Source organism: Vulpes vulpes, chromosome 15 (genome assembly GCF_048418805.1).
Source record: "Vulpes vulpes isolate BD-2025 chromosome 15, VulVul3, whole genome shotgun sequence".
Classification (NCBI taxonomy): domain Eukaryota; kingdom Metazoa; phylum Chordata; class Mammalia; order Carnivora; family Canidae; genus Vulpes; species Vulpes vulpes.
Window position 1 is genome coordinate 3438776 of NC_132794.1, and position 64921 is coordinate 3503696.

General features: G+C 54.7%; 3 protein-coding genes across 3 annotated transcripts; all 3 read left to right on the plus strand.

The window, feature by feature from the left end:
• The first annotated feature begins 4549 nt into the window (after nucleotides 1–4549).
• Nucleotides 4550–8031, plus strand: TFF1 (trefoil factor 1). Its single transcript, XM_072738148.1, has 3 exons — nucleotides 4550–4709; nucleotides 7222–7374; nucleotides 7813–8031. Exons 1-3 carry the CDS (start codon nucleotides 4634–4636, stop codon nucleotides 7827–7829), a joined length of 246 nt encoding a protein of 81 aa, XP_072594249.1. The 5' UTR covers nucleotides 4550–4633; the 3' UTR covers nucleotides 7830–8031.
• Nucleotides 8032–21660: 13629 nt separating this feature from the next.
• On the plus strand, nucleotides 21661–24575 carry TFF2 (trefoil factor 2). The gene is made up of 4 exons (XM_072738147.1): nucleotides 21661–21780; nucleotides 22460–22609; nucleotides 23463–23609; nucleotides 24396–24575. Exons 1-4 carry the CDS (start codon nucleotides 21696–21698, stop codon nucleotides 24407–24409), a joined length of 396 nt encoding a protein of 131 aa, XP_072594248.1. The 5' UTR covers nucleotides 21661–21695; the 3' UTR covers nucleotides 24410–24575.
• A 23986-nt stretch (nucleotides 24576–48561) lies between these two features.
• TFF3 (trefoil factor 3) lies at nucleotides 48562–51667 on the plus strand. The gene is made up of 3 exons (XM_025983349.2): nucleotides 48562–48722; nucleotides 50069–50215; nucleotides 51461–51667. The coding sequence occupies exons 1-3, from the start codon at nucleotides 48575–48577 to the stop codon at nucleotides 51472–51474; spliced, it is 309 nt and encodes a 102-aa protein (XP_025839134.2). The 5' UTR covers nucleotides 48562–48574; the 3' UTR covers nucleotides 51475–51667.
• The last annotated feature ends 13254 nt before the right edge of the window (nucleotides 51668–64921 follow it).

Consider the following 64921-nt stretch of genomic DNA (forward strand, 5'->3'; position numbering starts at 1 on the left):
GGCATTTCTGAACCCCTGAGTGACGGGAGCACACTCAGGACATTCCCGATGTGGCTGAGAAGGGCACACACGATAGATCCACTGGGGCACCTGAAGCCTCCTCCAGCCTGAGACCCCATCCCCTGCCGGAGCATCGGGGTTCCCACACCTTCTGTGCACGTGAAGCACCTGGGAACTTTCTAGAATGCATTTTGACTTTGTGAAGTCTGTGAGGGAGCAGACCACCTTGAGTAGCAGGGCTGCCATGCGTTGGGATGCTCCGGCATGTCCACTGCGTGGGCTGTTGGCCACCGCCAAGCACAGGGCTCTGTCCCACCCTCGAGATGGTCACAGCCTCCCGTGTGCTTGCGCTGGTGCACCTGTCCCGCGTGCCGGGTGGGGGTGACGACTGCAGTCTTCGGCGCTGGGCCCTTCTTCCTCCAGGTGGTGACACTGCCTGACTCACTCTCGACATCCCCCGATGCAGGTCTGGAGCTCCTCCGGGGCACAGGCTGTCCTCCCAGCAGGCCGGGGGCCGTGAGGGGTCTAACCCTCGTGCGCCTGGGAGCGGCGTCAGGAGTGGGACGGTCCTGAGGACAGTGGCACCCGTGCTGCCCTCTCTGCTGAAGCTCCGTGGGGAGGAGAGCTGCCCGCCTCCCACAGAGGCCCAAGGGTCGCCTCTGCTCCTGGAGAAGGTCCGGGGCTCCCAGTCTCACGTTCCTGCCCCCGATGTCCCAGCCGCGTGTCCCGGGGTTTGACTTTGCTCTCGGCTGCCAGGGAGCTGGAGGGGCTGACGGGTAGCTGCTGCCACCAGGCCAGGAGAGGCCCCCGCCTGCCCCGTGGCTCCAGGAGCTGGGCCACCCCCACCCCGTCCTCTCCTTTTCCATACCGTGCAGGGCTGACCCCAAATCTTTATCATGCGACCTCACTTCTCGTGTCACCTCCCTGTTAGGCTGAGACGCTGTGATACTGCCCCCTGCCGTGGCCACCAGCGCCTGATTCCCTGCCAGCAGATGCTCTCGAGGGGCCAAGGCAGGGGCTCATTTCGACGCTGTGTGAGCAGGGTCAGTGGGGTAGGGATTTCTGGGTCACGCAGAGGCCTGGCGGGAAGCAGGCCTGTCGCTCTCAGGCCAGGTAACTCCAGGAAGGTGGAAGGCGGAGACCGCAGAGTGCACCCCCAGCCTGGAGGAGCGTGGACAGGGGCCCTCACGGGCACAGGGATGTGGTCGTGGGCCGTGACCCCGCAGGGAGGGACCAGGACGTAAAACCGAGCTCCCCTCCTCCCGAGTACCACTCACAGCAGCCAGAGGCCAGAGAGCAGGCGGCGGGGGACAGGGCCCACGTGGCTCCCCCGCAGGGCACAGAGAGGGCGAAGGCCCATGGGGGCACCCAGCCCCTGCCTCGCACACTCACCCCTGCGCTGAAGACGGAGGTCCGCCAAAGGCACGGCGTGACGCTGGGGAGAGGGGTCAGGCGCTTCATTTTTCAGATTCTTGCACGATGTGACGCGGGCGACTCGTTCGTGGGCCGGCTCTCAACCCGCTGCGCCTTCGGCTCCACTAAACCGTCATTTAAGACAAACAACCCGGGGGTGCCTGGGTGGCTCAGGCGGTTAGGCCTCGGCCCCTTGATCTCAGCTCAGGTCTTGATCTCAGGGTCCTGAGTTCAAGCCCCGCGTTGGGCTCCCTGCTGGGCGTGGAGTCTACACAACAATGAAGCCGACCAGCCAGCCCGGGCGTGTAGGGTCATCCTGTGACCCGGTGTTATTCCCACCAGGAGTCCTGGCCTTATGCGGGGAGCACGGCCGCCACACCCCAGCGGTCACAGCACCCTGCCCTCAGCGCGGGGGATGAGGCCACACACGCTCCCCACCCAGCCGTCCCCACGGAGCAGGAGGTCACTGCAAACACACACGACGACAGGATGGACACCCGCCAACCGCGTCTTCCTCCCTAGTGAGTGGATGCCCACCTTCCCACCTCACTTCCTTCAGATTTCCTTTCCCACTTTGGTGGCACTGATCCCATGTCGCTGTCCCCACGTCCCAGATGTGCCCTTACCCGGGGGCAGCAGCCTCCCCCTGCGCCACCAGGCAGCCTCAGCTCCCGAAACCGCGGCTGTGGGACGTCGGGCTGAGCGCCCTTCCCGCCCTTCCCTGCCAGCTTCCCTTCCTATGCTCATTCATTTCCGTTCCCTCACTCATTCACTCATTCATTCATTTCTTCATTTCCATCTTCCCCCCTCCCTCTTCACACGCACTGATGATCATTGTACTCCTTCCTTCCTTCCTCCCTCCTTCTTTCTTTCCTTCCTTCCTTCCTCCCTCCCTTCCTTCCTTCCTTCCTTCCATCCTCCTTCCTTTCTTCTTCCCTCCCTCCCTCTCTTCCTTCCTTCCTTCCTTCCTTCCTTCCTTCCTTCCTTCCTTCCTTCCTTCCTTCCTCCTTCCTTTCTTCTTTCCTCCCTCCTTTCTTCCTTTTCCCTCCTTTCTTTCCCTCATTATTTTCTTTCTCTTTCTTCCTTTTTCCCCCAGCTTCTCCATTTCTTCTTCCTTTCTAAAAAAAGGTATTACAGGGACACCTGGGTAGCTCAGTGGTTTAGCTCCTGCCTTTGGCTCAGGGCGTGATCCCAGTGTCCTGGGATCGAGTCCCACATCAGGCTCTCCACAGGGAGCCTGCTTCTCCCTCTGCCTGGGTCTCTGCCTCTCTCTCTCTGTCTCAAATAAATAAATAAATAAATAAATAAATAAATAAATAAATAACTTAAAAACGGAGGTATTAGAGGCAACGCTGCAGAGATCACCGTTGCCTCCGTTTCCTTCCGCCTAGGTGTGGGGATTTATCTGGGGGACACAGCAGGCCCAGAACCGCCAGAATTGCTGGCCTGTAAGTCTGTGTAGCATCAGCCCCATTGAAAGCCACACCCTCTTCTTCCAAGTTGTTATGCGATTTGTGTTTCTGTGTCTGAGAACTCCAGTTCCAGCGCTGCTCTGAGAAATTAGTGGTGGTTTTACATGATCAGGAGCATCACTGCAGATCCAGCAACCCCCCCCCCGCCCCGACACACCGTCTTTGGCAAACTAACCCCCCCCCAACCACGGAGGACTCTGTGCCCTGCAGATCCTGCCCCCACTCCTGAGTCCTGCACACGAAGCCCCTCCTGGAGACCCCGCCGGGCAGCCCGCGGGGAGGGGGCTGGGTTCAAGGTTCCGGGGTACCAAGAAGTTGGCATCCCCAGTTCTGACCGGGGTTCCCCTGAGGAAAAAAATATTTCTCCTGTTGCTCACTGATTTATTCATTCATCGCATCATTCATTCTTCGATGGATGTTTATTGAATAAGAAGGCCTGGAGGTGCAGGGCCACCTGGAGGTACAGAGCAGTCGAAGCCCCCAGCCCTCACTCCCTTCCGTCCCCCGGGGCAGTGCACACTCCCCGCAGTGTGGCAGCAGCCCGCCCTGCGCACCGGGCACAGCAGGGCTCCGGGAGCCCAGAACCGGACCAGGCGGGGCCAGGGCAGGGCCGGCGGAGGTTGCCCTTGGAGCAGGAAGTCGAGGGGACCTTTACTGGGGGCCTGTGAGGGGGAGACGGGTCCCCACGGCTGCTCGGTCAATTCAGATGTCTGCTCCTCTGGATACAGCTTCCTTTTAAAAAGGACTCTGCTGTAGAGGAAAAAGAAAAGCAAAAAGTTAATTTAGGTAAATAAGTTAAAATACACAGTTCCTCTGAGTTGGATGTTAGAAACTCTCAAGTTTTCTTTTTCTTAGGGGGCAGTGGGGAGGAGCGGAGGGAGAGAGAACCTCAAGCAGACGCTTCACTGAGTGCAGAGCCCAATGTGGGGCTCGATCTCACGACCCTAAGATCACAACCGGAGCCAAAAGCAAGCATCAGACGCTCAATGGATGTGGCCACCTGGGCACCCCCATTCTCAATGTCAGGCCGCCTGGCGGGAGGCCCCTCTGCACGAGCCAGGTTTCCCCCGTGAGGGACCCGATGGAGCTCTGCTGCCCTAGGACCTGGCCCTGGGAACGCCCCACAGACAGAACTCCAGGGAAAGATGAAGTCTGCAGACCGAGGGCCCTGGGGGTGGGGGGCCGGGGGTGCAGGCCTCCTTCTTTCCCTCCGCTCGTGCGCAGCCTCGGCTCCCCCCAGCCCTGGGGGTCGTTGGAGGTCACTGGCATGCCGACTTGGAGGGGATGGCCTGGCGGGCTGGGCCCTTGCTCCTTCTGCTGCCCACACCCCCTCCCCCAAGGTCGGACCGCCCCAGAGGCAACCCCCTGAGCCACCGTTGACATGACTGTGCCTCTCTGCGCCAGCTCTCACATGACTCACCCTTCCGTGAGTGTGGTGTTGACATTCGCAGGAGGGCCCCCACTGCGGTTAGGAGCGCGATGGGGTCAGGCCCAGGGGACAGGAGGGACGTTCTGAATCTCAGGTCCCTCGGCCAGGATGACGGCGCGCCTCGGCACTTGCCCGTATCAGCAAACCCGTTTTAATCAGTGGAGATTACCTGGAGCGGAGGACTGTGGGACCCTCCTTAGGCAAACGTTACCCAACACTCTTTGGGCAAACAGAGCCTGCGCATAAAACCAAGGGCCTGCCCACGGTCCCATCCTCGACTCGTGGTCTCCCCTGGAGCAGAGAGGACGCTCACACCACCATGGAGCACAGGGTGATCTACGTCCTGGTGTTGGTCTGTGTGCTGACCCTCAGCTCCCTGGCCCAGGGCCAGCAGGGTAAGTGGCCCTCCTCCCACCTCCCAGTGGTCACCAGGCCCTGGTCAGGCCCCCACCCCCGGGGGGCCCTGGGCCACCATCCATGCATTTGAGCCAAGCGCTGTTCTGGGCCCTGGGAGGATTTTAGAGGGTGAAGGTGGGCAGAGAGCACCAGCAGGGCGATGGACACCGGAGCTCCGAGCGCTGCTGTGGGGATGCGGGCACCGCCGACAACTGTGGCGGCTCGCTGTGTCCAGCACCCACCACTCCCAACACAGGACCTCGAAGGGAGGTCTTGGAGGGGGGGGTGTGAGAACAACTACTCCCCCAGATGTCCAAACCGGACGCTGGTCAAAGCCACCCAGATGCCCAAGTGCACATTCCGTGGATGAATGTCCCCTGAGGACCCCTGCGGTCTCTAAATATTTTATTTTATTTTATTTTATTTTATTTTATTTTATTTTATTTTATTTTATTTTATTTTATTTTATTATTTTATTTTATTTTATTTTATTTTATTTAATAATAAATTTATTTTTTATTGGTGTTCGATGCACGGGGTGCATCTCTGTGGTGCCACAAGCCACGGAGTGCTCTGCCCCTTAAGCTACTGTCTCAGCTCCCGGACCCCGGAGTGGGGCGTCGGCCACGGGGGCACAGGGTGGGGGGTGACGAGGGCTCCGGAGAGCACTTTGCCAGCTCCACTGTGCTCGATAAGTGTTACTCATTCTCGGCAGGTGCCGTGGCCAAAGGTTTCCCAGGATTTCCAGACAAGGGTTTCCATAGAGGTTTGAGGAGAGGGAGAGGAAACTATGGTTTCCATGCACCTTGGGGTGCCTTCTGAGGACCTGATGGAGAATGACAAACAATGGGGTACACATATCTATGCACACACGTGCACACACACATATGTGCACATGTACAAATGCACACATGTGCACATGCACACATGCACACACATGCACACATGCATATAGGCATACATGCACACACGTGCACATGCACACAAGCATACAGGCATACATGCACACATGTGCACACGCACATAGACACATGCACACATGCACACAGTGCACATGCACACATACACAAGGCACACATGCACACACATGCGCATGCACATAGGCACACACATGCACATGCATGCACATGCACACACATGCACATGCAACATACATAAGGCACACATGCACACATGCACACAGGCATACATGCATACACGTGCACATGCACACAGGCATACAGGCACACATGCACACACGTGCACATGCACACATACACAAGGCACACATGCACACACATGCGCATGCACACAGGCACACACATGCATAAGGCATACATGCACGTGCATGCACATGCAACATACATAAGGCACGCATGCATACGGGCACACATACACACATGCACACACAAATGCGCACACACGTATGTATGTATGCACACATGCATACAAGCACACACACAGCTCCTCCTGACTTCACAAGCGCCCTGGGGGTAGGTAATGCCACCTGCAGAGGCCACCCCGCCAGTGAGAGGTGGCCCAGACCTCTCCCGCGAAGCCACAGACCCTTCCTTCAGAGACGGCTTGAGGCGGCCCGGGGATGAGAGCACAGAAGCCCTGGGGGCAGCTCCCTCGTGGGCTCGCCTTCTCCATTAGGCCTTGCTGGGTTTAACGGAGGAACGGATGTAGGTTCAGCCCCTTCAGTTCTCCTGGGTAGACCTCAGGGAGCCCTGCCTCCCCGGCGCGGCTGCCCCACGTGTCCTCCGCCCTGCTGGCCTCCACCATCCTCGGGGTCGAGGCTACAGAGCGCCTGCGGCACCCACACACCCTAGTCTCCGCGTCTTTCCTGCAAACAGACCTTCACCCCTGAAATACACCTTGCACACGCTCTCTCCTCTCTCCTCTCTCTCTCTCTCTCTCTCTCTCTCTCTCTCTCTCTCTCTCGACTGCCTTTGAACACCTGTTCCCGCTGCAGGGTACACCCACTGCCCCATCCCCACCTGGTCAACCTCCCCACAGGAAGCCGTCCTTGCTTTGTCCAGCCTTGTCCTTGTCCCTTCCGTACTCGCCCTCAGTGCCCTGGGATGCCCGCCCCACGCTGTTTCGGACATTTACTTGCTTTTCTCCTCCATTAGACCGTTAGCGTCTTAGCCACGACCTCTCTGTTTTTAATTTCTGGGTCCCCACCAGCTGGCGCAGGGCCCCGCAGGCGCTCGATCTTGCGCTGCGCGGATTTCTGTTCCGAGCCATTCGGTAGATATTTCCTGACTGAGTAAGGTCGGAGTATTGTTTGTGGAAGTAAATGAGCGCGTGGATACGTTACGTCGGGAGGGGGAAAGCCGACAAACCCCGGGCACCTTGCATTTGCCCTGAGCTGAAGGGTTTTCATGTCCGGAGATGGGGACAGGACGCCCCCTGTCCTCTGAGCCCCGAGTCCCCATCCGTGGCACCAGCTGGCTGCCTGCTGGTTCAGTTGGAGAAGGAAGGTCCGGGTCAGCCGGTTCTCACCTGCCTCTTGCCTCCCCCTTCCAGAGACGTGCACGGTGGCCCCTCACCACAGAGACAACTGCGGCGCTCCGGGCATCACGCCTTCCCAGTGTAAGGACAAGGGCTGCTGTTTCGACAACACTGTTCGTGGGGTCCCGTGGTGCTACCACCCTGTGGCCGTGGACAACCCTCCCGAAGGTATGGCCTCGGTGGCTCTGTGGGGTCTGAGGATGCAGAATCAGGGAGGAAACCCCATGGGGGCACAGGGGTCCCCTTAGTCTGCATAGCCAGCCGTGCTTGCACCCACGAGGGGGCCCCAGCGTGAGCGTGGTGGTGGGGGGTCCAGCCTGCATCAGGCTGACGTCGGGGTGGGGACCCAAAGACGAGGCTCAGAGAGCCGCTCGGCGAGGAGTCGTGTTTGTCCCCGTTCGTCTTCGCGCCGCTGAGCGCAAGCCCGTGGAGAGTCCTGCTGGCACCTTCCGCCCCCTTGGGCGGGAGCCCAGAAAGTCACAACAAAGACCCGAAGGGGGGGCACATTTTCTAAGAAATTTTCCCCCTGGGGCCTCCGAGGGGGGACCTCTGCGGTGATTTCGAGGTTCTCACTGCCTGTGTCTCCTCCCCACCCTCGCCCCTCAGAGGAGTGCCCCTTCTAGATGCCTGCGGCGGAGCGGCGCCAGGAGCTGGGCGGCCTCGCCGGGCGCCCGGGAGCCCCGCCACCCCATCCCCGTCCCCGTCCCCGTCCCCGGCAGGCCCGCGGGGGCCCCTCGCGCATCCGCACCTCGGCTCGCTGCATCGCCGGACTGCGCACAGCCCTGGACTCAAAATTGGCTTAAAAATTAAAAGAGATGAATGTTGCTCGCGCTTTCTGTTCTTTTTAAAGATCGCACACGGCTGTCCTTTCCTTTCTTTGCAAGGGGGGTGCGCCGCTTCCGCCTGCGGCCTCCCGCCACAGGTCCCCCTGCCCCGGAGGGGGGAATGAGGCGCTCGTAGGGCCGCCCAGGCCCACTGAGTGTGGGCAGCGGGGGCAGCGCCCAAGGCCGCCAGACTGTCAGGCGGCTGAGCATCCCGGGGGCAGCGCCTGCACCTGCCTCCCCACGCCGCGTGGTCTAGAGTGTGACGCGGCGCTTCGGGCAGCCATTCTGTGCTCATGAGGAAAAGCCACAGGCCTAGAGCCCTGATGCCCGTGACCTGACGCATGTGACTCACTCGCCTTGAGACCTCGTGTTGAGCAAACCCAACGGTCCTGATAGGTCAAAGCGCCACTACTGGGGTTTCTGTCGCTTGAGAACACATCACCAGGGCCCCGCGTGAAGGTGCTTCGGCTGAGTCCTCCAGGCTGGGCCGGTCCCTTCGTCCCCTCCTCCACGCCTGGCGTCTTAGCCCGACCACCCACCCCCTAAGCCCCCCGTGGGGCTCTCAGCCGAACATCCGGCTACGCATGGGGCGAGAGCAGCAGCAGGGGGAGGTGTGTGGGGACGCTCAAGAGGCACATCTTCATGTTTTCAAAACCAACACCCTTCCAAGTGATTCCTCATCCTGACCTTCGTGGCCCTGTAAGTGACGAGAAGGGGGCCGCGTGGGCCGACACGCTCCCGACCGGCCCCGCCACCCTCCTGAATCACGGGCCTACTGAGGATCTCAAGGGTGCAAGGAGGGGACGCAGGGGCAGGGAGGCTGGGACACCTGAGCAACCCCCCATGTTGTTCCTTCATGAGTCACACGCGCCCTCATGCACCGAATAGGTGAGGTCTCTAGTGGGGCTGACATGGCGGGACATTAGGTCGGGAGGTGTCTTTCTCTAGCTCACGCCCCAGGGAACCGTGTGGCTTTGGGGACGCTTCCCATGACGCATAGACCAGGGGCCCCATGACTCGAGGTGCCCCTGTGGCCTGGGGTGTCCAGCAGGGCCGGGTGACGGGGTGACTGACTACCTGGGTCCCTGCCACCGGGAGGTAGGGGGCCGAGGGCCGGCGAGCAGCTCAGCTCCGCCTCCCAGCCTGGGACCTGGAGAGAAATCGGGTCCGCCGTCCACCATGGACCGTCCAGGGTGTGTGGGTGCATGATCTTGGCTCTACCATCCGGACTGCAGACCTAGACAGAGCCGGGGGACCCCTGCTGGGGCGGCCCTGCCTCAGGAGGGTGGGGACACGCGTCCTTCTGTCCCTGCCCGGGAGGTGGGGACAGGGAGAGGTCTCTGCCACTTGGTCGGCCTTGCGGAAAGTCACAACCTCCCCAAGAATCCCCCGGGACTGAAGCCAAGGGGAAGCAGAGAAAACAGTCGGTGGCCAGTGTGGGGGCCTGACAGAGAGCCGATGGGGGCGCCCCGATAGCTCCGGGACCCCGAGTTCCTCAGGGGATGCTCAGGGCAGATGGCCATGCACCTGCACCTCATCCCTGGGTGGCCCCAGCTCCCTGAAGCTGTGTGAGCTGCGGAGCCCGAGGGGTGAGGGCTGAGGCTCACGAGGGGGCACAGGGGCCGGAGCTGGGGGCAGGGGGCAGGGGGCCCTGGGGACGTGCACCTTCCTCCTCGGGTTCAAGGAGACAGAGGAGGTGCCGGGCAGGACAGGGGCCCAGTGGCGATGTGAGGGGCTGTGTCCTCTGCGCGGGGAACACAGAGGAGTCACCGCAGCCCATGCAGTGGCCCCCAGGCCACCCAGCAGGCCCCTTCCCGGCCCCTTCCCGGGCCCCTCCTGGCACCCTGCAGGCCCCCCTCCTGGCCCCCTCCTGGCACCCTCCACGCCACCTTCCTGGCCCCCTCCCAGCACCCTACAGACTCCCCTCCTGGCCCCTCCTGCCCCCCTCCTGCCCCCCTCCTGGCCCACTGCAGGCCCTCCTCCTGGCACCCTCCTGGCACCCTCCATGACTCCTTCCTGACCCCCTCCCAGCACCCTGCAGACTCCCCTCCTGGCCCACTGCAAGCCCCCCTCCTGGCCCCCTCCTGGCACCCTGTAGACTCCCTTCCTGGCCCCTTCCCAGCACCCTGCAGGCCTGCTTCCTTGCCCCCTCCTGGCACCCTGCAGACTCCCTTCCAGGCCTCCTTCCTGGCCCCCTCCTGGCCTGCTGCACGCCCCATCCTGGCACCCTCCAGGCACCCTGTAGACTCCCTTCCTGGCCCCGTCCTGACACCGTGCAGGCCCCCCTCCTGGCCCCTCCTGGCACCCTGCAGGCCCCCCTCCTGGCACCCTCCTGGCATCCTGCAGACCTATTTCCTGGCCCTCTCCTGGCCCCCTGCACACCCCCCTCCTGGCACCCTGCAGACTCCCTTCTTGGCCCCCTTCTAGCACCCTGCAGGCCTCCTTCCTGGCCCCCTCCTGGCACCATGCAGACTCCCTTCCTTGCACCCTGCAGACCTGCTTCCTGGCCCCCTCCTGGCCCCCTGCACGCCCCCCTCCTGGCACCGTCCTGGCACCCTGTAGACTCCCTTCCTGGCACCCTGCAAACTTCCTTCCTGGCCCCCTCCTGGCACCATGCAGCCTCCCTTCCTGGCACCCTGCAGGCCCCCCTCCTGGCCCCCTGCAGACTCCCTTCCTGGCCCCCTCCTGGCACCCTGCAGCCTCCCTTCCTGGGCCCCTCCTGGCACCCTGCAGCCTCCCTTCCTGGGCCCCTCCTGGCACCCTGCAGACTCCCTTCCTGGCACCCTGCAGGCCTCCTTCCTGGCCCCCCTCCAGGCCACCCAGCAGGCCCCCTCCCGGCCCCTTCCCGGCCCCCTCCTGCCACCCTGCAGGCCCCCCTCCTGGCACCCTCCACACCACCTTCCTGGCCCCCTCCACGCCACCTTCCTGGCCCCCTCCCAGCACCCTACAGACTCCCCTCCTGGCCCCTCCTGCCCCCCTCCTGGCCCTCTGCAGGCCCTCCTCCTGGCACCCTCCTGGCACCCTCCATGCCTCCTTCCTGACCCCCTCCCAGCACCCTGCAGACTCCCCTCCTGGCCCACTGCAACCCCCCTCCTGGCCCCCTCCTGGCACCCTGTAGACTCCCTTCCTGGCCCCTTCCCAGCACCCTGCAGGCCTGCTTCCTTGCCCCCTCCTGGCACCCTGCAGACTCCCTTCCAGGCCTCCTTCCTGGCCCCCTTCTGGCCTGCTGCACGCCCCATCCTGGCACCCTCCAGGCACCCTGTAGACTCCCTTCCTGGCCCCGTCCTGACACCGTGCAGGCCCCCCTCCTGGCCCCTCCTGGCACCCTGCAGGCCCCCCTCCTGGCACCCTCCTGGCACCTTGCAGGCCCCCCTCCTGGTGCCCTCCTGGCATCCTGCAGACCTGCTTCCTGGCCCCCTCCTGGCCCCCTGCACGCCCCCCTCCTGACACCGTCCTTGCACCCTGTAGACTCCCTTCCTGGCGCCCTGCAAACTTCCTTCCTGGCCCCCTCCTGGCACCATGCAGCCTCCCTTCCTGGCACCCTGCAGGCCTCCTTCCTGGCCCCCTCCTGGCCCCCTGCAGGCTCCCTTCCTGGGCCCCTCCTGGCATCCTGCAGATCCCCCTTCCTGGCCTACCTCCTGGCCCCCTGCAGCCTCCCTTTCTGGCACCCTCCTGGCACCCTGCAGCCTCCCTTCCTGGGCCCCTCCTGGCACCCTGCAGACTCCCTTCCTGGCACCCTGCAGGCCTCCTTCCTGGCCCCCTCCTGGCCCCCTGCAGGCTCCCTTCCTGGGCCCCTTCTGGCACCCTGCAGATCCCCCTTCCTGGCCTACCTCCTGGCACCCTGCAGCCCCCCTCTCCCAGCAGCGAGAATTCAGGGTGGCCAGTTCATGGCTGCCTGGGGCCCCTCGAGTCCTTGAGGTGCCTGGAGAGGGTGGGAAGCAGGCAGCTGTGACAACAAAGCGCCTTCGTGGGAATAGTTCTGCTGATAAGGCACGAGGAAGGACGCGTCTCTCACACGCGTGCACACACACACGCATGCAAGCACGCACACAGACTCACATACATTCAGCTCTTAAAAGGCCCTGGGGAAACTGGGCGGAGGGTGGCCACTGGGGGTAAGCCCTCTGCACCCCACACCCCTGGATTCCATCAGAAGAGAGGAGGCTGCTCTGATAATTTCTATATTTGAGTACAATGCTTGGCAGTGGAAAGTTTTTTATATTTTCTATTTTGTTTTTAGAAACAGGCCTTCTGGGGCGCCTGGGTGGCCCAGTGGTTGAGCATCTGCCTTGGGCTCAGGGCTTGATCCCGGGATCCTGGGATTGAGTCATGCGTCGGGCTCCCTACAGGGAAACTGCTTCTCCCTCTGCCTGTGTCTCTGCCTCTCTCTGTGTGTCTCTCATGAATGAATAAATCTTTAAAAATAAAGTCATGTTCTGACTACCAGGGGTCAAGACTTCAACATACGAATTTGATGGGGACACAACTCAGCCCATGACAGCTGGTGTCTGTTCCTTGCTACCAAGGAGCCCTCATCGCTGCAAATCACCAAAGGGCAGGTGTCATGATCATCCGCTGCATGGGAGACTGGTCAATTTTTCCATAATGGTCCCCCTTCCAACAAGGGGGATCTGCAAAACTGAAAATGTGTCAAGTACAGACAGTGGGAAACCTGTGGCCTGTGAGATGTGGGTGGTGCTCCTAAGATATGTGACATGCAGGTAGTTGGTAACCTACAGGACGTGACATAACAAAAAGGAAGGAATGAGCAGGGATGTTAGCATGGAGAGGCAGGGCTGGAAAGGCCAAGCCATGAGAAGCTGACCGCGCACGTCTAGGCTGACGGCTTTGACAATCCTAAATCAGGTACCATCAGTGACCCCTGTCATGGCCCAATCGGGTGCACTTGTCAAACACAGACTAATGTCACAGCTGCCCTGTGGGCCACCGTGGGCTACAACTGGGCCAACAGTGCTTACCCTGAGCCTCTCCAATAAAGCCCCAGCATATGGTGGCCCCCATAGCATCCATGTGTTAGCCCCTTGCTCAATGTGTGGTCACCATGCACTGGTGGAAAGGCTGAGAGCAGGACAGGACGTGACTCAGGATCCGGGTACGTGGTCCTTCCCCCCTCCACCTGCACCCCATGCAAAGCATTACCTGCCACTTTTCCTGCCTCTTGAATTTCACACGTGTTATACATCGACTTACCATAGTCTGTGGCTTTGATCCCTGAGCCTTTCTGTTCCATGGCTGGTCGTATACTTGGAGGCTGCCATTGTTTCTGGATAATTTCCACACAACAGGATTCTGTTCAGAAAATGTTATCTAAGGATCAGACCAGGAACCAGTTCTTGAAGCCAAATTGTGGTTTAAGGTCATATTTGTAGGGTCATTGGGAAGGTTATTGTGAGTTTAAGAAAACTCCCTCGCCTTTCTTTGTGAGTGTGGGGAGGGGCGGTCGGTGGAAACGTTCAATGCCTGTGACCCTGATAGGAAACATCAGCTAATAAGAGAGAGACACACTTGGCAAATCCAGCTTGGGGACGTAGGGGAAGGTATCAAAGGCTCTTAGGACATAGTTGCCTTTTTAAGGGTCTGAGCAGATGGAAGATTACAGTCAGCCACAGGAAGAGAAAGAAATAGTATTATTTTTTAAAGGATTTTATTTGGGGTGGGGGAAGAGGGAGTGCACGGGGGAGGGGCAGAGGGAGAGAGAGAGAGAGAAAATCTCAAGCAGACTCCCCATGGGGGCTCGATCTCACAACCTGATCATGACCTGAGCCAACAATCAAGAGTCGGATGCCTAACCGACTGAGCTATCCAGGGGCCCCAGAAATAGTATTATTTTTAAAGGTATTTTTTAATTGTTCTTCTCAGCTCTTAACATTGCCCCTGAGCTGGGCACTCTGGAGGTAGCAGAGTAAATCGGACAAAAACACACATCGCCACGTACACGTGTGGTGCAACAAGATTGAGCGAACTAATAAGTTGGGGACGTGCATTCTAAAGGCACATGTTGGGAGGACTTTCGGCCAGTGTGGGGAGCTTGGGAGGGCTGAGTTTCGTCCCTTGCCAGCTGACAGACTGCCTGATGCTGGCAGAGGGTAGCAGACTCCCGGTTCAGAGACAAAGAGCGTTATTACTCGTGGGACAGCCAGTGGCCTGGGCATCAGCATCTTTGTGTTTGTTCCCTTTGCCCCCGAGTCCTCCTGGGGTGACATGGGTGGGTCCGGGTGGATGCTGACACACACACACAGTAGGTTGTAGTACGGGAAAGCAGCTCTGATCTCTTCGGGGGCTCAGATCTTTTGAGGGGCAGCAAGCCTTGCCTGCCTTTGCTCCGAGGGGGACACCGTATCTACCCTCCAAGGTTGTTTGCTGCACAAACCCTGGACCGCCGAGGCCAACAGCGGTTAATTAGTCCCATCTACGCACAGCCCAGGGGAGGAAGGCGTCACACCATGCAGGGCCACATGGGTTGTGCCCTGGGAACAGAGGGAACCACCGGGGCTGTGACACGAGGCTTTGTAGGGACAAGAGGGTGGAGTGCCCTCAGGAGGCTCCCACAGGAGAATGTGGTTGGCTTGTTTAAATAATTCTGTGGCTGGCTGGGGAGTGAAACCCACTGCTCAGGGGTGAGCAGGAACTGTGCCCGGTCCCCTGATAAGGAGGGTTGTTTGACGAAGGGGTCATATCTGTGGGAGCAGAGCAGGGAGGGGAATTTGCGGTTAGGTGACTCGGAGCCCTCCAATTCCACCGGATGCAGGGCAGCATTTATCCCTGACCTTAACCGAGGTCCCATGCCCTGCAGATAGTTAATGCCTCCCTCACGTGCACAGATGTGACAGATTCTGGTTGTCTCCCAACAACCAGCGTCCCAAACGTACTGTTTTCAGGACCAGATTACAGAAGACAAAAGAAAACATGGTGGCATGTTTCCAAACATTTTCTTAATAAATAAAATAAAATAGAAATATTTCTCTCCATCTTTATTTTTGAAATTCATGTTAGAGAGTTTCAAGACTACACTACAGGGGTATGCAGATTTTTTTTTTTTTTTTGGCAACTACTATTGTAGTATTCAGCTCTTCTATTGTAACTTGGAAGTAGCCATAAACAATACACAAATGAATGGGTATGGCTGTCTTTTAATAAAGTTTTATTTTAAAAAACAGGCAGTGAGCTTATGGGTCAGAGGTTGCCGACTTTTATTATACCATATTATTTTTCCTTAATCTGAATGGTTCAAATATTTTTAATTTATTTTATTTTATTTTTTTATTTTTAAGTTTTAAGATTGGCCAGGTCAAGATGCCTGGGTGGCTCAGCGGTTGAGCATCTGCCTTTGGGGCAGGTCGTGACCCCGGGGTCCTGGGATGGAGTCCAACATCGGGTTCCCCGCAGGGAGCCTGCTTCTCCCTCTGCCTGTGTCTCTACCTCCATCTCTGTCTCATGAATAAAATCTTAAAAAAAAAAAAAAGATTGGCCAGATCATGGCTTGTCTCAGCATGGTGCCAAATAAAACAAAACAAAGCACCCACTCAGACACCAAAGAGACATCTTAAAGTCATTTAAATCTTGGTAAAAATCAGAGAAGTTCAAAGAGGAATTTCATCGCACAGCACACTGGAAAATGTGCTAAAATTTATGTCTGTCCAATGATATCCCCCAAATATAACTTACCAAGACATCTCCAATGTCATCCCCTCCCAGACTGGGCATCAAGATTCTCATCAGCAATGGTTGATTTGATGATTTCTTCTCCCGGTTTTGGCCATGTTCTTTATTACGTAGATAAATCTAGTCATGGGCTTTAAAAGATTCTGTTATTTAACCACCCTATTGATCAGCACAGCCAAACTGCAGAAACCAAACCAGAAACTTTACAATGCTGGGGAGAGAGGCGGGGAGGGGGGGACCTCTGCCCTTCTAGATTTGGCGTGACTAGGCAAGTAAATGTTGGAAAGAAAAATATGTTTTCCCCTGACAATTGTCTAAAAACAAGATATCATACTACTCAGGTTTTAGAAGACATGTGAGACTTTGAAAAGCTTTTTTTTTTTTTTTTTAAGGTTTTATCTATTTGTTCATGAGACACAGAGGGAGAGGCAGAGACACAAACAGAGGGAGAAGCAGGCTCCCTGCGGGGAGCCCCACATGGGACTCAATCCCAGAACCCTGGGATCACGCCCTGAGCCAAAAGCAGACACTCAACTGCTGAGCCATCCGGGCATCCCTGAAAAACGTTTAAAATTCCTCATTCCACCTCTCTTCTCATAGACAAGGATGCCAATCAGGAGACAGGAGGAGGCTTGTCTGGTTTATTTGCATATATTCATATATATGCATAGATACTGTTGTATAAATTACAGAAGATAATTTGGGTCACGGAGAACGCTAGGTGGTATGTTTCTGCCTCAGCGTCCGGGTTGTGACCCACTTGTCCACCCTCTCACCGAGCACGGCTGCCAGGTGCACACCCTAGGTCAGGATCCTGGGTTACAGTGTGAGTGAGGTGAGGTGAGGTCTCAATCTCACCCTCCACGTACTAGCTGTGTTATTTGGGCAAATCCTTTCACCTACACAGACCAGGAAATGGGAGTGAAATCTTAGCCCTCCCTTGAGATTGTTGCAGGGATTAAACGAGATACAGCATGTAAGATCCTTAGAAGATCCCCTGGCCCACGCCAGCCTGCAGTGAGTGTTAGCTGTTATTCATAAAGGAACCAAGAAGGTAAAAAATGCACTTCACAGGGCGCCCAGGTGGCTCAGTAGGCTGAGGGTCTCAAGGTCTTGGATTAAGTCCCTCATCGGGTTCCCTGCTCAGTGAGGAGTTTGCTTCTCCCTCTCCCCCCACTCTCACATGCTCTCTCTCGCTCTCTCAAATAAATAAATAAAATCTTAAAAAAAATCTACATCACATGCAGGTGTGGGCAAGTGTTGTGAACTAGGAGAACAAGGGTGTGCATGTTGGGGTGGTGAAAGGTGCCTGTCTTCACTCGGGTGAAAGTGAATTCTTCTTCGAAGACTTGGCTCCTGTGTTAGGAGCTGAAGGATGGGCGGGTTGAACGGTCGGGGTGTGTCTAAACAAGCTCGAGTTGCTTACGCTGTTAGGGACCCAGCAGCACAAGAGGGTGGTGGGGGCGTGTGGGTCCAGTTCCCACCGGGTCCTACTTCTCACATGCAGGAAACCGTACTTGGTTTCTACCCTACAGGTTGTGGGGAGTGCGGAGTGGCAGGGGAGTGACGTAGATAGATTTCCACCTTTTAAAGGTAACTAAGGAAGCAAACTTTTGCCCAGATTGGGCCCAAACTCTTTGTGGCTGAGACAGTAGATGGGAGACAGTTGCTGCAGAGCAAGGGAGAAGCCTCATGGACCCGACCGGGTGGCACACGCACATGCGCACAGAGGCCAACAGGTGCCAGGCTGAACCAACCCGGCCAAGTGGGAAGTGGTTGCAGCCCCTGCGGGGACGCGTTGTGCCCTGTGTTAGGAGCCACCACAACCTCGGCCAGAAGAACGTCCTTGAAAGCTCCTCAGACAACAGGTTTGCAAGTGGCTGATTCTCTTGGCTTTTGTTTATCTACAAAGAAAAAAAAAAAGGATTTTGAATTCACTGCTCAATTTTGCTGTGAACCCAGAACTGTTCTAAACATAAATAAATAAAATCCATGTTTTATTTTTATTTTTAAAAAATATTTTATTTATTTATTCATGAGAGACGCAGAGAGAGAGGCAGAGACACAGGCAGAGGGAGAAGCAGGCTCCCTGCAGGGAGCTCGATGTGGGACTCGATCCCAGGATCCCGGGATCATGACCTGAACCAAAGGCAGATGCTAAAACACTGAGCCCCCCCAGGTGTCCCCAAATCCATGTTTCAAAAGAGGTTTCTGCCTCTATCATTGAGGGATACTCTCACTGAGTATAGAATTCTGACTTTATAATTTCTTTTCTTTCAGCACCTAAAAATCGTCGCTCTGTTCCTTCCAGCGTGCACCATTGCGGCAAGAAGTCAGCTGTGTTGCCCCATCCACGGCGACTCCAGCTGCGGTAAGACTTCTTCTGATTGCTTGTTTTCAACAATGTGATTGTGCTTTGCCTGGATGTGGTTCTCTTTGTATTTGTCCTGCTTGGGGTTTATTGAGCCTCTAAGATCTATGGGTTTATGTTTTTCATCAAGTTTCCCCACAAAATTGTCCATTGTTTCTTCGAATACTTTTTCTCTCCTCTCCTGCTGGCACGCCAATTGCATGTCTGTTAGACCCCTTGATGCAGTCTCCGCAGCCACTGAGGTTCTGTTCATTTATTTTCATCCCCCTTTCTCTCTCTGCTTCAGTCTGGAGAATTTATATTTCGATGGCTTCAGATAAATTAGCTGTTTCTTCCAGTAAAAATAAATAAATAGATAAATAAATAAATAAATAAATATATTTTTTTCTGGAAAACTTTTTTGTGCGAGTTTTTATTTTATGTCTGGAATTTCATATTGTTCATTTCTAGTTTCTTTTTTAAAAAAATATTTTATTTATGCATTCATGAGAGCCACAGAGAGAGAGACAGAGCCACAGAGAGAGAGACAGAGACATACACAGGCAGAGGGAGAAGCAGGCTCCATGCAGGGAGCCCAATGCAGGACTCAATCCAGGGACCTCAGGATCATGCCCTGGGCTGAAGGCAGATGCTCAACCACTGAGCCACCCAGGCATCCCTCATTTCTAGTTTCTCTTCACCATTTAGATTTTAAATTTTAATGCAGCTCCTAGGTCTACTTCCATTCACTGGTCTTTCTTATGATGATGGGTCATGTTTTCTTGCTTCTTCACACATCCAGTGATGTGTTGTGTTGAACACATCATGGATGCAACGTCGTGTGTCTGGGTTTTATTGTCAGCCTTAATAAAATGCTGAGCTTTGTTCTGCTGGGCAGTTAATTTACTCTCTAGGTGGATCTGATTCTTTTAAGGCCTGTTTGAAGTTCTGCTAGAATAGGCACGGGGTGCCTTCCCTCTGGGACTTGATCAAGCCTACTTTTATGGCGTACTGTGAACTGAAAGTTTGTGTACCCCTAAAATTGGTCTGTGAAGATCCTAACACAGAATATGATTGTATTTGGAGGTGGGACCTTTGGGAGGGATAGTCTGGTACCAGTTTCTCCATTATAGTCAGAAGCAGAGGTCCACGCGGGTGGTGATATCTGAGGAAGTTCCCATTTTGTTGCTTTCTGTTTTCTCTGTGAACTGATAGACAATATCACCCCCCGATGCAGAATGGAAGTGAGAGAGGGTGGAGAAGGGTAGCTTCGAAGAAGAATTGCAATGCCAGTGAGTGCCAGGATCCGTCTGAGATCCTGCGTGGACAGGGGCCACAATCGGCAGCATGAGTCCAGGGAGCTCAGCTGGAAGAGAGGGCCTGGAGACGGTAAGCAGATGGGTGCAGTGCTGGGCACCAGGACAGTGGATGGAGCAGATAGAGTGGGGACGGTGGGGACCTGCCTGGGAAGGAGGGAGGGAGGAAGGGAGGGACATCACGGTGCTCACACAGGGAAAGAGAGGGATGGAGGGATGGGAGGAATCCCAAGAAGGGCCTTGGGATTTGAAGAACAGGTGTGGTGGGAGGAACAGAGAAAATCTTAGAAGTTTAGGACATCCTGGGGCACCCGGGTGGCTCAGTGGCTGAGCGTCTGCCTTCAGCTTGGGTTGTGATCCCAGGGTCCTGTGATCAAGTCCCACATTGGGCTCCCTGCAGGGAGCCTGCTTCTCCCTCTGCCTGAGTCTCTGCTTCTCTCTGTGTGTCTCTCATGAATAAATAAATAAAATATTTATAAAGAAGCTTAGGATGTCCTGAACAGAAAGGATGTTAGCATGTCTTATTTCTGAGTGTGGTCATGGAGGACATGTAGCAGACCTGGAATAGGATGTGATATTTCTATAGATGAGGAGGAAACGAAAACCCAGGTGACTAGGCATTTGGGTGAGCTGTCCACTGGAATGCAGAGGCCAGCAGGGATGTTGCTAAGTCTTGGGGTGACAAGGGACACAGAGAACCCAGTGCTAAAATCCTTAACAGAAGTGACAGGCTGAAGGTCAGGACATGACAGTAGGGCAGGGCCGTGGGAAGTGGTGCAGGTCACACAGCCCGCATCTCCGAGGAGCACGGTTTTGGCATGCACGTGGAGACACGGGGGCGCGAGGCCAGCGTCCAGCCCCCTGGCCTGAGTCCACGTGACGGAAGTCACGGAGGTTGTGCTATGCACAGCTCCCCACTCAGGTAGGGCGCCGCTGATCCTGGACATATTGTATCTATTATCCTGATCTCCCCTCAGTGCCAAGAAACTTGTCTTGAAGCAAATGAGCCTTTTTCTAACTTGTACAAAAGCACCGTGTGGGCAGAGAGGGGAGTGGGGGAGCTGAGCACCTCTCCTGGGATGAGCACAAGGGAAGCGAGTCCAGGAAGGCGCTGGCTTCTGCTAGTACCGGGGGCGGTGAGAGATGGAGGGGCTTGGCCTGGATGGGCAAGTTCTGCAGGGCTCCTGGAAGGGCCGAGATGGGGGCAGTGGGAAGAAGTGGGTAGCGGTTCAGGGAGACAAAGCAGAGTGGGGACTTGATGGTCCCTCGGGGCCCTTATGTCTTGCTGGTGATCAAGGGTGGTGGGGACATGGGATGGGGAAAGCTGAGTTTGCGAGGTTTCGAGGAATCTGGTGGTTGCCCGGTGGTGGGTCAGGGGCCTGGTCTGGAGGGACTGGAGGGGGTCAAGCAGAAGCCCTGGAGCAGGAGGCCTGCTTTCTGAACCCCAAGAACACTGGGATTTGGATTCTGTGTGTCTCTGGGTCCCTGGCTGCTCAACCCACGATTCCCAGATGGGTGCCCTCCTGCACGGCCTCAGCCAGTGGGGGCTCGTGGCCTCCCTTTGCCCCAAATCTTGTCCCTTGGGGTGCCTCTGTCTCCCTTCTCCCCTCTCCCTCGGTCCCATCCACGGACTCTCTTCCCCGGAGCATGGGACCCCTGCACAGGGGCAGGCTTCTGTCTCTAGGAAACACACAGAGCTCCCACGGAAGAAAAATAGGCATTTCAGGGGTGCCGAAACCAGCTGGTGATTTTTACACACCAGCCTCTCGTCCACGGGGAGCAGCCCCTGCCCAAGCAGGAGACAAGGAGACAGAAGACCAGAGGCTGGCAGAGGCATCGTGCTGCCCTCGAGGTGGGCTCTTCCCTAGGCCTCCGGCTGGCTCCCTCATTTTCCCCAGTAATCTTGGGCCTAATATTTAAAAAAAAAAAAATCATGCGATAACCATGTACTTTATCAGGAGACATACATAGCTTATCCCTTCCTGGGTGTGACCCTGAGGGTGCCCAGTGCCAGACGTGCATGTGGCCGGTTTTCCACGTCGGCATCCTGGCGTGACCTGGCTCGCGGCCCCGGGGGGCAGGGGGAGGCCTGGCAGCAAGGCAGCCCCTGCCGGAAGCCTCGCCTGCAGGCACGGCCGCTCTGTCCCCTGCCCATCGGCCTATCTCGGCTCCTTTTCCTAACAAAGGACCCGAGGGGTTGGTGCCACAGGGGACACAGAAAAGTTATTTGTATTTGCTGAGCAAACAGAGAGGACATTATAAAACGCCCGATGGCCGTGGGCAGTGCACCTTCTGCAGGCGGCCCTGGCGCGCAGCATGGACATGGGACCTCGAGGCGTCCAGCTGCTGGCGGTGCTCCTCGCCCTGGGGCTGTGTGCCCCGGCGGGGGCCCAGAAACCTTGTAAGTGAGCCCCCGTGAGTCGCCCCGTGCGGCTCAGCGTCCTTGACCCGGCAACAGGGCAACGGGCCCGCGAGCCCAGGGAAACCCCAAAAGCAGTGGGGTACGCGGGTCCCTGGCTTTCTACGGTGCCCCCCTGGCCCTGGGTGGGTCTCAGCTCTTGTTTGCCTTCCTCAGAGTCACAGGGCGGAATGATGGGTTCACCTGAGAGCAGAAGCAGCTCAAAAGGCATCCTGACACCTGTGATGTGCGCTGGGGGCATTGGTGCCTCCTTCCCTGCCATTTGGGGGGGGGCGTCCCCAGGGCTGGGAGAGGCCTCCTTCCTGGCAAAGGTCAAAGCAGCCACAGGTGCTGGGGGCCAGCTGGGTAGGTGGGGCTGAGGCAGGAGGCCCCCAGGGCACCTGGAGCCCACCTTGGTCACCTTTCATCTTGACTCTTCTTAGGCCCACCGCCTTTCCTAAAGTTTTTCCCTTATTTATTTATTATTATTATTATTTTTTTAAGTAGTCATTTCTGGGAAGCCCTGTTCGCTCCTCAGGACATTGCATAGTTCAAATCCGGGCAAGAGGAGACTTTGCCGTTTCCCTGCGTGGCCACAGGGCCCGGGGAGGTGTCCGGACGTGGCCCCGGGAGCAAGCGGGGAGCGCGAGTGGGGACGGGCTGACCAGGGCTCTCTCCCCAGCCGCCTGCCAGTGCTCGCGGATCGAGGCCTCCCACAGGAAGAACTGTGGCTTCCCGGGCATCAGCGCCGCCGAGTGCTTCAACACGGGGTGCTGCTTCGACTCCAGAGTCCCCAACGTCCCCTGGTGTTTCCATCCCCTCCCGAAGCAAGGTAACCGGCGCCCGGCCCGCCCGAAGGGCCCTCTGTCCAGCCCTGGAGCCCCCCCAGGGCCAGCCCTACCCGACCCCCCTCCCTCGCACACTTGCGAGAACCCGTCAGTTTTACTGATAGAAGGAAGGACAGCTCCCGGGCCTCTCCTGGCTGCTGGGGAGCTGCTGGGGGACAGGAAGGCGGTCCCTGGGACATTATCCACCGAACTGCCCACCAGCCTCCAATGGTAGGAGACCCACTTAGGACTTCCAGGGTTTTCTTCCGAGAACAAGTTTCACGGCGGCACACGCCAGCCAGATAGGGCGTTCGTCGCGAGGTGCGCAGGGAAGGAAGTTGCATGTGCAGAGCACGCGGCGCCAACGGAACTCGGCGCCCACGGCCGCCCGTCCACGCCCGCCAGTGACTGTGGGTCACAGGCTCCCGGGGCTCCGAAGGGGACGAGACAGATGGGTGGTTACGAGGCAGGACTTCTTCTCTGGTGGGGGCATTGCTGGCTTTCAGGGCTCTAGCAAAATGCATCACCCGTTTAAAGGATGCTCACCGGCCCGTGCTCAGCAGGGTACGGGGGTCACCCCATTTTACAGACGGGAATATCGGGTCCAGAGAGCTGATTTTCCCAAGGCCCCGGAACCTCTGACCTGTGGTGTCTGTGCAGATCCAAGGGTGGCCAGCCGCTGGCTAAGGACCCTTAGACAGTCCTTGGAGGTGGTATACGGTGGCACCTCGCAACACGCTGAGGCTGCAGCTCGGTGGCACCCGCTTGCGAGGACAGGAATAGAGGTGCCAATTCCCGAGCTGCGCTAACTGAGTCTCCCTGTTGCTCCTTTCCTGGTGCCTGGGGACGCGTGGCCAGAGTCGGAGCAGTGTGTCATGGAAGTGGCGGCCCGCAAGAACTGTGGGTACCCGGGCATCAGCCCCCAGGAGTGTGCGTCTCGCAACTGCTGCTTCTCCGACACCATCCGCGACGTGCCCTGGTGCTTCTTCCCAATCCTCGATCAAGGTAACGTCCGTGCAGGACGGGGCGGGGTGGGGGTGTTGGGAGCCGGGCCCGGCCGACTCCAGGCCAGACCCCCGAGTGCAGCGGGGAACGTTTCGGGAGGAAGCAGCTCCGAGGGTCACTTTCCACAGTGACAGCAGCTTTGGGATGAGCCGAAAGCCACCAGGGTTCCCACTGGGGCTTGTGTGACGGCTGCAGACAGCAAGTCACCTCAGCCACGCCCCTGGGTCCTGGCCCAGCTGCCGGCATCGCCCAGGCGACTGTCATGCAGCCCCTGGTTTGCACGGCCACCAAGTGCCATGCACTGTGCCAGGTGCCGGGGAGGAGGATGTGGGCCTTGCTGTTTGCTCACGTGTGAGCACGAAGGACCAGTTGGGCTCATGGAGGCCTGCTCAGGGCCACCCCGGGAGGCTCCAGCCGCCCCTCCCCCTAACGTACAGTGTGTCTCCTGACCTGAGTTTGGCAACACGTCCCCCAAAGCGGGCACCGTGCGCTTACCCATCTAGATGCTTTTCTTTCCCTGTTTCAGAACATCAGGGCGAGCCAAAGAGCGCAGCCTTCACGGGGACACTCCCGAGTGATGTTTTATGTGACCTAAAGGTCTCTCTGGACAATTGCCAGTTACTGGGGGAGGGGATGGACCCCCGAGAAGTGTCCTCCTTCCCTCCTCCAGACTTGGGCAGGAAGTCTGGCCAAGGGCCTGTTGACAGGAGCCCCAGGAGGCTGTCAGGGCGGGGTCCCTTGGTCCCCTGATGCTGTCACCCACCCCCTGGCATTTCATGTTTCCAGATTGTCATTATTAAGAGGAGTCCCGTCGGAGAACCCACCAGCCTCCCTGGGTGTTTGGAAATGAAGACCACTCACCGTCACATCTCAGGTCCCCCGAGTGCCGGGCTTTCCTTAATCTGCTTTTTATCCTTGTCACTGGTTCAACAAACAATTCCCTCAAATAAAGAAAACCTTGCTAAATTTCCTCTTGGCTTCATTGACACGGACGCGGAGAGACAGGCAGGGAGTGTGTGTGCATACAGACGTGAGTGTGCGTGGGGGGACGACTCCCCTCGCACACGCAGACCACGCCAGCAGCAAGGGGGGGGGGGATTCAGATTCCACGATCAGTCCCATCCCCCATCACTGGTGTAAGAACTCCAACCACCTTTGCCCCGAAAGCCTCTCGGAGCCGCGTCTGCTTTCAGATTGCAGTTACTAAATCGCTTCACTTTTACCACGTGCAGCCCAGGCCACGGCTTTCGCACGGAGTGCAGGGGACCCGCCATCTGGCCTCCCGTGGGTGGGGCGGGCCGGCTGGCTCCAGGGCCTCCACCGAGGCCAGGCCAGCCCGTGGGAGGGTCTTGGCACAAAACCTCCGCGAAGGGGTGCTGGCATTCCTCCGTCAGGGCTGGGGGTGCAGGGCGAGGAGCCGGGCCAGACTTTCTGTGGCTTCTCCCTCCTTCCTGACACCGCCTCCAGCCTGAGCCCACTGGCTTAGCCAGGGTGTCACCCAATGGCCCGCCTGCCACCTTGAAAACCCAAGGGCTCCCCTGCCAGGGTGGGGAGGTGCCAACTGGCTCTGCATTCGATTCCGAAGTGCATCCTTCAAGGAAGGACTCGGCCCACATCGGCTCTCAGGACTCTTGTTTTGAGTCAAGTCACTGTCGTGTCTCTGTCTGGCTCACAACACACTCATAAGCTCAATGAAACGAGGCTCTCGTTGGACTCGGGGTCTCCGAGGCCGGACAGACGGCCAGTGGAGACGGACTCTGGCCCCCGTGATGCTTTTCTCCACAGAGCATCCTGTCCCTGGCCGTGTAGTTCCGAGTGAGCGTAGCCCGTGGAGAGGGTCTTTGACACACACCTTCCGGGACACGTGACTTGTTCGTCCCAACACCCCCGGACTGAGAGTTTGGAGGCACCCCCAGGACGGGTGCCACAGCCGTCCTGCATGCTGGGCTGCATGGAAACTCCTGGTTTCCTGGCCTCCTTGGGCGTATTCTGGTCCGCGGCCCCTGCCTCAGGCTGTGGGGGCCCTGGGCGGGGGTCTCCCCGGTACGGTGCGCCCTAGCTTCTGAGCCGATCCTACGTTGCCTTCCTGATAAATGAGGGAGGAATCTTGAAGAGCTGCAAGGCCTTCCCCACGGCCCGGGGGCTCAGCAGGTCTACTCCGTTTCAGATACTCTGTCCCCTGCTCACTCCACCACTGCTGCTTACAGGTCACTGTGTGGCCCCCATCGCAGCTGGGATCGTACTGCCCCCCACGTCCTCCTCTTCCATTCGTGGGCCATCCGAGGGTCCTCATTGCCCCTGGAGCAACAGCTGGTGACATTCAAACCCACCACATCAGGAAAACCAACCTTCCATCCTCTTCCCACAATAAAGTAATTTGTTGGTGCCCTGTGGGGTGTCTACTTCCTTGTCCCTCTGTTTGGTCTCCTCCAGTGCCCCCCCCCCCCAGGTGGGGAGCAGGGAGGCTGGTGCAGAGGGTCCAGCAGGAGAAGGCAAAGGCCAGCTCTGCCCCTCAATCCCACCGTCCTGGCCTCCTGGCTCCTCGGGATCATGCAGGCCCTTGTCTGGATGGTTCAGGACAGGGGACTGGCCAGCGTTTCGGCAGAGAGAACAACAGGACATGTCACAGTGCACGTGTGGGTTTTGACATCCCAGGGTGACCTCAGGGAGGTTCTCTGATCTCTCAGACTTTCAGCCTTTCTGTTTGTAAAATATAGGTACTAATTACATCCCTAGCCGTGTTGTCCTGGGACTAAAAGCTCATCTTCATGCGTCCAGAATGTGAGCGGAGCCTGACAAGCACGTGCTTACTCCTTATACGCACGACACCCTGTATACTGAACACGGGGACACTCAATCCTCCACTCGAGGTAGTTATGTTCTATAAAGTCGTTGACACTGAATCAGCAAACCCTGAGCCATTGAGGCTGGGAGAAACACACGGTCAGGTGCCCGAGTGCCTCTTACCAAATATTCAATGTTCAATACATGACCTTGGGGGCACCTGGGGGGCTCAGTGGGTGAAGCAACTGCCTTCGGCTCAGGTCATGACCTCAAGGTCCTGGGATGGAGCCCAGCATCGGGAGTCCCTGCTCTGGAGGGAGCCTGCTTCTCCCTCTGCCTATGTCTCTGCCTCTCTCTCTTGGTCTCCCATGAATAAATAAACAAAATCTTAAAAAAAAAAATTTTTTTTTAGCCGGTAGGTGGATTTGCAAATAGGGATCCACGAATAATGAGGATCGGTTGTATATTCATCGTAGGTGTTGCGTATTCATTAATGTGTTTTGGAGACAGTGTGATACATACACACAAATACCCCCAGCTGTCGCTTTGGGGTCCAGGGGCCCAGCCCCTCTGAGCGACCGCAGCACAATCTGAACCTCCGCGGGTCACCTGGAGCCGGGGTGTTGCCGTAAGAGCGTATGTATCGGATCTCCAAAATACAGACACTGCACTTACATTCTAGATCTCTGCACGGAGCTCACTTCCCAGCTGTGTGACCTTGAGCAGGTTGCTTAGATGTTCTGTGCCTAATTTTACCCATGTGCGAAGTGGGGGTATTCACAGCATCGTTTCTTTAGAGGCCCGTCGTGGGGATTCAATGAGTTAATTAATGAGACGGGCCGTCGACAGGGTCAGGCACACAGCGGGTGCTTGGTGAGCATGCAGCCAGTGCTCCCGGGGACATGGAAGTGTCCCCGCCGTCTCACGACACAGTTCTCAGACCCTCCAGGATCCTAGCTGCTGATGCAGGAAGGCCAGGCCCTCCAAGTCCCCTCCCCAGGGCTCCTCCTCTGACTCTGGCTGCGGCGCGGTGGTCCCAGTGGGCTGTGCTCCTGTCTCGGGCTGGCAGGCTGCTGCTGCCACCTCCTCAGGAAGGCCCTGGCCAGAAGCGTCCTAGTGAAAGGGGACTGTGTCAACCCACTGTCCTCCCCTTTGCACAGCCACCTGCCCCTTGCCCAAGGCTTGTCTGCATCAGTGCGAAGAGTTGTGGGAGGCTTCCAGGGCACTCCCGGGACTTTCCTGAGCGTGCCAGAGCCCAGATGGACTGTGGTCCACAGCCCCTGAAGGAGCCTGATCCCTGCTCCGGCCCAGCCAGGCTCCCCGGGCAGCTCAGACACGGGTGTGCTGACACCAGGGCCCCCGGGCTGGGCCGGGTGACCAGCTTTCCACAAGGTCCCGTGTGGCCTGTAATCCAAAGAGAGCACAGAGTTCCCGAAGTGCTCCACCTTCATCTGATTCAGTGAGAAGTGTGGCTTCGAGGGAAGCACCAACGGTTCTGTTCGTCCTTCTGGGCCAGGTGGCTAAGGGGTGTGAGCACCTGCCCTGAGGATGCCCGGCCCTCCCGCGCCCTCTGCTGGCGGTCTGGGCGCCGCCTTGCCCAGCCTTCACCTGCCAGGCGCCCGGGGTGTTGGTGGGTGCCCCCTGGGGCAGCAGAGACGCAGTGCCTGACTCTACTTAGCCCCCTCAGCCCCCCAAAGTCAACAGAGTCAGTTCAACAACGATTGCAAGTTACTAAACTTATCACAGGAATCAGACGGGGCCAGATGCACCAACGCGGGCTTGTTGCGATGTGGACACTTTGCATTCAGCGATGCGGCTCCCTTGTGGCTGGAAGACAGCGTGTGCCTCACGTGGCCTTTCTTCTGTGTGCAAACGGAGAGGTGGGGGGGAGGGGGGGAAGGAAGAAGAGGGCAGGGAGAGAGGGGGCAGGACAGAGATCCAGTCTCTCCTATTGGCAGTAATCCCATCAGATCAGGGTCCTACACGTATGACCTTATTTAAGCTTAATTATACCTGTAGAGGCCCCCCCTCATGCCCCCACCCACCTGCCCCTGCACCCCCCACCCCCTTCAGGCCCCATCCCTCTGCCCCGTCTCCAAATACCATCAACCCGAGGGTCATGGCTTCTGCATGTGGACTCGGGGGTTGTACCTGAGTCACAGCATCAGGAATCAGCTCACCGCCTTTGCACACTAACTAGTAACACTGGTAATGGTCACAGTTAAAATCTTGAAGGTTTTTAATTTTTTTTAACTTAGCTCTATTGAGGTATAATTCAATATAATAAAATTTTCCTGCTTTAAGTGCATTGGTTCGTTGAGTCTTGAGAAATGTCCGCAGTCACGGAAACAGGACCCCAAGGAAGACGCAGACCTTCTGTCCTGCCGCCAGCGCCCTCCTCCCACCTCCGGCCCCCAGAGCCCCGTGATCCGCTTTCTGTCACTACAGTTTATGACTCTTCCGGAATTTCATGCCAGTTAATCCAACAGCGTGGGCCTGGCTTCTTTCACTCACCACCGGGCTCCCGAGATGCACCAGGTCTGTGCGTGCAAGGGGGGCTCCCCTGCATCCTTCCCCACCCCTCCCCTGCACCTGCACCCCCTCTGTCCCCCCATCCGCCCCATATCCCCCCTGCACCTGCACCCCCTCTCTCCCCCTCCTCCATGCAGGAACATCTGACACCCACACGGCCCACCAGCTGATGGACGGACCGCCAAGTTCCCAGTTGTTTAGTGTGAACCAAGTCGTAATGAATAATTACGTATTCATATATGTATAATACCCTAATACGGATAATTACCCAGGTCTTCCTGGGCTTTGGGTAAATACCTTCCCTCACCGTAAAGGTCGGTGGGTGAGATGTCTGGGTGCATGGAGGTGTCATGTTCACTCTGTAAGAATCTGACAAACCGTTTTCCAGAATAATCCTCCCGTGTTGCCTCCCCAGCAACATACGAGGATGAGGATTGCAGGTGGTTTGTGTCCCCTCCTGCCCTCGGTATCATTTGTTTTTCTTTTCTTTTCTTTTTAAAGATTTTATTCATGAGAGACACACAGAGAGGCAGAGGCACAGGCAGAGGGAGGAGCAGGCTCCGTGCAGGGAGCCCGACGTGGGACTGGATCCCGGGTCTCCAGGATCAGGCCCTGGGCTGAAGGTGGCGCTAAACCGCTGAGCCACCCGGGCTGCCCTCATTTGTTTTTCAACTGTAGCCAGGCTAGTGTATGCGATACTGTATTTCATTTTAATTTTAATTTCTATTTCCCTAGCAGCTAGCGATAGGGAGTACCTTTTCCTGGGCTTCTCTTCTCCTTACGTCTTCTCTGCTAGAGCCTCTGCCCCAATTTTTATATCATTTTACTCAGGGCCTTTGTCTTTTTCATACTGAGCCATCAGGGCACTTCATCTATTCTGCAAACAATTTCTTTCTTTTTTTTTTTTTTAGAGAGATTTATTTATTTATTCATGAGAGACCCAGAGAGAGAGGCAAAGACACAGGCAGAGGGAGAAGCAGGCTCCCTATAGGGAGTCTGACGCAGAACTCGATCCTGGGATCCCGGGGTCATGCGCTGGGCCAGCCAGGTGCCCCTTAGCAGTACCTTTCAAAGAGCAGGTGTGTTTCATTTTGCTGAAGCCCACCTTCTTTGTGACTCACACTTTCTGTGTCCCTCGCTTAAAAAAAAAAAAAATCTGCCTAATCCGAGGCCACAAAGATTTTTCTACTCTATATTCTTCTAGAAGTCTTATAATTTCAGCACTTGCCGTTTGGGATTTACGACAGTTTTCAAGTTAATTTTTCAGTATAAATTAGGACATTCTCCTTTGTCTTCTATTCTTGGAAATAATCTGCAGCAAGGGGACTATTTTCTGTTTGCAGCTTCTTTAGAATTTCCCTATGAGCAGCTTTAGTAGAATAGGTATGGTTTCTTCTTTAAACGTTTGATAGAATTCCCCTGGGAAGCCATCTGGCCATGGACTCCTGTGTCTTGGGAGGTGTTTGATGACTGCTTCAATTTCCTCCCTGGTTATTGGCCTGTTCAGGTTTTCTATTTCTTCCTGCTCCAGTTTTGGTACTTTGTGGCTTTCCAGAAATGCATCCATTTCTTCTAGATTGCCTAATTTATTGGCTTACAGTTGTTCATAATATGTTTTTAAAATCGTTTGTATTTCCTTGGTGTTGGTAGTGATCTCTCTCATTCATGATTTTATTAATTAGAGTCTTCTCTCTCTTCTTTTTAATAAGGTTCGCTAATGGTTTATCTACCTTATTAATTCTTTCAAAGTACCAACTCCTGGTTTTGTTGATCTGTTCCACAGTTCTTCTGGTCTTTATTTCATTGAGTTCTGCTCAAATCTCTATTAACTCTCTTCTTCTGCTGGGTGTAGGATCTATTTGCTGTTTTTTCTCTAGCTCTTTTAGGTGTAAGGTGAGCTTTCATATTTGAGTTCTTTCCAGTTTTTGAATGGATGCTTGTATTGCGATGTATTTCCCCCTAAGGACTGCTTTTGCTGTATCCCAAAGATTTTGAACAGTTGTATCTTCATTCTCATTAGTTTCCATGAATCTTTTTAATTCTTCCTTAATTTCCCGGTTGACCCTTTCATCTTTTAGCAGGATGGTCCTTAACCTCCACGTGCTTGAAATCCTTCCAAACTTCTTGTGATTTAGTTCTAATTTCAAGGCATTATGGTCTGAGAATATGCAGGGGACAATCCCGATCTTTTGGTATTGGTTAAGACCTGATTTGTGACCCAGTATGTGGCCTATTCTGGAGAAAGTTCCATGTGCACTTGAGAAGAATGTGTATTCAGTTGAGTTTGGATGTAAAGTTCTGTAGATATCTGTGAAATCCTTCTGGCCCAGTGTATCATTTAAAGCTCTCGTTTCTTTGGAGATGTTGTGCTTAGAAGACCTATCGATTATAGAAAGCGCTACATTGAAGTCGCCAAGTATAAGTGTATTATTATCTAAGTATGTCTTAACTTTGTTTATTAATTGATTGATATATTGGGCAGCTCCCACATTTGGGGCATATATATTGATGATTGTTTTTTTTAAATTTTTATTTATTTATGATAGTCACAGAGAGAGAGAGAGAGGCAGAGACACAGGCAGAGGGAGAAGCAGGCTCCATGCACCGGGAGCCCGACGTGGGACTCGATCCTGGGTCTCCAGGATCGCACCCTGGGGCAAAGGCAGGCGCTAAACCACTGTGCCACCCAGGGATCCCTATATTGATGATTGTTAAGTCCTCTTCTTGGATAGATCCTTTAAGTTCAGAAAGATAGAAAGAGATGGAATACTTCCAAACTCGTTCTATGAGGCCAGCATCACCTAATTCCAAAACCAGACAAAGACCCCGCCAAAAAGGAGAATTATAGACCAATATCCCAGATGAACATGGATGCAAAAATTCTCAACAAGATACTAGCCAATAGGATACAACAATACATTAAGAAGATTATTTACCATGACCAAGTAGGATTTATCCCCAGGATGCAAGGCTGGTTCAACACTCGTAAAACAATCAATGTGATTGATCATATCAGCAAGAGAAAAACCAAGAACCATATGATCCTCTCATTAGATGCAGAGAAAGCATTTGACAAAATACAGCATCCATTCCTGATCAAAACTCTTCAGAGTGTAGGGATAGAGGGAACTTTCCTCAACATCTTAAAAGCCATCTACGAAAAGCCCACAGCAAATATTCTCAATGGGGAAGCACTGGGAGCCTTTCCCCTAAGATCAGGAACAAGACAGGGATGTCCACTCTCACCACTGCTATTCAACATAGTACTGGAAGTCCAAGCCTCAGCAATCAGACAACAAAAAGACATTAAAGGCATTGAAATTGGCAAAGAAGAAGTCAAACTCTCCCTCTTCGCTGATGACATGATACTCTACATAGAAAACCCAAAAGCGTCCACCCCAAGATTGCTAGAACTCATACAGCAATTTGTCAGTGTGGCAGGATACAAAATCAATGCCCAGAAGTCAGTCGTATTTCTATACACTAACAATGAGACTGAAGAAAGAGAAATTAAGGAGTCAATCCCATTTACAATTGCACCCAAAAGCATAAGATACCTAGGAATAAACCTAACCAAAGAGGTAAAGGATCTATACCCTAAAAACTACAGAACACTTCTGAAAGAAATTGAGGAAGACACAAAGAGATGGAAAAATATTCCATGCTTATGAATTAGAAGAATTAATATTGTGAAAATGTCAATGTTACCCAGGGCAATGTACACGTTTAATGCAATCCCTATCAAAATACCATGGACTTTCTTCAGAGAGTTGGAACAAATCATCTTAAGATTTGTGTGGAGTCAGAAAAGACCCCGAATAGCCAGGGGAATATTAAAAAAGAAAACCATAGCTGGGGGCATCACAATGCCAGATTTCAGGTTGTACTACAAAGCTGTGGTCATCAGGACAGTGTGGTACTGGCACAAAAACAGACACATAGATCAATGGAACAGAATAGAGAGCCCAGAAGTGGACCCTCAACTTTATGATCAACTAATATTCGATAAAAGAGGAAAGACTATCCATTGGAAGAAAGACAGTTTCTTCAATAGATGGTGCTGGGAAAATTGGACATCCACATGCAGAAGAATGAAACTGGACCACTCTCTTTCACCATACACAAAGATAAACTCAAAATGGATGAGAGATCTAAATGTGAGACAAGAGTCCATCAAAATCCTAGAGGAGAACACAGGCAACACCCTTTTTGAACTCGGCCACAGTAACTTCTTGCAAGATACATCCACGAAGGCAGAAGAAACAAAAGCAAAAATGAACTATTGGGACTTCATCAAGATAAGAAGCTTTCGCACAGCAAAGGATACAGTCAACAAAACTAAAAGACAACCTACAGAATGGGAGAGGATATTTGCAAATGACATATCAGATAAAGGGCTAGTTTCCAAGATCTATAAAGAACTTATTAAACTCAGCAGCAAAGAAACAAACAATCCAATCATGAAATGGGCAAAAGACATGAAGAAAAATCTCACAGAGGAAGACATGGACATGGCCAACATGCACATGAGAAAATGCTCCGCATCACTTGCCATCAGGGAAATACAAATCAAAACCACAATGAGATACCACCTCACACCAGTGAGAATGGGGAAAATTAACAAGGCAGGAAACCACAAATGTTGGAGAGGATGCGGAGAAAGGGGAACCCTCCTGCACTGTTGGTGGGAATGTGAACTGGTGCAGCCACTCAGGAAAACTGTGTGGAGGTTCCTCAAAGAGTTAAAAATAGACCTGCCCTATGACCCAGCAATTGCACTGTTGGGGATTTACCCCAAAGATACAGATGCAGTGAAACGCCGGGACACCTGCACCCCGATGTTTCTATCAGCAATGGCCACAATAGCCAAACTGTGGAAGGAGCCTCAGTGTCGATCGAAAGATGATGGATAAAGAAGATGTGGTCTATGTATACAATGGAATATTCCTCAGCCATTAGAAACGACAAATACCCACCATTTGCTTCAACGTGGATGGAACTGGAGGGTATTATGCTGAGTGAAGTAAGTCAATCGGAGAAGGACAAACATTATATGGTCTCATTCATTTGGGGAATATAAAAAATAGTGAAAGAGAATAAAGGGAAAAGGAGAAAAAATGTGTGGGAAATATCAGGGAGGGAGACAGAACATGAAGACTCCTAACTCTGGGAAACGAACTAGGGGTGGTGGAAGGGGAGGTGGGCGGGGGGTGACTGGGTGATGGACACTGAGGGGGGCACTTGATTGGATGAGCACTGGGTGTTATTCTCTGTGTTGGCAAATTGAACACCAATAAAAAATAAATTTATATTAAAAAAAAAAGAATTTCCCTATGAGGCCTCTGGGCATGAAGAATTTCTCCTGTGGTGTATTTGAGCTCCCCGTCTCCACCGGAGCAACTGTGGTGAGCTGTGCTTTTTCCTAGGGACTTATCCATCTCATCTGGATTTTTTAACTTGCACAGAGTCGCATAAAATTGTGTAGAGCAGCTTCATGTAATTTTAAGTTATATGTTTTAATAGGTTGTTTCCCCTTTGTCAATCCTTATTTTGGACATTGGGAGGTTTCTCTCATTTCCCTCTGTGATTAGGTTAGCTGCTGGTTTGAACTTTTAGGTTTGTTTTGTTTTTTAGAACAGAGATTTTGATTTGCTTAATTGTAAGCTTTTTCTCTTCACTCCTTCATCAATTGTTTTATTTGGGCTCTCGCTATTACTTACTGGAAATTTAATCCACTTATCCTTGGTATGTATTTAAAGCTATACATTTTACTGCAATCAATATTTTAAACATCCTTCATAAATGCAGAAATATGGTATTTTTATTATCATGATTTTTTAAATTCTGTAATTCTGGTTTGTAGTTTATCTTTTAGCCAAGAGTGTTTACTTTATATTTATTTAAATATCCATGCGCAAAAACCTTTAAAAAATTTCCTGAGTCTCTAGTTCTGTTGCCTTTGATCACAGACTGATGTTGAGGCTTCTACTCTGTGCAACGTCCTCATGTTTTCTTTGTGAGCACGTGTATGATGAAGCTTTGCGGGTCTTTACAGTGGGCACTTAAGAAGTTGTGTTGTCAGGACTTAAAGCCTGAGGTACATGCGTCCCTAAGACCTACCTTACTGATTACATTCCTGGAGTCTCTATTTTCTTACTTATTTTTTGGCTCACGTGACTTGTCTTAGGCCTGGCATGGGGTCCCCAAAATGCATCAGTTCTGTTTTGTATCCATACCTGCCTGCACGACCCATTCTTGCCAGTTTGTAAGCAGAATGAATACCTTTGCCTCGCCTTTTGTTGGTACGAACATGTTTGTAACCGTCATATCCTCATGGTGGTTTGTGGCCTGTAAAGTGTCCTTCTTTGTCCCGTGTAGGTGCTTTGGCCTGAATTCTATTTTGTCTGATTATTAAGAGGGCATCTCCTCCTCACTCGCTGTCCTGCTAGATGAATCGCTTCCCACCATGAGTGTTTTGAGGTTCTACTTTCTTCGCATTATATTGATAAATTCCAACCATTATCATTTTCAAAGATTTTTTTATTTTATTTGAGACAGAGAACACGAGCGGAGGGCAGAGGGAGAGGGAGAAGCAGACTCTCTGCTGAGCGGGGAGCCTGATATTGGGCTGAATCCCAGGACCCAGGGATCATGACCTGAGCTACAGGCAGATGCTCAACTGACTGAGTCACCCAGGTGCCCCTGTAATTTATAATCATGATGGCTATTGGTTAAAAGCAGAGAGTATATGGAATCCCGGTCGAGAAGTACAGCAAGTGAATGAGAGAATAATACAAATAATTACAATGAAAATCCATCTTCGAAAAAAAAAAAAAAGAAAAAAAGAAAATCCATCTTCGGATCTTCAGATCTTCCCCAGATAAGTTATCCAGTCAGTGGACTGACCTCAAAATCTTGTCGTGAGAATCCACATTTCTCCAGAAAGTAAAAACAATGTTAAAAAGAAGGAAATTACCAGAATATAAACAATTACGTTCTTAATGAAACACTTTTCCGAAGTAAAATATTTGTATATCGGTTCACTTTACCGTATACCCTACAAAGTTACAGCTGATTATTTTTTGTAATTCCTACAAAAGGGTTTTCGGCCTTGCTTTCTCTGAGAACTGTCCACAGACGGAAGGGTTGGGAAGCATTGCTCAATGTCTGCTTTTACACCGCCTACCACTCTTGATCTTCACAATAACTCATGGATTATTTATTAGCTCTAGAATCTGAACTTTTCTGTTGTGTGGTTACATTGTCCTGCAAAACATAACTTGGCGCACCAAGTGTATTGAATTACACTGGAATCCCACGTAGGGTTCCTGTCGGCCTGCTCTCGGTTTGTTTTATCAAGGGGCCAGAAACTGTGATGGTGAGCAAATGCTCAGCCTCTGCTTCCCATTCACGGAGTAACCACTGGGCACTTACCTGGAGCAATGCAATTTGCTAAAACTAACTTCTGGCCTCGGGGTGCAACATTTGTGTTACAGGGTCCCTCACCCTGAGTCTCAGGCCAGGGTCAACCTGTCTTATTCCCTTCTCTGATCCATCCTGCAGCCACAGATTCCCAAAAGCATGGACTTCCATCCTCCCACAGGTGGGAGCTGAGCAACAAGCAGCTTCCATCTCAGAAGAGTGGGAAGGTCAGCTGAAGCCAGACATGTGCTCCAGGAACAGTCAGCAGCTCTGGGCATAAAACTCAGGAGTCTGGTTAGTGAGTTAGACCAAACCCCATGGAACTGAGTCATGAAGGACCAAGGATGGCCCCCCAGATCTTCCCAATAGTAACAAAGCAGTCACTGTATGGGTCTCTGTCACCAACTCCCGCTGCTGGCAAGCCAATGGCACGTTACCTGTTGCATTGTGCTGCCCATTGCTGCTTGACTCACACCGTCTTGGAAGGTGTCATGGCCATCCGTCAGGAAACCACAGTTCAGGTGTCCAGGGACACCAAAGAAGCTTGAATCCCAGTCTCTGTCTCTAGACCCATCAGGGCCATCCTCTCTCAGCCTTCCCACCTCACATCAAAGATGAAGATGAAGGACCCAGGCCATGACCACTGTGCTTGGTTCTTGCCATCTGGAAGCCAAGCACCAGGGACCCTTCTGCTCCCTGCGTACCCAACGTGTCTTCCACCACATATTCAAGTCTCAGGATGTGTCACTCTGCTCTGATGTCCTGGAAAGAGGTGCCTTCTTGCTGCATCTTCTTCATATTTGAACAACACATCCCCATTGACTCGATGACATCCCTCCTGCCTTTCACAGCCCAGTACAGAGTATCCTCTTCCTCTATCACCATCTCCATTAGAAGAGAGATGCGCTAAGGTTGATACCCAACGCCCACACATCTTCCCTCCTGCAGCCTGCGTGTGTGTTGGTGACCTCATTTTTGAAGTTAACATATTCATCCACTGGATCCTTCTCAGTGTGCTGAGCCACTGGAGGGCAGTCACTACAGTGGTGCGCAGGTGGCCAGGATCCCACAATGTGGTCTTTGACTTTATAATGCCCCCTCATGACAACAGTTTTCTTATCAATGGTGACCACGTCATCCTCTTCCTTTATGACCTCCCACAGCACCTGGGCTGAAGCCCGGGCACACAAAGGATGTTTGGTAAATATTGACCGATAGTCCTTTGTTCAATAACTTATCCACTTATAGGAGCTCGACAAATATTAATGCTTTGGTAAAACCTCTCAAGACGTCCAAAACAAGATGTATGTGAACCACATACTAGTGAACCACAGTATTTAGCTTCTTGCCACTTGATATGCAAAACAGGGTCATCATGAGTCTTGAGACCAGGTGGGCACCTTTATAAGTAAGAACTACAGAGAGGCGTTGGCCACCGAGGCTGGCTCTTGCCTATGGGGTTTGCCTTTCTTTGTAGTCTCACACTTTTGCTTTCAATTCCCTGACGGATTTCAGACTTAACAGGGTGCATACATGAAGGCAGGGCCAAAGCATTCTTTGAAACATTGAGGTGATGGTGAGTACCGACAGGGTCACCGTGAGAGGGACACTGGCTTCAAATCCGACAAATGCTCACGTGGCACCTGTAACAAAAACCACCCAGAATCCCTGTGAGCAGCAGCCCTGGGGAAGTGGCTGGTTATGGGGAATCTCTCCCCCGCCCTGCGCAGAGAAACCTCCCACTCCCCCATAGACAGGTGCAAGGAAGCATGTGGAAATTCTGGCCCAGGTCGTCTTGTGCATTCTCTTTGCATCTTTGATGCTATGTTTTTTGCTTTTGGCAAATAATGCATCGCTTAAGGATGGGATCTGCTTTCCATTTCTTTTGAGTTCCCTAAAAACTACTGTAGTTGAGCTAAAGTTTCTCTGTGATGTGGTGGGAAGAACCAGGTATGATAGAGGGTTGCATTTTATGAGATGTAAGATACTTTCAATTCTGATCATTCTTATTCTACCTTTTAGCGGAAAAATCTTTTTTTTGAATTTATTATTTTTATTTCTTTTTTTACATTTGTTTTTATTTAAGTTTGATTTACCAACATATAATATAATACCCAGTGCTCATCCCATTAGTGAAAAATCTGATAGACCACTTATCCTCCTCTGATGGATTAGTGCTCATTTCTAGAAAGTCAGAATCATGATCTGTTGTTTATTCTGACGGACTTTGAGGTGAAGGATGAGATGGTGCACAGCATGGGGACATTCCCATGGAGCATTTGCACCGGAGATTAATAGTATGAACCCATGATCGCTTACTTGGCACTTTCCCACTGGGATACCAAGTGGACACTCATGCACGCTCTTCCTCCCCAACCCAGGACATAGGTCTTCATATCTAGCAGATTTGGTAAAGTGACTAATATGGATAAAAAGTTGAGATTGCGCTACAGGAGACCCAGGAATCAAAATCAGAAAATTTGAAATGACTGGAGACTTTATTTGCCATTAAGACAGCCCCTGGATGGAATTCTAGAGAGGTCCCTCCCTCATCCTGGACCAGATCCCGAGTCTGAGAGCTGGCTTCTCTCAGGTTTGGTCACTCTCAGCTTCACAAACCACGTTATGTTATCTGGATTTTTATTTTTATTTATTTTATTTTTTTAAAGATTTATCTTTAATTTTTTTTTTTACACTGGGTTCAGAGTAAGAGTTTAATAAGGTACTTGAGGGCAGTTAAGATTACATTTCACAGTGTTATGTAGAATTCCGCACCTATGTTAAATCTGATGTACTCAATTTCAGCCAAATTCACCAATAGACTACTGGTGGCTGAGAAAACCTCCATAAAATACTGGTTTATATTTAAAACTCCGGACAAATCCTTCATTGACATCACAGTAACGGGCACCATTCCGAAACAATTATTCTCCCCAGTAATCTTTTTCTTTCAATCATAACATAGAACTCTTACAGTCAATAAACCAACAATCTGAAAGTTTATAACAAGGAAACAAAACAGTATAAATGTCCAGAGCTGCTCATGAATATACAAATTAAAATTTACAAGGTAGGAATTTTAAATAGGAAAAACTTTTTGTCCTAAATGTAATCCAGTCCTTGAATAAAAGTATACATTTTGTAATTATTTTAATGGCAAAATTTTAATGTCATTTCTTTTGTAGTTTAAAATGTGTGACTAAGTAAAATGTGCCTTAACTATCTTTGAATGAAATATTTGAGAAGTTACATGATGGTAAGATCCTGTCCAGTAAACTTGATGGTTTGTACTAACATTTTCTAGCATAGAGCACCTTCGGTTTCACCTAGCACAACCAACCAAAGAAGCAGAGATATTCATGAGAGACTCAGAGAGAGAGAGAGAGGCAGAGACACAGGCAGAGGGAGAAGCAGGCTCCCTGCGGGGAGCACGATGCAGGGACTCGATCCCAGGACCCCAGGATCACGCCCTGAGCTGAAGGCAGATGCTCAACCACTAAGCCACCCAGGCGTCCCTACACACTACCCAGACTTATCCATGTTGGACTTTCTTTCTATTTGCCTTGATACCTCTCTTTTTATAAAAAGAAATAAAACAGTGAAAGTACCGCTTTTACCCATTCTTTTCCCTCCCTTCCTGGAGATAACCGCCATTCTGAAGTCACTATACATTATTCCCATGCATATCCATCAACAGTATGTGATGGTTTTTTGTTGTTTTTTTTTTTTTTTTTAAATAATAGAAGTGATATTATAATATACAGGCTTTGATCTTATATTTTACATTTAACTTCTGAAACGTATTCCTATTGACAAAAATAGGCCTGATTCATTCATTTTAATGTGGAATGCATTGCCCTATTGATAAGTAATTATGTATATTATTTCCAATTTCTTACTATCAAAACAATATGCACTCGTTCCATTTACTAGGTATTGTCCAAAGGCTTGTCCAAGTAGGTGCATTAATTACACTCGGTAACTTTGAGGAAGAGTTCCTCTTTCTCTGTACCCTTGTCAGTATTTTGTGAGGTGGGTACAATCCATGTGATCGAAGTGGTGTGTAAATGTTAGGTGATTGTATCGTTCCCCACTGTGAGTGATGTTGGGCCCCTTTCCAACCTTTACCATGAATTACCTGTATGTGTATTTTAAAAACCATGTTTGTCTTTTTCTCACTGGCTTGTAGAAATTCTTTGTGTCCTTCAAACATCATATGGTCTCATTCATTTGGGGAATATAAAAAATAGGGAAAGGGATTAAAGGGGAAAGGAGAAAAAATGAGTGGGAAATATCAGAGAGGGAGACAGAACATGAGAGACTCCTAACTCTGGGAAACGAACAAGGGGTGGTGGAAGGGGAGGTGGGCGGGGGGTCGGGGTGACTGGGTGACGGACACTGAGGGGGGCACTTGGTGGGATGAGCACTGAGTGTTATGCTATATGTTGGCAAATTGAACTCCAATTAAAAAAAAAAAGAAATTCTTTGTGTCCTTGATAGTGATCCTTTGTCCATTACATAGGTTTCAAATATCTTTTCCTAGTTTGTGACTTGGCTTTTTTTTTTTTAAAGATTTTATTTATTTATTCGTGAGAGACACAGAGGGAGAGGCAGAGACACAGGCAGAGGAAGAAGCAGGCTCCCTGTGGGGAGCCTGATGGGGGACTCGATTCCAGGACCCCGGGGTCATGCTCTGAACTGAAGGCAGACGCTCAACCTCTGAGCCACCCAGGCATCCCTGTGGCTTGGCTTTTCTTTCTTTTTTTTTTTTTTAAAATATTTTATTAATTTATTCATGAGAGACACACACACACAGAGAGAGAGAGAGAGAGAGAGAGAGAGAAGCAGGGACACAGGCAGAGGGAGAAGCAGGCTCCATGCAAGAAGCCTGATGTGGGACTCGATCCCAGGTCTCCAGGATCACATCCTGGGCCAAAGGCAGGTGCCAAACAGCTGAGCCCCCCAGGGATCCCCTGGCTTGGCTTTTTATTCATCTGTCATGTCTGGCTAAAGAGATCCCTTGGATTTTAATTGAGTCAGACCTATCGACTGTACCTTCACAATGTGTGCAATTTTAGAAAATCCGAAGAAATCTTCCAAACCACAAAAGTATAGGATACAAAGTCATATAAAAATGAATTGCGTTTTTACGTATTCACAGCAAGCCATTGGAAGTAAAATTATCATCTGTGAATAAGGGAAATTTTACTTCTTCCTCTGTGATCTTTATGCCCTTTTCCCCTCTTGCCTTACTACACCTATTAGAACCACCCTGACAACGATAAATAGAAATGAGGGCAAGCATCCTTGCCTTGTTCCCAGTCTTAAAGGAAGAATGCTCGTGTTTTACCACAAAGAATGGTGCTGGGGTGTTTTTTTGGTAGATACTCTTTATTAGCTGCTGAAAGTTCCTCTCTATTCCTAATTGTTTGAGAGTCTTCACCATGTGTGAGTATGAACTTGGTTTAATGCTTTCAATGCATTTGTTGAAATGACCGTGGTTTTTTTTTTTCCACTTTTTCTGTTAATGTGATGAATTGCATTGATTGATTATCTGATGTTAAACCTTCCTTGTTTTTATTTTATTTTATTTTATTTTATTTTATTTTATTTTATTTATTTGACACACAGAGAGGACAAGCAGAGTGAGCAGGAGGCAGAGGGAGAGGGAGAAGCAGGCTCCTTACTGAGCAGGGAGCCTGATGCAGGACTCGCTCCCAGGACCCTGAGATCATGACCTGAGCCGAAGGCAGATGCTTCACCGACTGAGCCACCCAGGTGTCCCAAACCTACCTTTTTTTCATTAGACAAACCCTTCTCATCCATGATGTGTTACTGGTTTTGTATGTTCTTGGATTCAGCTTGCCAGTATTTTAAGTATTTCTGAATCTACATTCATGGTGGTGTTTCGTAATTCATAATGTATTTGCCAGGTTTTGGTATTAGATTTATGCTGGCCCCATAAAATGAGCTGGGGAGCAATCCTTCTTCGTTGTCCCCCCCCCTTTTTTTCCTTATAGTAGTTGGTGTGAGAGGGGAGCTCTTTGACAGAATTTTAGAAACCACCTGAATGTGAAATTTACTTTGCAGGAAGACTTTTGCTAGTAACTACAAAATTTTCCATAGAAATAGGGATATCTAGATTTTCTATTTCTTCTTCTGTCCATCTGGTAAATTGTATTTTTCAAGGGATTTCTCCATTTCATCTGAGTCATCAGATTTGTGGGTGTAAATATTGGTATTATTCTGCCTATCAGGGATCCCTGGGTGGTGCAGCGGTTTGGCGCCTGCCTTTGGCCCAGGGCGCGATCCTGGAGACCCGGGATGGAATCCCACATCGGGCTCCCGGTGCATGGAGCCTGCTTCTCCCTCCGCCTGTGTCTCTGCCTCTCTCTCTCTCTGTGACTATCATAAATAAATAAAAAATTAAAAAAAAATTTATTCTGCCTATCACCCGATTTTCCTTTCGAATGTCCGTAGGGCTACAACGGTAGCCCATCTTTCATTTCTGATATTGGTAATATGTGTGTTCTTTCACTGTTTTCTTGACGGGTCTAGTTAGAAACATATCGATTGTTTTTTCTTTTTCTCTTTTCAAAGATCCAGTATTGATAATCTTTTCCTTTTTTTTTTTTTTCCACTTCTGTTAGTCCTTGTGATACTGTCTCACAGGTCCTAGAAACTTTGTTTTTCACCATTTTCACCATTTCTGTCCTTCCACCATGTGAGTGAGGCAAAGAAGACAGCTCTTTGGTGGAGCTCTTCTTCTCTTTTGGAAGAGAGCTCTTCCACCTGTGAGCAAGAAGAGAGCTCTCCCCAGAAGGCGACCGTGCTGGCATCGTGATCCCGGCCTTCGAGCCTCCAGAGCTCTGAGAAATAACCGCTGCAGATGAGCCACCCCGTGCATGGTCTGCTGTGACAGCAGCCTGAGCACAGCAGGGGCCAGACACACACGCTCATATCCACTTGCAGGTTTTCCATCACTACACAACATGTATGTCAGAACATGACGGAGCATGACACACTCATGTGTGATCACATGGCTTGTGTTTCCAGAGCTTTGAACACTATCCGTGCCTGTGTTTCATCGGAGTCACACACAGACTGGGGGCCTGGAGGGAGGCCCGTTGGCTTAGGATGATCCCCGTTCACACTTCTGCTCCTGGTGTAATCATTACTAGTGCCCTGTATGCTCTGAGAAGTGTCCCAGTTTGGACAACTCAGGACACGGTCACCTCCCTAATGGGCCTCCCCTGGCCTGGGGGGTGGAGCCTGGCCCAGCCTTGACCAGGATACCGGAGTCTCACCATTCCCCAGAGGCCTATGTTGTCTCAGCCTCCCCTGAGACAAGGAAATTGGAACAAAGGACTCCCTGGGGATGATTTGGGTGACGTACGGGAGTGCAGGGAAGGGTTCTACAAACACTGGGGATTGATTTCACATGACCAGCGATTTGTAGAGACCAGCGATTGAAGGCGCACAGGGAGGGCAAATGTAGGCCTAGGGTGGGGATGGAAGCGTGGGCGTGTGGTTGGCACAGCGGACAGGGCTGGGGGGGGGCAGGGCCCCGAGCACCAGGCAGAGGCCATGGGAAGCCCGGTCAGGGTGGAAAGGGGAAGGTCCCCGGGGCCCCAGCTCTCCGGGTCTCTCCCTGGGTGCTTCCCCCCCCCCCCACCTTTGCGAGAAAACCCAAGTGAAGGTAGCTCTTGGGCTAGATGCGCCTCGTGTGCGCTGGGGCTGCCGTAGCAAAGGCCATCGGACTAGGTGGCTCCCGCAGAGAGAGCTCCTCCCTCACAGTGCGGGGCCACAAAGTCTGAAATGAAGGTGCAAGCTGCGCCCCCCGCCAGGGCGCTGGAGAAGGTCCTTCCTGCCTCTTCCACCTCCCACAGCTGCAGGCAGTCCTGGGGGGCTCCTCGGCTCTTAGCTGCATCTTGCCCACCGGGCCCTCCATCATCACATGCCGTCCCCCTGCGTGTCTGTGTTTCTGTCCTTCTGGGGACACCAATCATATTGGACTAAGGGCCACCCCACTCCTGTCTGACCTCATTTTAATTTAAGTACTTACACTTGCAACAACCCAGTTTCAAATAGGCCATGCCCGGTGGTTTCAGGGAGGATATGGATTTTGAGAGGACAGTCTCCACTCCAGCACACTGGGAAGTCACTTGGTGACAATGGCTTGATTCACAGGGAAGAAATCTGAAACCCGAGAGCACAGGGGCTGCCCAGCGCGCCTGGCAGAGGACCATCTTCCGCCTTCCCTGGCCGTCCTCCTGGGACATGGCTCAGCGCAGTGCCAAGGGCCAGCATGCAACAGGTGCAGGTCGGGGGCATCTCCATGTCCCATGCCCCGTGCCAATGCACTGCCAGAGCCCGGGCTTCCTGTTGGAGCTGGTCCAGCTGCTCAAGAAAGGCCCATCCGGGTCTGCAAGGCGGGGCTGTCAATGAGGGGCCTGGCGCCCCCAGGCACATCTGCTCCCTGGCTATTAGCTCTGTTTATTTCTAACTTATCGCTCTTCCTTTGGTGTCCTGGTCACCAGCTCACTCATTCCTGGGAAACTTTCCTGGTTGTCACAGCAGCTGGGGCTGATGCAACAGCCCCCAAACCCAAAGGAGCTCTGGAGTCAGGCCAGCTATGGTGAAACCACCAGCAGTAGGCTTTGGTCTAGACATCGGCTCCTCCGAAACCCGAAACAGGGGCTGTCACATGCGCCTGTATATAGTAGGACAGGCACTGGCCCAGTGCTGGGGGCGGGAGGCACAAGGCCCGTGATGGGGGTCCTGGGGCTCAGGGCCTGTGTTCTGACTCACCAGGGCCCTCTGTCCTCTACCGTCCCCTCTTCCAGAGTTGGTGGGGGAGCCAACTGCACAGTGCCCCCCAGCTACCCCTCCATTTATCCACACCAAAGACAGGAGCCTCCAGGAAGTGTCTGAAAGCCCCTCTCCAGAAAGCAGGAGGAAGTTCTGTGCAAGAGCACAGAGGGAGGTGCCCACACCCAGGGCAGCTGCAGAACGGCGTGACAGCAGGTCAATAGGAGGTCCCCGGGGAGGTGTGTGATCCCAGGGCTAACCTAGGCGTGCCGATTAACCGGGCTGTGTATCTTTTCCCTCCATCTGGCTCTCTGCTGCCTTGAATCACCAAGAGTGACAGTCTCAGGGAGCCGAGAGGCAGCACAGAATATGTGAGCTTGTGTAGGTCACGCCGACTCTTGCGTTTGAGTGTTAGCTGTTCCTGCCCGGAACACCCTCTGCCCCTCATCCACCTGGGAGCTCCTCTTCACCCCTCAAGACCCAGTTCAGACTGCACTCGCAAAGAGAAGCCTTACTACGCTGCCTCGCGATCCCCACGTCAAGCCTTAGTCTGCCTCACTGGCCTGTGGGCTCTGGGGTCGGGGGGCTCTGCTTGGTCCTTAGGGTCCAACATTAGAAGGCTGAGCACTTGCCCTGCACACTCAGTCCCTCCTTGTGACACAGACATGCCATCGGCCGTGCGTTCTGCGGGTGGGAGGTTGTGCAGCCCCAGCGCTCAGGGCCAGACCACCCGCTGCTCGGAGCTTCAGGGAGAACCGCACCTTCCCTGGGACACCAGCACACACAGCTCAGGGCGGGAAGGATTCGGAGGGGCAGGGTCCCAGGACGGTCCAGACACGTGGCCAGGGAGACTGTGGCAGAGGGAAGGCTTGAGAGGAGGAGTTAGGGGCACACAGGCAGCCACTAGTCAGGGTGGGGCTGGCGACAGTCCTTGGGCCTGCAGCTCTGGCCCTGGTTTTCATTCGTTCCTGGAAGATGAGCTCCCCAACCCCCCAGGGTCAGCAGTGAGGCTGGAGAAGGCTACAGACCTGTGAGCTCTGGAAGGCACAGTGGGGCCTTGAGACCCCATCCTCCGCCCCTGGCTGGAGAGTTTGCTAGAACAGAGGAGACAAACACACAGGACCTTCCCCCCACAAACACTTCCCCAACGCTCTAGTCCCCACGGGCCAGCTCGGGCCCGCTGGCCGCCGAGAGGTCTGTGCTGTCCCCGGCTGGCAGCCCAGCTCAGGCCCTGCTGCCCCCAGTGCCTCGGCTGCCCATCCATCAGACCCGAGGGTCCAGGCCCCCCTGCAGGTGATGGACGGACAGATGTCCCCAGGTGCCCGGCTCACTCTGCGTGTCCCCCTCATGCAGCCCTGGGAGCGGGGTGTGTGTGACAGGACAGCAGACTGGGGCCCATGTGGTAAAGTGACTTGGGACCAAACCTCTCAGCTTCCCATCGGAAGTCCCACAGGACCCTGTCTCCCCACGGGGGCTCTCCAAGGGCAGGGGCTTATCACCTCAGCCCTCCAAGCCCCAGGCTCAGTTGACATCAACTGAGTTCACGGAAGCAAAAGGCCGGGTGGTTTTTCTCTGCGGTCGTGGCTGGGCGCTGGCTGACGGGGAGGATTTGGGGAGGATTCGGGAAGATTCGGGGAGGATTCAAGGAAGATTCCAGGAGGATTCAGGGAGGATTCGGGGAGGGACAGCACCCATACGGTTCCTTCTCCCCAGAGGATCCCAAATGCGGTTGGGTGGAGACTGGGGCACTCCAGCGGCTTCAAACAGCTGTCCCTTCTGAGCCCGATTCTGGGGTGTTTGCACTTTCCTGGGACCTGGCTCAGCTCCATGACCCTGCCAGGCCTGAGGATGTTGTGGGGAGTGGGAAGGCAGAGGTCCATCCAGAAGAGGCTCCCGGGGATTTTCTCTACAATGATCTTTTAATAACGCAGCTCCTGTCATCTGTGAGCTCGGTGCACGCTCTCCTGCGGGGCGCAAAGCCAGGCCTTAAGACAACACAGGCAGTGCTCTGCCGTCAGCCTGCACTTGTCTTGCAAGAGGGGTGCAAACCAGGTGGAGGGGGTTGGGTCCTCATGGGCTAGGCCTGGGCTGTCACAAGGTGGGACCCAACCCTGTTGCCAATGCGAGCACAGCCAGGCCCCTCAGTCACCGCGTGGAGGACAACTCTGTGGACAAACTGGGGTGCTTCAGGTCCCCCCCAACCCCGCAACCCCACCTGGACGCTGAGGTGACCAGCCAGGTGCACCTGCTTCCAGATCCTAGCTCCGTCTGGTCCATGAGAGGAAGCCCCAACGTGCACCTTATAATGTGAGCCTCAGTTCATTTCTCTGGACCATGAGCATAATTATTCCCATCTCGTTTTGATAGGTTGTGGTAAAATAATTTCCAGGATATGCCCTTCATTTAAAAAAAAAAAAAAGGCGGATGAGCAAATGTGTCTCGTAAGTTCTCATTTGGGTTAAAAACGTGCTTGGAAAAGATAAAGAAAAAGAGAAAAAGAAAACGTGCTTGGATATGGAGAAAACTTTTCTGGAAAAATACCTAAGAAAGTGTTAAACAGGGCCGCCTGGGTAGTCCAGTGGTTGAGCATCTGCCTTCGGCTCAAGTTGTGATCCCAGGGTCCTGGGATCGAGTTCCGCATCGGGCTCCCTGCAGGGAGCCTGCTGCTCCCTCTGCCTGTGTCTCTGCCTCTCTGTGTGTGTCTCTGATGAATAAATAAATAAAATCTTAAAAAAGAAAGAAAGAAAGAAAGAAGTGTTAAACACAGGTATCTCTAAACGGGGGAGGGCTTTATTTGGTATTGTCTGATTTTTTCAAAACCCACTGCATGCATCCTCTTGTTATCAAAATATTACAATTTATTAAATTGAATTTAATTAAAATATTGAGTAAGTTTACTGAAGACGTTTATGAAAGCGTACTTAATGATAAAAATAAATCTTGCTGTCAACAATAAAAACAGAAAGGATGGGATTTTTAAGAATTTCGAGGAGGAAACGAGATCCGGGTGCGCGGTGTGCCTGACTCGCCGGCGGGCCCCGTCTTTTCAAGTCCCCAAGGCCGGTCTGGGACTCCGGGCACTGTGCTCACTGAGGAGGGAGCCTCCTGGACTGCTCCTGCCTGGGCTGCTGGCCACTGTCCGGCCCTGAACTGAGACTTCATCCTCTCCCCGAGGCCGGCCGAGCCTGGACCCATAGCCCTGCTCCCCGGAGAGGAGTGGAACCCAGAGACTGGAGTCTGGCCCCCCCGCTGCTTGCTACGGCCGTGGGGGCGAACTGCCTCTCGCCTTCAGGAAGACAAGCCGCTGGGGGCTGTAGGGCCCTGCGCCGGGAGAAGTAGGTGCGGCCAGAGCCAGAGGGAAGGGCCGTCCCCAGACAAACAGAAGCCAGAGGACCTGGGCAAACACAAGGGTATAAATGCGTCTTCTGGGCCGACGCGGCACGATCTCTGAGCGGTCGGGTCCCCAGAGCCCACCCGTGACCATGGAGGCCAGAGTGCTCTGGCTGCTGGTGGTGGTCCTGGTCTTGGGGTCCTCCAGCTTGGCAGTGGCTTACCAGGGCCTGGGTGAGTACTGCTCGGACTTCCTCTCCACTCCGTGGGAAGGAGGGGGCTGGTGGCAGAGTGGGGACAGAGGAGCATGGGCAAGGACAAAGGGCCCAGGCTCGGGGGCTTCGTGGGGGCTCGGGGCAAGGTGACCAAGCCGCCTTGTCCGTTAGTAACTTCCATTCACCGGAACCACACGGTCCCTCTCAGTAGCACCACAAACTGGATCTTGCTGTTTCCATTTTACAGACAAGCAAACTGAGGCTCAGAAAGCGAGTGACTGGTCGTGGGCAGCCCTCCCGGGCAGGGCTGGAACCGGGTCAGAACCCAGGTCTGCCCGGCCTGCTGGCAGCTGCTGCCAACCCTATGGCCCCATTGCCCTCTCGGCCGCAGATTTCTGAATTACCATAGAGGTCTTTATGCGCTGTGCTGGCACGTTTACGGAACAGAAAGACCGGTGGAAGCAGTTTCTTCCAGAACATTTTCGGTACACGCAGGCAGTTTTCACTCAGCGCTGGCACTGTGCCTGCAGGTGGGGGTGGGGGCGTGACTATCCCATCGACCCAAGTTTGAAGAAATTAGGGTGCGGCTCTTATCAGGTGCCAGAAGCAGTGGTTCCCAGCCGGGGTGCCCCCCGGGTCACCTGGGGAGCCGTGCACCTGCTGTAGCCCGGGATGCCCCCACCACGCCACACCGTCTCGGGGGTCCCAGTGGGAGCGACATTCGGGGCCACGGGAATGAGAATTTTCCGGGTAGCAGAGATAGGAAAGGATTTCGGGGATCTCCTGCGGTTTCTGTTTTCCTAAGAAAAATCCCGTCAGGCAACGAGGCAAACGTTGCAGAACTGGCGCCAACATAGGCTTGCTAGAGACACAAGAGTTGAGGATGGAAGGATGTGCCGGGAAGGTGTGACAAACCGAGTAAATGGGGGACAGGGGCACACAGAAAAGGGGCAAAAATAGCTCGCATTGTGTCTTCTGTTTTGAGGGTGTATCGCCTATTATAGTATTTTTTTAAGGGGCCAGTTTTTTGTTGATCAGTGAAGGGGAACTCTGTTTCTGGGTTCAGGGGCCCCCAGATTTCCAGGGGTTCCTGCCAGCTGGAGGGAACCGCGGCCCCGTGGGCTCCCCGACAGGGCCCTGGGGGCGCACGAGTGCGAGGGGCGCCCTGGCAGAGACCAGAGCCCCCCCGAGGGTGTGAAACCGTCCACGGGTGAGGGTCGTCCTCAAGCAGATGCCGGGGTGGGGCCGGGGTCCTGCACCTCCACCCCAGATGCTGGGGGAGGCTGCGCGCTCGCAAGATGAAGTCAGCAGACCGACCCAGGCCGGCAAGGGCTCCGGGTGCTGACCGGGTGTCGTTTGGGACAGCGACGAACCTGTGCGAGGTGCCGCCCAAGGACAGGGTGGACTGCGGCTACCCCGAGATCACCTCCGAGCAGTGCGTCAATCGGGGCTGCTGCTTCGACTCCAGCATCCACGGGGTGCCCTGGTGCTTCAAGCCGTTGCAGGACACAGGTAAGCGGCCCCAGGGGGAGCCCCCAGGTCCCCAGGAAGCCACGCACGCCCGGGCGGGACACCCAGCGCCGCGACTTGTCCGGCGGTGGAGGCCTCGGTCAGAGGAGTCGTGCCCAGGGCAGTCGGCGGCCCGTGGCGGTCCCAGCTGTCCCTCTGCTGAGAGGTTTGTGCCCAATCTAATAGCAGCTGTTCCGAAAAGATGTTCAAAGTCAAGGCACAACGTCGAGGGAACCAGTTTAAAGACTGTCCTGGAGGGAAATGGAAAATGCCCAGGCCTGGGAGGCCGGGCCAATGCCTGCAGCCGCATTCAGCAAACACACCCCTGCCCTTGTGACGTGGTCCTGGCAGGGCCGACGGTGCAGCAGCGGGCACGGAGCCGGGTGCCCGTCCACACCCCGCCGTCTCCCCCCGCCCCGCCTCCACCGAGGGGCACAGGCGCCCGGTTCTTTTTTTTTTTTAAAGATTTAATTTATTCATGAGAGAGAGGCAGAGACATACAGGCTCCCCGCAAGGAGCCTGATGCGGGACTTGATCCCAGACCCCAGTGCCTCAGTGGTGCAGCGGGGGCAGGACACCCCCTGTCCGCCGTGAGCAGGTGTCGGCGCATGCGGGTGGGTGCCGCCCTGGCTCCATCAGCACCCCCCACCCCAACATCTCGGGCGTGAGGCCTGCTATAAGCCACCTGGCAGTCCAAATGCCTTCTAAGGACACAGGCCCCTACTTGGAAGTAGGTCCCTTCCTGGAGTCAGTACCCGCCCTTTGTCCCAGGGTGATAAGGGAGTGGGGCCCACCTTGCAGCCCATGCGAGCCGCCCCCGAATCTACATCGATGATGCCCGCCCCCTGGCCCAGTGCCCGGGGCCTCCTGCCCCTTCCTGGCAAATCCAGGCAGAGGCCCAGATAAGGTTTTGGGACCAGGAAGGGGTTGTCCATTGCCTCTTTGCTGGCTCTCCTCATTCCTTGGGGCCCCTCCGTGTGGGGTGGGGGCTGAGGGTCCTACCCCTTCTCCTTCGGGGGCTGGCAGCCGCCCTGCTGAGGCCCATCTCTCCTATCACCTGCCCGAACCCCTAGGTTCCGGTGGGCTCTTCTTCGGAAGGTTGGACACTCAAATCACTTTCCCAGGGACTCGGGGTGAATGCAGCCCCAGGCCCTGACCTTGGAGCCTGTCTTGACCTTGAGAAGCCAGGCACCCGGTGGGTGGAGCCGAGGCAGGTCGTGGGGATGCAAGCCTGTGCTTTGTTTCCAGAATGCAGATTTTGAAGCAACGCCCTCGGCCCCGGACACCCTGGGAAGCGACCTCCCCCACTCCGGGACGCCCCGCCTTGTCCCCTGGCTCATCCCTGCTTCTCTCTCACCCTGCTCCTGGCCAAAGCTAGCTCCTGGGGCCTGATGTCTGAATGAATAAAGATCCCCGTACTCAGCACGAGGGCAGTTCCTCCTTCCTGAGACTCGATGCTCTTGTGTTTTATTTCTCCCAAGCGGCTCTCCTTTCTCAGCCTCACCTCCTTTCTCAGCCTCTGCCACCTGGGGGTGGCTGGAGGGGGTAGGAGCACCTCCAGCCCAGGGCCTCCCTCCTGGGGGGGCCTCGGAACTGCGAGGTGATCCCTAAATAGCTGCATCATTTGCGTGAGGCTGTCAGAGGCCTCAGACCAAGCCCTGCGGAGGGAGGCAGGGAGGCCGAGCAGCCTCTTCAGTAGGCCAACCGCCCCCTGCGAATTCCGAAAAGACATTTCAAATGTAAGTCTCCAAAAAAAAAAAAAAAAAAGGAGGATTCATGTCTTCCTTCCTGGAGAGAGCAAACCAATAAAGCCATGTTTCCAACTGGCACTTTTTCCGGATTTATTTGCAAATCAAGTTTAGCACCGGTGACCCCTTGGTGGCCTTCTTTTACTTTTTTTCCTCTGAAAACGGACGCGGCTTTGTGAAGAAATGAGCTAGTCTCACCGTGAGGATTCTGTCTCAGGTTCTCGCGGAGGCCTCACGACCCCTAGATGCAGGCTGCTGCGCCCGTCGCTGACTTTCTGGCCGCGTAGCTCCCCACGCACGGGCCTGCGGGGAGTCCCGAGAGCTGCCTGTGCTGCCCGCCTCTTGCGGCCGGAGATTCCCCGCGTGCCCCTCCGAGCCCGACGGAAGCGGGGCTTCTTGGTCGCAGGCCTCCTCCTACTGAAAGCAGGCACCAGCTCCCATCAGGACCACACGCTGCGTGTCTGGAGCCCCTGGGGCCCGGTTCCCGCAGCTGAGCATGTCCCTGGAAGTGAGACATTATTACCCCGACCTTACGGATGAGGAACCGTAAGGAGAAAGACTCGAAAAGGCCCGTGCAATGGGGTCTGCGGTGCGGGGGCCACGGCAGGACGCCCTGGCCTCTGAATCCAAAGCCCTGTGTGTTCCTTCTCATGCCCAGGCCCAGGCAGTGAACGTTTCTGGAAACATCTCAGACCGCTTGGTGCATGCAAAGCGCAGCCTCCTCCCTCCCCTGGGCACGCTGCTACCCCGAGCAGCTCTCACCTGGACGTGCCCCCCCTCTTTCTGCCTCTGTGTCCCTTTCTCCTCACAGACCAAGCCCAGCCTTTGAGGCCAGGCCCGATCTTAGCTGAGGCCGGGGGACTGCGCTGTGCTGTCACCGTCCCCCTTGATACCCACCCCGCGCCCTCCCTCCAGGACGGGGGGCTCTGTTGCCCTCCTGCACCTCGGCCTCATCAACGGTGACAGCCCCCCCACCCTGTACCTCCCAGAATTCCCCTGATCCAGACTCCTCCTTCCACCGTGCTCCCACCTGCCCCAGCAGGGCCACCGGAGGGACAGGGTCCCCCCAGAATCTTCAGCAGGAGGCCCACCTTCCTCCCCCGTCCCTTCCTCAGTTACAGCAATGCTTCCTGCATGCTCCAGATAGGTCACCTTGGCCCTCGCCGCCCTGTGTGTGCTGGGTCAGGTTTCTACCATCAGTGGAAAAGTATCAGGTGGGCAGATGTGTCGCTTGAGGCCCCGGTGGGACAGCATTTTCTCCCCCAGGGCAAGTCCTCATGCCTGGGCCTGGCTGGCACTGTCCCCCAGCTGCTGGTCACCATGCGCCGGCCATACCACGTCCTCCCAGTGAGGGGTCCCCTCCCTTGTCTTTCCTCTCCAGCAGTCCTGAGTCCGTGTCTGTGCTCCGTGGCTACCCCTGACCCACTCCCCGTGTCCATAGATGACTGCAGGGCCACCTCCCTGCTTGCGGCTCTCAGCGCGTGTTCCCATGTCCCTGGGCACCCCTGGGTCCTGCCTTCATGGAGGATGACCCAGGCCCATGACCTACAGCTGAGGAACCAGTATCCCAAAGGCCGGGCATCCCAGGGAGCACTCTGGGTGACCAGGAGCTGCTGGGTCCGCTCGCCCTGCCGCTGGCAGGCCCTCAGAGGAGGCTCACCTTCTGGTGACCACGTGGGCCCCTGGAGCCCTGTGGCTGCCAGGCCTGGCCGCACACCTGCTGAGTGGGGGGCGGGGGGTGCCGAGGCCTGGCCGGTGACAGGGACAGCCGCTGACCCCGTGGAGGCCCGAGGGTCCCCAGGCCTCTGCACCCCACCCTTCTTGGATGCAGCCTGCCGCCCAGGAGAGCCACCGAGCCTCCGTCACCCGTCAGACACCGCTGTCAGTGCCTCACTCGGTGGCCAGATCAGAGCCACCCTTCTCTGCCTGACTGCAGGCACCACCAAGGGGGGCGGCCCTGCCCACGACCCCCACCCCCAGGCGATGTCTTCTATCCCATTGTTGGGCACTCGGGTCTTGAGAGCTCTTCCCAGCCAACTTGGGAAGACCCCAGGCCAGACTCGGAGGGGGAAACAACCTTCACCCCCCAACACAGGGGCCTCCTTCCCATGACCTCCCTGCTCAGGGGAACCGTCTGGGTTGGGGGTGATGCTTAATTGTCTCATCCTGGGACTCAAAGTTCTCTCCCCAGACCTCTCTCTCTGTGGTTCCTGCAGGGAGCACAGGGGGTCCTCCTGCAAGTCCATGCTCGGGGGTCCCAAGCAGCGTGGATGCTTGCACTCCCCCACCCCAAGCTAGTAGCCTCAAAAATACCTCGAGGAATGAACGTGGATGTTACAGTCATCTGGGGAGCTTCCAAAAGCCTCAGCAAACCTCAGCCCTCGGGTAGGTCCCGGCTCCGGCCCTGGCCCTGTCCAGCCAGGCAGAAGAGCTGGGCACCTCCACCTGTGCAGTGCAGACACCCAACAATGGACACAAAGCAGGTGGTCGGGGAGGATGGGGTCTCCAAGTTCAAGAGGCAGATCCTGACCCCGACTTCAAGACTGTGACTCTTCTCCAGCTGGTGTCAAGAACCAGAGGAGCAAGCAAAACCTGTGGCTCACTTGTCCCCATAAATACCATGGATGTCTGCGGACCCTGCAGGCCACTTAAAAAAAAATACTCCACGAAAACACTGTTTATCCTGATTGCTGAGATTCAGGGACCCCCTTCAATTTCAGGCCTCACCCTAGCCCTGTCCGGAGCCCAAGGTCGGGGGGCTGTGGTGTTCTTGCAAACAAGTCCTGGCCAGACCACTGGTCTTGAAGGAGGGAGACACCCCCAGTCACTACCCCAGCCTGGATGACCTGACCCGAACCCAGGGCCCACCAGCCCCTTCTGCTGGCTCCCGCCTGGCTTCGTCCCACCCCCTTCTAGATAAAATATATTAAGATACTCAGTCTCTCAGCTACCTCTGCCTCCCACCAGCACCCATGTCTTTGAGCATCCCCCGAATCACATGACACACACCCAAGTCCTAGAGTCCGTCCTTTCTAACATCGTCTTACGTAGATGCCCCAGGATGCACGGTGTCCCTTGGCTCACCAAGTTCCTGTGGTCCTTGGCAGGAGGGCATCGCCAAGACACAGGATGAAGGCTTGGTGGGCTGATGGGGGCCCAGCGACACATGGTCTTGACCAGTGGTCCTCAGTGGGGCCCTCACGCTGTCGGGGATGTTTGGAAATCTGTGGCATGTTTCTGGGTATCGGATGAGAGGGGGACACTATTGGCATCCAGTGGGCTGAGAGCCACACAGGCAGGGGGCTGCAGGGTGCCAGGGTGACCTATGGACTCCCTGCTGGATGCTCAGGGCAGCCACAGACCTATTTACAATGACTTTGACCCTAGAACCTTCTTCTGCTTCAATCCAAACGCCAAGTTGTGGTTTGGGTTTTTGCGAAGTTTGGAGATACCAGGATCTCCCAGGATGCAGCATCATGCGACTCGAGGGAAGGCTTCGCGGAGTTTGGAGCTTCGGCCAAGAAGAATCATCTCAAACACGTCACCACCAGGGACGTTGTCCGCTGGGGCGGGGTGGTGGGGGGGCTGCCTGCCTTCCTAGGGGAGCACTCGCGGAGGGCAGCTCTGTGCGGGGCGAGCCACCCCCGCTCCTCCTCCCGCGCCGTCCCAACACGTAGGGTCGCTCCCTCCACCATTACTCTCCCTTCACTTCTCCTAGTTTACAGGGCATGACGCATATTTATTTTTTCAAAACTTTGTGTTTATGCACGTTACGAAGTATTAAGTTACGAAGTATAACCTCCTTTCAGGAGATCCTTGAGTCCTTGATATGAAGAGGTGGCCTCTGCTGGGATGAGCCTCACCTCCCAGGCAGGCCCTTGCCTCCTCTTGCCCAGTCCCCAGCAGGGCAGCCCCAGGAGACCCCTGCCTCCCTGGCCTCTGTTTGTTCCCATCCTTTCTGTCTTAAACCTGGAGCACGGTTTTTGAACTCATAAAATCCCAAAGGCTGGCAAATGTGTTCTCTGGCTCCCCTTGCACAACCTCCCTAAAGCCCCCTCCTCCCCTCCCCAGTTCAGAGGAGGGAGGGTCCCAGGCTCACAGAAGCCGGGATAACATGACCTTGGCTGGCACCGGCCCCATCACTCTGCACCTGTGCTTCCCGCTCAGGGGCTCTGTTCCCTCTTCCCCCAAACAATCCATTTCTCCCCAGTATCCCCGCAGCTGCTGAGGCCCAGTGGGGAAAACCCTGGTGTCATGCGCCCTCGGCCCACCCTGGCGAGCCTGAGCCCACCCAAGCACCCTGCTGGAGGACCCAGAGGCAGGCACCTGGGAAGGTGGGGTCTGAAGCTGGGTCTGTGCCTCCACCCCCACCCCCACCCCACCCCGGCTCCCACCCCAGGGCTGGGATGGAGCCCGGGGTAAGCCCTAAAGCACCGTGGTCCCTCCCTCGTCCCAGTCCTCCTTTTCTCCCCACTAACACCACTACTGTACCTACCACAGGGCTCGTTCCAAGACCGGACCCGGGTGTCAAGGTGCGGGCCCCGAGGACCAGGATCCCCGCAGGTGTCGGCAGCTCTCCCTCACCGCCGCGTTTACAAACCCACCTCCAGTCTCTGTCCCTGAAGGGGACACTTCATGTTTGCCAAATGTCAAAGTTCTTCCTCATTCTCCTTTTCCTGTGTTTGAGCCGAACCCATGCCCTCCATGTCCCAACCCCCAGAGGTGTCCTCTGTGCCAGGGGAAAGAACCAGACTGCGGGGAAGGAGGGTTGTAGGGATGTCCTGCCCCCTACTAACGATAAGAGAGCAGCTGGCGCTCCTTTAAGGAAGGCTCAGTGCTGCGGGGCCACCCTGATCCACACGCTGCACCCCACGGAGCCCCACAGCAGCCCTGCGAGGTATGGATCATAAGTGAGAAGGGGAGGCCCAGCGCCCAAGGTCACAGCAGAGAGGGGGACAGGAGCCCAGAGTCTGGCTCCGGGGTCTGCACGCACTCCCCAGCTCTCAGGCTAGAGGAGGACGTTCCTTCCTGGGTGGGGTGGCCTCTGGGGGAAGCGGGGAAAGAGGCAGGTGGCTCCAGGGCCCTCAGTAAGTAGCTGTGGCTGCTTTGCATCCTCCAGAGACAGCTAGAGGCAGCTCCACCTAACCTGCAGGCTGCAGAAGGTTCTAGAGGGCACCCCAAGTGTCCTGGGAGCCCCCAGGAGAAGCCAGAGGGACAAGATGAGCAGGTGTTTGGGGGAGGCTTGCGGAAGTCCACACCACCCACCCCTGCCATCTGGGACCCACTGAGAAGCCCCCCTCAGGGCTAGCCAAGTGGACCCACCCCCTGGTGGAAGCCAGGATCCTGGCAAGCCCCCAGCTCACAGGGCTGGATACCCTGGTCCCAATTTACCTGCAGGGGCCTGGGAGGGGGAGGCTGCAAGTTCAACAATAGAGATCCCAAGGGCAGCAGGAGGGATCTGGAGAGGGACGGGGCTCCCTGCGGCAGGGCAGGGCAGGGCAGGGTGGGTTGGGCTGCAGGGGTGTGGTGTTGGGCTCCCCCCACCCCACCCCCGTACGACCCTCTCATGGTGGTGCCGCCCACGAGGGGCACTGCGGCAGGTGCCCAGCGAGGCGGGTAGAGGCACGACTGACTGAGCACCTGGCAGGGACATCCCGGCAGGTGTCAGATCCCGACTGAGCACCTGGCATTTGCTAACTCTCCGAACGCTCCTCGAGGAGCCCACAGAATCGGGGGGGGGGGGGGATTGGTTACCACCCCCACTTTCGGAGGAGGAAACAGCCACGTAGTATCTCAGTCGGGAATTTGCAGCCGGCAAGGCTGGCCCGTGAGGCCGCGCAGGGCCCGAGCCCTTCTGGAAGAGCGAGGTTGGGTTAAGGCGCCTGCCACAGCCGGGCCCCCCCATCTGCGTCCCGTGCCCGGGCGCAGCGGACGCCGGAGGGAGTCACCAACTTGCTGTGTTTCAAATCCAACCTTGTGTAAAGGTCCGGGAATGACCCGCGAGGTTCAAAAGCACGAGCTGAGGGATCCCTGGGTGGCGCAGCGGTTTGGCGCCTGCCTTTGGCCCAGGGCGCGATCCTGGAGACCCGGGATCGAATCCCATGTCGGGCTCCCGGTGCATGGAGCCTGCTTCTCCCTCTGCCTCTCTCTTCTCTGTGTATCTCTGATGAATAATAAAAAAAAAAAAATCTAAAAACAAAAACAAAAGCTCGAGCTGAAATGCAGACAAGCTCGGCTCCAGCGATTACTTCTAATTACTCAACTTGCCAGAAGCCAAAAGTCCTGGTCTGCGGGACCAGCCGCGGGTCTCCAAGGGGATGCAGAGTCTTTCTTGGGATTCAAAAAAAAATTTTTTTTTTAGATTTTATTTATTTATTCATGAGAGGCAGAGACACAGGCAGAGGGAGAAGCAGGCTCCGTGCAGGGAGCCCGACGCGGGACTCGATCCCAGGTCTCCAGGATCACCCCCTGGGCTGCAGGCGGCGCTAAACCGCTGAGCCACCGGGGCTGCCCTTTCTTGGGATTTTTAAACAGTGTTCCTGGCTGGGGACAGCCGAGGTTCATAGAACACGCAAGGGAGCGTTAACCAATTTTAAAACGGGGTGGGGGGGTGGCTACGAAGTGCGACAGCGTGGACTGGAGACTCTCTGTCCCTTTTCCCCAAACCGCACCGAGAAATCGTATATTATTCTCCCTTTACCAGGGACGAAGCTGAGAGAAATTTACCCAAGGACACAGCCTTGCCGGGGTGCATTTGTGGGGCCTCGGGCAGCACGAGCCCCCCATGGCGCCATCGGGCACCCTGCGTCTCAGCTGACCCCGGGGTGGGGAGGCCCAGACGGCGCCCACTCCGCTTCCACCCGCTGGTCAGAGCGCCTCTCAAATACGCAGCCATCCGTGGCCCTGAGTGAATCCGCGTGATGAGTGGGGTCCCACGGGACCCAGGATCATCTCGAGGTCAAATAACTTCCTCACTGATGTGCACGGGTACACGTACGGAGAACCTCCCAGAAGCCACGGAACGAGGACGTTGATTTGCTGCTGCTGCGAGGGGGGGGGGGGGGGGGGGGTAAATGCTGGGCTCTCCGCCCCCGTCGCACCCGCGCTGGGGCCATCAAACCTCATATTCCTTCCTGTGATGTGTGGGTGCCTCCCCACCCCCGTCCCCCACTCTCGAGTCCAGCGGGGCATTAAAAGTGTGGCCCCGACGTTCCTTGTCCGGCTGCGGCTCCTGCGTAGACTGCGTGGCTCTGCCGTCCCCGAATGTGTCGGCTGTTCACGGGGCTTCATCCCTTGTTCGAAGAACCCTTCAACTTTCAAAGGCATAAAGAGGAGGGTTTTTGCTTCACGCTCAGCCCCCAGGGTCGGGCTGGCAAGGGACCCAACGGGGAAGCCCGGGAGGGGGCGCCGAGAGATGAGGGGAGCGGGGAGTGTCAAGACCGCAGGGCGCCTGGCGCCTCGGAGCGCAGCGGAGGGGGGTGGACCCGCCTGGGGCAGCCCCGGGAGCCCCTTAGGCCAGTCCCTTCTGGGGCAAGAGCAGCCTGGCACGGGAGTCGTGCTGGACCCCGAGGGGCAGAGCTGGGGTCGGCGGTCAGCTGTGTGGCCTCTAGTTCCACCAGATTCTGGGGATGGACTTGAGGGTGGGCACGTGGCACAGCAGTCGTTCCCGAAACTTCTCCCTCACTGTGTGCTTGCTCTGAGCCCCTTCGGGGCTGGACATTCTCCCCCTCAGACCTCTGGGCTTCAGGGTTAGAGAGGTGCGGTCATGCTCTGCAAAGAGTCAGGCACCCCCTGATCCTCGATGTCCCTGTCGCCAAACTAAGGACAACGGCCATGGCTTCATCGGAGGGTGTTTAATGGTGGTGCCGGCAAGACGCAGGCTCGGGGAAACCCGGGAGGTCAGAGCCAGCACCCCGGGCTCGGCCTGAAGACTTCGGGGCCGTAGTGGGGGGGGGTCCCGACCCTTCTGCGCGGTGGTGATCCTTCTTGTATGTTGTGTGTTGCTTTGGAAAGCGACGTGCGCTTTCTGCGGAGGGAAGGCGACACCTGGGTGATTGCATCTGCATGACACGCCCAGAACAGGCACAGCCACGGAGGTGGGGGGGAGGTTAGTGACAGCTGGGGGGCTGGGGGTGGCGGTGGAGGGGAGTCGCTGCTGATGGGCTTGTCTTGGGGCCCCCGAGAATGTTCTGGAACCAGAGAGCGGTAGCAGGTGCAGGATTCTGCGAGACCCTGGAAAGCAGCGAATTGTGCACTTTAACAGGGCACATTTGCACATTAAATGAGCCCCGGGCTTGTCCCCGTCCAGGTGGACACACCTCCGCCTTCTGACGCTTGGGGCCCCAGAATTATGAGCCAGTTCTCACCGGGCCGCTGCCTTTGCACCTGTTGGCCTGGTCGCTGCAGCCCTTCTCTCCTTGGTTTTGTGGGGTGCTGGAGCTCCCTCCGCCCCTCCTCCGCCCCTCCTCCTCCCCTCTTCCCGCCCCCACCCTGCACTCCTGCCTCCCTGGTGCTCTGTCCTCCAGGAGGAGGAGGTGGCTCAGGCGCCCGCAGGCACAGCCCCAGAGCCCAGCGCCCGCTAGAGGGAGCCCTCGGGCACCCACAGCTACCCTCCCACCCCAGCCTCGGGATGTGCAAGGATCCCTTATCCTTCTGCCACCTGCTCTCAAAGATGACAACCGCATGGGGAGGTCAGGAGAAATGGGACCAGTTCCGGGGTGACAATGGGACAGGCCGGGCCGCCGGGTTAGCACCCCCCCCCAGGGTGTGGGCCCCGAGCACAGAGCCTGGCAGCTAGCTGCTGGCACAGCACACGAGCAGAGAGGAGAGGGAACAGCTGGGGGCGTCAGCCGATCCATGGAGCTGAAGGTCCGTCAGGCTGACCGTCCCTCTATTTAGAGGGTTTTATCTCTATTTCTTGTGTCATCGTCTCTCTGTAGCACAAGGCTGCCCGCAGGAGCACTCACTTTGACTGCCAAGGCCACCGCGATGGGGCCAGCGAAGACTAGCACCGGTGGGTGGGGTGGGACCGTCTTGGAAAAATCTTTCCAGACCGCATCACCGAGGCCTGCGGCAGCTTCATGGGGGTTTCCCGTCCCCCGCACACCTGCAGCCCCAAGAGTCACCACGTCCAGGTATGACGGGAGGCCACAGGGTGAGAGACGAGAGTGCCGGCCACGTGGGATGGTCCTAAAAGCTCCCCCAGGGGCCAGTGGGGGTTGGGGGGGGCACGCGTGGGGCCTGCAGGTCCCCACCTCCTCTCTATGCACCTGTGGCACATTTTGGATCTCCTTCCCCGTGCATGTATTTCCAGAAGGGCCTCTGTGATTTGAGTTGTACGTTGTAAGGATATTAGTTGTTTTCCACAACTGATATCCGGGCTGGAGGCAGGGGGTGCCGTGGCCTCTCCCTGTGGGTGCGCCACCGCTCTCCGCTGTCGACTCTGGGCACCTCATGCGCCTGGGGTGGGCTGCGGGCAAGATCATCCACTTGGGTATTTTTCGTTAAAATGAGTACGTAGAATTTTTGTGACTTAAAGATCCCAGTAAAGATGACTTTGGAAAAAGTGAGGAAGGAGTGGGGATTTTGGTGCGGGAGGGTGGTGAGTGGTTTGGGAGCGTCGGAGGACAGAGAAGCTCGGGCAGGACGAGGGGACTGGACGTGCACAGCCTCCTCCACACCTACAAAGGTAATCCGGTTCTCCCCTTCACAGCCGCGGCCAGATGATGATGATCCCAGAGTGACACCTGCACCCAGGCCCAGCCTGAACCCCAGCGCTGACCTATGCGGGGCCCTCCGAGATGCTCCTGGGGTCACCCGCCCATCATCTTGTCCCTGGGAGAGACTTCCTCCTCTGGTCGTGGGGGAGGGATTTCCCCGGCCACCTCCTGTGACCATACGGATTCTCCTCCCTAGCACAGCAGTCCCAAAGTGTCTTCTTCCCACGGCGGGAGGGTGCTGAAGGGATCGAGAGCCCTGGCGTCAGGCCCTTCGGAGTTCGGCCTCCACCCCTCGCGTCAGGCAAGTGGTCTGGCTGTGGCTCTCCCGCCCCGCCCCGGGAGGGCGTTTAAATGAGATGGTCCCTGAAACCACACTTGACCCTGTGCTCCCACAGAACAAGCGGGGGCTGGCACAACACCACTGTCACTCTTTTCTTCCCCACTTAATCCAAATCTGTTATATTGCCGACCGACGGGACTGCTCCATTAAGAGTGAGGCTCTCGGGGCGCCTGGGTGGCTCAGTCAGTTAGGCATCCAGTTCTTGGTTTCAGCTCAGGATGTGATCTTGGGGTCGTGGGATCGAGCCCCAGGTCGGGCTCTGGGCTCAGCTCAGAGCCTGCTTCGGATTCTCCCCGTCTCCCTTTTCCCCCTCCCAAATAAATAAAATCTCTTGCTCTCTCTCTCTCTCTCTCAAATAAATAAATAAATAAATAAATAAATAAATAAATAAAATCTTAGAAAAAAAATTAAAAGTGAGTCTCCATCAAACCCCAGGCCAAGTCCTCCCGGCAAATGTGAGACCTGGCTTTACTGGAAAGCAAGGAAGAGCGAGAAACCAGAAGTCTGAAAATAACAACGCTTTATTCGATTTATGTCCCATTTTCGTTAAGTGGCATCTAATTTCAGAAAACAAAGTTCAAGTCTGCAAAAAACGCACATACAAATCTTCTAAGGAGTCAAGTCTACAGAAAATGTACACAACAGGACCACGGCCTGTAAGGTAGAGTTAGAAAGCTCACATTCTAGGGTCCGCTCGGGTCTCTGTTCTGGGGAGAGTGGGACAGCTCTTGGAACAGGTACCCGAGAGGGCCGACGTTATTTTTAAATATTTTTAAATATAGGTATGCACGTACGTTTATACGTATGTTGTGTTCATCTACGACGGTGCGAACGTCTCGCAGAGTGCAAGCAGCGTATCCCTAAGTGACACAGCAGGATCACTGTGGAGTCATCCACACGGTGTCATAAAAAACGGGGCGTCTACAATCACAGATCGGATACGCAGATGCGTGCACGTGGTCGTGCGCTGCTTGAAAATGTTACTTGCATTGACTCTTGCATTGGAATAACCACGGGGTAACACTAAGGAGCTGCTCATCTAATAAGAGGCGACAACAGTTCACACCAGATTCAGCTCGCACCCACCTGTCTACGCGGGCGATACAAACAAACGAGGGGTAAAAGGGTTGGCCACACGGAGTAACTTCTCAAACATACATGTCCTGCTGAGCAACTTACCTTTCACCCCCCTCTCCAGGGATCGTGAGACTCTAAAAATGGGAAGCCCCCACCACGTGGCTTTGGTGGCCCGTTTTACTAGCAATTTGGAGGATAGGATCTTTTCTATCATTTTTAATTGGCCCAGAACTTTGAAAAATGAGATGTTTATGATTAAGCCCAGGCAGCCTGTATTCCAAACGTCACAGAGGAGAGAGCCCTGGGGTACACGATGATGGAATTTAAAAAAAAAAAAAAAAAAAGGAAAACTATAAGAACCAAAGAGCTATTGTGACCATCGAGATACTTTCAGAAAAACTGAGACCCATGGCACTGTTCGGGTTGGGTTGCAGCCTGGGGTCCCCCAGGAACCTATGAGTATAGGGCTCTCGACCTTAACCCTGTGGTCCCCATGACTCACGTCTCCCTTAGGCCTGATTGGTCCAGCAGGAAAGGGCCCCTTCCAGGCCCCCCAGGAGGGGAGGTTGTTTGGGTAACCTGTCCTGCAGAAATGGGCAAGCACTGTTCCTGCAAGCGCCCCATGCTGGGCTAGGACCCACGGCTGAGCTAGGACCTGCTGCCGGGTGGCCCTCTGGGCGGGGGAGGTGGGAGGTAAAGTGCACACCCATGTAGGGGCAGCAAGGCCTTCAGCAGCCTCCGTCCGGGGGAGACTGGTCTGGGGGCCTCCAGAACAGGACCCTGCAAGCCAGCAGGAAGCATCACCCTCAGCGCTCCGACGCCCACCTGCTGGGGCCTCCCTTCAGCATCCCACCCAGCTGGCCCGGCCCTGCGGCACGTGGGGAGCGGCTCCCGCGAGCACAGGTAACAGCAGGAGGCCTACAGTGAACAGAAGGAAAAACCATCTACCTGGACACAAAACCAGGGCCACGCTGACATTCTCGTGCAAGGTGTAGGTCAAAGTCACCCGAAGGTGACCAGCGGGACTCCCTCTTCCCTTTACACTGTCGGCTCCAAAACAGAGGGAAGAGCCGCCCTGCTGGGAAAACTTGAGCCGAGCCGGGTGTTATGATTTTGAGTTTTGCTGCTTCTTAGTCATGTGGCCCCAGGGTGCGTGCTGGTCCCAGCGTTCGGTATTCCTGCTTCAAGGCTGAAAGACCAGCTCTGAAACCACAAGCCCCCTGAGCAAGGCACACGTGCCAGTGGCCACGTCCTCGGCTTGGGCGGAAAGCCAGGCGGGGGTGGTCGTGGGGTCATGGAGAGCCTCCCGGGGAGCAGGGGCAGATCGGGGAGGCCCAGGCCAGCAGCTGTGGAGGGACCCGGGTGGCTGTGAGTGCTCCTTCCCGCAGCCACAGAAAGCAGAGCCAGCAGGCTCCCCCCTCCCGTCCCCAGGCTGGTGATCAACAAGGACACTTTTATGCCTCTGCTCTTGGCTCTCCAGCTTCACAAGGGTCATTATGCCACCAAAAAGCCCCTAAGCCCTGCTCCCACCCATGGCACTCCTTTGGCCCGGCCAGAACGTGCACCTAGCGGGCAAGGCTCTTTTCTCCTTTTTGACACCAGGGGCCTGTTTTGGAGATGAGGGAGGCTGCAGCGGCCCTGAGCCTGACCCATGCTCACAGGCGCCCCATATACAGACCAGCTTTATATAAATGCAAAACGGGCTTCCTCAGTTGGCCTCGTGTGCGCGACGAGGCCACAGAAACATCTGTTGGAGGAATGATTCCAAGTTGGCGCGTTCAGAGGTAAGATACTAAACTGGGCTAAGCTTCATTCAACCATCCTG

Excerpts from the sequence above, each read along its gene's own strand:
- TFF1 (XM_072738148.1), top strand. The coding sequence starts at position 4,634 with ATGGAGCACAGGGTGATCTACGTCCTGGTGTTGGTCTGTGTGCTGACC. Across the intron at positions 4,710-7,221 it reads CCTGGCCCAGGGCCAGCAGG|AGACGTGCACGGTGGCCCCT; the intron begins GTAAGTGGCCCT and ends TCCCCCTTCCAG.
- TFF2 (XM_072738147.1), top strand. The coding sequence starts at position 21,696 with ATGGACATGGGACCTCGAGGCGTCCAGCTGCTGGCGGTGCTCCTCGCC. Across the intron at positions 21,781-22,459 it reads GGCGGGGGCCCAGAAACCTT|CCGCCTGCCAGTGCTCGCGG; the intron begins GTAAGTGAGCCC and ends CTCTCTCCCCAG. Across the intron at positions 22,610-23,462 it reads CCATCCCCTCCCGAAGCAAG|AGTCGGAGCAGTGTGTCATG; the intron begins GTAACCGGCGCC and ends ACGCGTGGCCAG.
- TFF3 (XM_025983349.2), top strand. The coding sequence starts at position 48,575 with ATGCGTCTTCTGGGCCGACGCGGCACGATCTCTGAGCGGTCGGGTCCC. Across the intron at positions 48,723-50,068 it reads AGTGGCTTACCAGGGCCTGG|CGACGAACCTGTGCGAGGTG; the intron begins GTGAGTACTGCT and ends CGTTTGGGACAG.